The sequence below is a fragment of the Carya illinoinensis genome, chromosome 5 (assembly GCF_018687715.1).
Source record: "Carya illinoinensis cultivar Pawnee chromosome 5, C.illinoinensisPawnee_v1, whole genome shotgun sequence".
Taxonomy (NCBI): domain Eukaryota; kingdom Viridiplantae; phylum Streptophyta; class Magnoliopsida; order Fagales; family Juglandaceae; genus Carya; species Carya illinoinensis.
The window spans coordinates 13,044,076-13,116,164 of NC_056756.1; the positions used below are offsets into that span (position 1 = coordinate 13,044,076).

The window sequence follows — 72,089 nt, forward strand, 5'->3', positions numbered from 1 at the left end:
CCAATCGTTTGTTGCAGGATTGCTTCTGGATTCAATGCACGACACCCCACCTGCGCCATCTTGGCCGTTCTGCAACTTAAGTACCTCGTGTCCACCTTCACCTTCTGCTCCCACCCCCCTTATAAACCCGCTTCCTGTCTGTTTAATCAAAAAATGGAAACTCAACAAGCATTCAAGATCTCGAAACCAAAATAATAGATCATTAACTTTCGTCGGAAAATAAACTAAATGGTAAGACAAGGGTTGATATCAATGATATCGAACCGTGTGATGCTGTTTGTCGATGGAGTGCAACTCCCTGTAATACTGGGTCTCCACATATTCATCTTGTACCTTAGGAGCTCCATCGGCCGAAAATGTAATCTGCAAATCGTCCAGCGTTTCGAGAAATTAAGAAATTACAAAGAAACCTAAAAAAGAAAAGCAGAAAATCTAAAGCGGTGCTAGAATGCTTGCAAGAGACCTGAGATCGAGATTGAAGCGCTCGGAACTTGTCAAGCTCAGGAATATTTTCATTATGCATATCAGCAACTAAAATGAAACACATCAAAAAATTGCATCTTCTGATTTGCTCGTATGTACTCAGAACACTAAGAAATAAAAATAAAACACAGTTAGTAAAGATACGTTGGTGGGGGAGAAATCAAAAAAACACATAAGTCATATAAATCAAAATTTGAAGAACAAGAAACAAAAAAGTAGAACAAATCAAACCGAACAAAAAATAAATAAACTTGAATGGAAAGCCAAAAAAAAAAAACATATGAACACAGATAGCAAAAATGGAAAGAAAAACAATTTTTGTTTTGTAGATTTGAAAAATACAAAGGTAATATACATCAAACGACGATAAACAAGAAAAAAAATTGGAAGAAATCAAACGCATCAACAAAAAAAAAAAAAACTTGGAGCGAAAACTGAAAAACCCTAGCAAGACATCGCAAAAAAAAAATGTATTCCACAGATTTGAAACGCAAGGAAAAAGAAAACCTTAATCGAATATACACGAAGAGATGAAAGAACAAACAGATATCTTCAGAACTGTTCAGATCTCTAAATATATGCAAGAAAATAAACCAAGAACCGATCTCTTCAAACTGAAAAGGTCTAAGAACACAGATCGCAAAAAAAAAAAAAAAAAAAAAAAAATTATTCTACAAATCTGAGATGCAAGGAAAAAAACTTTAATCGAATATACATGAAACCCAAGAAATTTTTTTTTCTACATGAATGTAACAACAAACGCAACAATCTATTCAGATCTGTAAATAAACGCAAGAAAATAAACCAAAAATGAAACAAAAAATAAACATGAATGGAAAAGATAAAAAGATTAAGAACACATATCTAAACGCAAAAAAAAAATAAACAAAAAAAGAGCATCAAACCAAACAAGTAAGAAACAAAAAAATACTTTAAAGGAAATGAAAAAAAAGAAGAAGAGAACTTCATCATCAACCACGGGATGAAAACTAAAAAGAAAACATAGGAAGAACACTCGAAGCCATCTGAAAAAACACTCCAAGAAGACATGAAAACATCAAGAACACTGCCAAGGCATCATCGACTACCGTAACAAAAAAATTGGAAAAACCCACAAAGAAATCCCTAAAAAATGCAAACAAAAATAAGCAACCAAACAAACCCTCGCAATAACCCATCGAAACCGTCCCAAAATGACGAAAAAAATCCCAACTTTCAACCCACAAGAGGATCCCAAACACAAACAAAAAAAATCGGCAACACCCACAAAATGCCATTTTATACAGCAAATCAACCACAGATCTGAAATGAAATGGCAAAAAAAAAAACAAGCAAAAACCAAACAAAACAATATGTAAAAGCAGGAGAAGAAGAGGGGAGGGCACGGGGAAGCAAAAACAAAGAGAGAACGAAAGGGGGAGTGGGGAAGGAGAATCTCGAGGGAAAAGAAAAAAAGAAAAAGGGCTAAGCAACCGAAGAGAAATGAAACACACATCTAAACACAAAGAGAAAACAAAAATGTAAGAGGAGCGGAAGAAGGTGGGGCGCGGAAGAAGAAACAGAGGAGAGAGAGAGAGAGAGAGAGAGAGAGAGAGAGAGAGAGAGAGAGAGAGAGAAGGGAGGCAGGCGAGAAAGATCTGGAAGGGAGAGAGGAGTTTATGTTGCTTTTATAGTTAGGGTTTTGGTGGTGTCAAAACGGCGCCGTTTTGGGTAGGGACGGTGTGGGTATGGAAAAAGACCAAAAGAAGCATCAGTAGAATAAAAGTAGAATGTAAATAACCGTAATTGTCAAATAAAACTAAGGGTAAAATTGGAAATAAAAATGTTGGACGAAAATACTGTTCTTAAGCGATTCGCACTTTATATATTAGTATAGATATATATATATATATATATATATATATATAATTTTTAATTTTCAAAGTACGAAGCCTTTCTCTTATGTATGAAGTGATGTCAGCTACATCTTTTTTCTTTTGGGAGAAAATTAACGAGAAATGATAATTATAATAGCAAGAATGTAAATTGTCTTATAATTATTTTGAAAAAAATAAATAAATATAAAATTCATATGAGAAAAAAATTAATTTTTTAATAGTGGATCTCACTCTTTTGTAAAGTAACTGCACAACACTTGCACACTTTATAACTATATGTAATATTACTCTAAAATTAATGGAGATAAAAAGGTGTTTAAAAATTCTTTTGTGCTTAGTTGTCAATTTCTGTAAAATGTAGAACTAATTTTTAATTTGCTATTTTGAGTTTCAAAATTAGCATTACGTGTTTCCATAAAAGACTAAATACGTACGCTATTTTGTAATTAAACGAATTAATTGTATAAAATAAAAATACTTCTATTTTAGGGTTGGTTTATAATTTGATTAAGGGCAGTGTGGATTTAGCACAAGACTGGTCACGAGAAGAACAAAAACGTTTTTTATTATTTTTATTTTTTCATTTATTTTTTTATTATTTTTTTAAAAAATCATAACATCACTAAAAAAATACTTCTTTAATCACTAAGTAAAAAACAGAAAAAAAAAAAAAAAAAAAAAAATTAACGGTACCCAATTGTCGGTGACTCTATCGATATCATTTTTGTTTGACTAAATGAGTTAATAGTTTGTCAAACACCTCCTTAGATGAAATTCAATAGTTGAATTACTATATATCATGATACGACACTATTTATCAATCATCTAATTAATAAGCTAACATTTAATTTTCCATTAAAAAAAGAACAACTGATTTAATGGTTGATGGACAATGTCATATCAGCATAATATGCTAAAATTACAGCGAAAGTCTCGCTATATATATCTCTCTTTTCAACCACTTATTCTCTAACCATTTCAGTCATTCAATATTCTTATTAAGGCACAAATAACCAACCTTTCTAGCTCGATGAGGCTTCTTATTAGAAGCCTTAATAAGAAACCGTGTTCCATTAACCTGTTCTAATATCACTCTTCCCAATAGTTTAAGGTGAAGGCCGCCCGAAAGTAATAAATTTAATTATTTGTATTATATTTTTAACATCGCTTTATTTTGTTTTTATCCACCTTGATCCACCTTAATCACGTACAAATTCCTCTTTTTTTCATGATTTCATGTATTGTCGAAAACTTTATGTGATTGAATGAGTTTTGCTACAGGTACCCGGCATTAGATACCTTTGGAGTAACCGGTTGACTTGATTAAAAAAATATATATATAAGAAAATAAAAATAAATCAATTGAAGAAGAGAAAGGAGAGAGTGTCATCTGGAGAGAGAGAGAGAGAGAGAGAGAGAGAGAGAGAGAGAGAGAGAGAGAGAGAGAGAGAGAGAGAGAGAGAGAGAGAGAGAGAGAGAGAGAGAGAGAGAGAGAGAGAGAGAGAGAGAGAGAGAACAGGCAGTCTGAGAGAGAGGGAGAGAAAGCTTGCAGTCTGTTACCGTGGGGAGATGAAGGGAGAAGCAACTCTGTTTTCCCCCTTGGCCTTTGCAATAGTTGCGCTTGGCTGATGAGAAATTTTCAGATTCTAATGATATTTGGATATTGAGTCTTTCTAAATTTCCTGTCATTTGGAACCTTGAAAGACCAAAATTTTTTATCAACTCGTGTGCGAATCAAGTGAGAACAAAGAAACCTATAATTTCTTATTGAGTAATTTTTCCGTGGTTGTGAATGTTTATATATTTTGAATGCCTGCAAATGATTTCAAGGGTTATTTTGTCTCACTCTACGAATGTTTGCACATTTTAGTTTCTCCGGTAAGAATTTGACATTTATGGTATAGAAAGAAGTTTATTTGCTACTTTGTGTCATTTTACTCTGATAATCCTCTTGAATGTGGTTTAATTTTGAGAATATTCAGAGTTTGTGAGTTGTTGGGTTTTCAACATCACTTTTGCAGAGAATGGTCTTTTCGTTAACATTTTTTCTTGTCACTTTTGTCCTAATTGCTAAGTTATTTGTAAATACTTTGTCTGTGAGAAGACGAAGTCGAGGAGAAGATGAGAAGACGAAACTATTTTTGTGGGTAGAAGAAAAGAGAAGCAACTCTATTTTCGTGGATACATGAAGGGAGAAGCAGAGTGTTCGACGAAGGGAAGGAAAGGAATAGCAAAGCCTTAGTGATTTTGATGTATATGAAACGCAGTGTTTTATTTATATACGTGGAGGAACGGGTACACGGGGTTCCCCTACCAGGTGCAAATAGCCTTTTTCTTTTAGTATTTAAAAATTATGCCACATAGGCATTTCATGTCAAGCAGGAGGGCAGAGCGGAAGGAAAGTGCAGTGGGAGTAGCATTTCTCTGTATCCCAATGACCGGCATTCGGACTAGATTCAAAATTACGTCATAAAAAAAAATAAAAAGTATTGCTGACCACACTAAGTGCATGTTTGGGATTGCGGTAGAAAATATTATTTTTAACTTAAAGCTTATAGCTTAGAACTTAACACAATAAACTCTACTATTAAAAAGCTATTTATTGTTTGGGATCCGTATGTCTATAGCACTTTTAAATATACTAATTTGTTTGGAAACAAATTTAAAAAGTATTTTTTGCCATAAAAATGACATAAAAGGGCATCTACTTGATAAAAATAAAATATTATAATAAAATAATAACAAAAATAGTCTAATAGATTTTTCAATAATTATAATGAAAAAGAAAATTTGTTTAACGATGCATAAGTAATAGGCAAAATTTTGAGTAGATTATATGGGAATAATAAAAAATATGGATTGGTAAAGTTGTCATTGTGCTAAAATAATGAGGGTCATTTCGTAATGTACATAGCTCGATAAAATAGGGATTACTTTTTCTAAAGTACTTCTGACAAAAAGTTGAAACGTAGTTTTTTACTTTTTCTTAGTTTAGAAATATTTTAATGTAAAACTACCAAACGGATAAATTTTATTATATAAGCATTTTATACCGTTTTATCGCACTTTTTAAACCTCACACCACAATACCAAACAGGCCCTAACTATGTAATGCTGATAACCGAATTTTGGACTAGATACAGTTTTTAGTGTAAAGTCTTTTATAGATTTTTTTATTTAAAAAAAGGTGACGTTTATTATTAAAATAATAATAACTTTAACTCCTTTTTTTTTTCAAGAGGTGAATATGCAAATCTTACCCCTAACTTAAAATTTTAACGAATCTTACTATTTTTTTTTTTAACAATTACCAATTCTTTTAAAAAAGAGAAATGATATTTACAGTCGTAGTTGTGTAAATGTTGTACAGTCTTTTTGAAAAAAATAAATTAATACGAGAACTACATGAAAAAAAAAAAAAACTAATTTTTTAATCTTGGACTCCACTCTTTTTCAAAGCAATTGTACAACGTTTGTACATTTTACGACTGTATGTAGTATTACTCTTTAAAAAAAATGTAGGGAGGTTGCCACTCATTTGGCATTACATATATATATATATACACGTAGATGTATGTGTGGCCTCCATTGTTGTCTCTTTCAAACTTTAATTTCCAATATCGGTTTGATTCTTGAGAAAAGCAAAATAAAGATAGCACAGAATGGGTCACAGAAAGATGCAGCAAAGCATAAGGATATCGACGATTGGCTTCTGATCGCTTCCTCTCGGAACGCCAAATGGTGGTACTCGGCTTTCCACAATGTCACCGCCATGGTTGGTGCCAGTGTCCTCAGCCTCCCTTATGCCATGTCACATCTTGGATGGTATGTTTATCGCATCACTTCTAGTTTGGATTTTCATAATTGGTTTCTAGGTTTTGAGCAAAATAGAGGACGATGTAACCATATGTTTTTTTCCCTTCAATAATAATATATAGGGGTCCTGGTGTTACCATTCTTATACTGTCATGGGTGATCACCTTATACACTCTATGGCAAATGGTTGAGATGCACGAAATGGTACCCGGGAAGCGATTCGATAGGTACCATGAGCTTGGCCAATATGCCTTTGGTGAAAAGCTGGGACTTTGGATTGTGTTGCCCCAACCGCTAATCGTTGAAGTTGGTGAGGACATTGTCTACATGGTCACTGGAGGGAAATCTTTGAAGAAGTTCCATGACTCGGTTTGCCTTGATTGCAAGGAATTCAAGACTTCCTACTTCATCATGATTTTCGCTTCAGTGCACTGTGTTATCTCCCATCTCCCAAACTTCAACTCTATTTCCATCGTCTCAATGGCCGTGGCGATCATGTCCTTAAGGTGAATGTCTTTCTGTGTCAATATTGTCTGGAAGTTACATACAATGAAATAGTTAGATTAATGCATATTGGTGCTATGTGCAGTTACTCAACCATTGCTTAGGTAGCTTCTGCTGGGAAGGGAGTTAAACCAGATGTGGACTATAGTTGCACAGCTAAAACCACGTCTAATGCTACCTTTAATTTCTTTAACGCATTGGGTGATGTGGCATTTGCCTATGCTGGCCACTGTGGTTTTGGAGATCCAAGCAACAATCCCTTCAACTCCAGCAATGCCTTCCAAGGGACCCATGTGGAAACGAGTGTTTGTTGCGTACATTGTTGTGGCCATTTGCTACTTCCCTGTTGCTCTGATTGGGTACTAGATTTTTGGGAATAGCGTCTATGACAACATCCTCATTACCCTGGAGAAGCCCGCATGGCTTATTGTTGTGGCTAACATGTTTGTTGTTGTTCATGTCATTGGAAGTTACCAGGTGCGTGCGTTTCCATAGTTCCATTGCCTGCTTTATCTCGATCGATCTTCATTTATTTTCTTTGCTGAAGTGTTGAAAACCGCATATCTTCGCGATGCCGATGTTTGATATGCTGGAAACTTTGCTGGTGAAGAAACTGAACTTCAAACCTTCTTTCATTCTTCGCTTTGTTGCTCGCACCTCATATGTTGGTAAGCCAGCCTTCTGATCTCTCACGTACACATACACAAATGAATTCTAGAATCTAAATTTTTTTACTATAGAACTCTGACTTGTTTGCATGACTGCAGCGTTTACCATGATCGTAGCCATAACAGTCCCTTTCTTTAGGGGCCTCCTTTGCTTCTTCGGCGGATTCGCTTTTGCCCTGACAACATGTTAGGAATTTGGACTTCTTAAATTCACCCCTTTTAGGATCTACCCTTTGCAGGAATAACAAAAAAAAATAGAGAATTAATAATAACACAAGAAATTTATGTGGAAACTCCAAAACAGGAGAAAAACCACCATACCCAGAGAAGAAAATTCACTATGTGAAAATTGTTACAATCACACAATTTTTCTCATCATTCCAAACACACCTACAAAGTTACCTCACTAGTAAAACTTTAACTTTACACATCTTCCCTTTTTACAAAAAAACCAACAGAGGAATTTAACTATAGTCAAAAGTTACTAGATAAGCTTTCAACTGGTACACTTAAACTAAGAAGCTAAACCTCTTATTTATAACTTGGCCTAATACTTATCTATTTACATCTCACCGGTGTGGGATTAAAAAATGAGCACTAAGTCAAAAATCTCCACCTTGCGATTTTAACCGGTCCCACAGCCAAGCTCCACCTCAATGAAGATTTTCATAGCTTCCGCTATCATGCTTCACCATAAAAGCATACCCACTCAAAATAAACCAATTCCAAACATTTTACTTCGGCCTATGTCGAAAAACAACCTTGCTGAAAAATTACGGTGTAACTTTTACATTTGACTTTCCTGAAAATTCATCAGCCATCGATATGAATTTCCACCTCACACCCTGCATCAATGCCTGTGTACAAACTTGTAGACCTGCTAACATTAACACATCCTCTATCATGCCAACTTTGGGAATTAGCGACATGCCATGAGAATGTACATGTCTCCTTTTAAATATCAAAATCTTCCATGGAGAGAGACACAACATTAACATCATTTCCAGTATCTTCATTTACTGACTTGGAGCCACTTGCCGAACCTGCTCCAGCTCTTGGACAATTTTTCTTGACATGCCCAGATTGTCCACACTCCCAGTAGACTACTTTCTTCTTCATGGAGTTCTTCATCTTCCCATTTCCAGCTCCTACCATTACTAAGTTTTCAAGTGGAACATTACTTCCACTACTTAATCTTCTATCTTCAGAAAAGATTTTACTGGTAATATCTGAAAAAATTATTTTCTCATTCCCATGTATCAAAATAGGTTTCATGTACTCATAGGAAGGTGGAAGAGACCAGATGAGTCTCAAGACTTGATCCTCATCATCAATTTTAACTTCAATAACTTCTAACTAAGCGACAATGCCATTGAAAATGTTTAAATGATTTGAAATGGTTGTACTTTCACTCATCTGCAGTGTATAAAACTGCCCCTTCAGGTATACACGATTTGAGACGCCCTTCGTTTGATACAACTCTTCAAGTTTTTCCCAGAGTTCCTTTGCCATAGATATTCCATGCACATTTGCAAGAACATTTTTTGTCAGGTACAGACGTATTGCACTTGCAAATCCAGATCCTCCCAATCTTCATCGCTCATTTTAGATCTGCTCCTTTCACCAGTCACACAAGTACTAGTGCTGACTTCAGGTGTTAGTCTGCCCTTTAATGCCTTGTGTAATCTTGATTGAATTAAAACATCCTTGACTTGTACTTGCCACAAACCAAAATTGATTCTCCCATCAAATTTCTCCACCACAAATCTGACAAGATTTGAAGGCATACTTCCTGATATTGCTTTGATGAATTTACTGTAGAAATGAATAGTACCTCACTAAGTCAGTTCCCAGGAAAGATTGGAGGGTCACAATGGACACACTTCAAATTTTCAATCTCCTAGACAAAACCTCCTTAAACTGTACGTATCCACACTACCACACCAAAACTCCACCCCACAAAAAGAACCTAGTGGCTCTGATACCAATTGTTGGAAATTTGGATCTCCCAAATTCACCCTTCTAAGATCTACCATTTGCAGGAATAATAAGTGTGATGACCCGCTTTTAAGTGTATTTTCGCTTAAATGGTTGTTTTTATTTTAATTAATATATCAGTTATTTATTTTAATTTATTTGCGTTTTAAAATTGGTTTTTGATTTAATTTAATTTATTTGAGGTTGTGTTTTATTTCTTTTAGTTGTTTTGTGGTTTTAATCTTTTTGGCGGTTTGTTTCGTTTTCCCGGAGTGAGAACTGGACATCATCTCTTTTCACATCATTTTCCTTTTTTCTCTTTTTCTTTTTTTCTTTTTCCATTCTTTTCTTTTTTCTTTTTCTTTGTTCTTCTTTTTCTTTTTTCTTTCTCTCTCCCCGATCCGGACCCCCCCGAGCTCTCTCTCTCTCCTCCCTCTCCCTCACGCCGGCGTCCTCTTCTCCAGCCCCTATCGCCGCCGTCCGGCCACCGTTCGGCCTCCCACCGGTCTCATTCTCTTCCTCTCCCTCCGGTGCACCACCCCTCCAAAACCCACCCCCAACCGGCCGGCCGTTTGGCCGGAAAAGCTCCAAGAAGGGCGCACGGATTTTGCTCTGATCCGCCGCCGTCGCTCCACCTCCGGCCACCATTTCTTCACCACTTCATCACCGACTCCTTGCCGTCCTAACCCACCCATTTCCGGCCTCCAACGACCACCGGAACAGCTCCTACGAGCTTAGTTTCCGTTTTGGGTAATCCGGCCATTTTCCGGCGATTCCGCCGCCACCCATGGCCAACCACCATTTCCAATAGCTTTACAACCATCCCTAGACCATTCCCTATCAATCTCGTGTCCTAGTTTGTCCCCGTTCAAAAGTGGGTTTTTCAAACCCACGGCCACAGTGAATTTTCACTGTGACGTTGCTGTTTTTCCGCCGTTTGCAACGCCGCTTGTTTTCTAAAATTGCCATATAGCGCTGTAAGTATTTTCCAAACCCTATTTTCAGATTTTAATATATATTGCTCATTCAATTATTTACTGTTGTTGGTTGTTGATTCCGGACTGAGTCCGAGGAGTTTCGGGGGTCGGATGGATGGAGGACGGAGTTGCCTGTTTATGTGATTTATGTTTGTTGGATTATTTTATTATGCATTGTTATGGCATTACATGGTGCATGCACGTGTGTTTGTGGAATTGTGTGAAAAGCTTGTGTATTGGCGTGAGTGGTTTTACGGGTGCGTGTGTATCACGAGCCCAAGCCGGGATGGGTTATTATCTCGGTGGAGCTCCTCTGGTCACTCGGGAGCGGAATAAACTGAGTGATGTCCCCTGAGTTGTCGAGAGAGATGACGGGAGCAGGGCTAGGGGATGCTTGGCTACGAACGCGCCGGGCGCGGAACCGGGCATCGCCCTACTCACCGACTCAGTGGCCCTTCGCTGGCGAGGGCTAGAGGATGCTTGGCTACGCACGCGCGGGGCGCGGAACTGGGCATCGCTTGTTAGGTGTCACATTCGTGGTGGTACTCTGCGGTGTGACACTGGAGCCAGGGTGTGCAGATGACCCCTAGGGGAGGTCATGGTGCACGTGGTTAAAAATTGGATAATGGTTTGTGAGGCCAAATGGGACTTTTGGCGTGGGCCAGATGGACTTCTGGCGAGATATTGGGCCGGATGGACTTCTGGCGAGATATTGGGCCAAATGGACTTTTGGCGGCCAAATGTGACTTTTGGCGTGTTTTTCGGAAAGGATGTGTTTTTGGGCCAAAAGGGTTTTTGGCGTGTGTGGAAAACTGGTGTTTTTGGGCTTTGGGCATTGGGCATGGTTCATGCATCTTGTTTGAGTTTTATGTGTTTTTATCTGGTAGTGTTTGGGTTTTACTTACCTGCGGTACCATTCGTGGTTCCGTAGCTTTTGGTGCAGAGTTAGAGGACGAAGAGGAGGAGGCTGAGCCCGAGGATGCGGCTCCGCCGGGTTGCTGATGCTATCTTTTATATTTGTTAAAACTGTATTTGTGTTTTGTAATATTTTATCTATGTACGTTTTAAACAGCTTGTATTACGTTAAGAAAAATTCTGGTACTTAGTTATGACTTTCGTTATCCGTTGCATGTTTCTCTGTACACATCCGTTGCCTTGCACACACTCGGCACCCGTCGATGGGATGGTGACCCGGGTTGTCACCATCCGGACGTCTCAATTTCCCCGTGTTCGGGCGTGGGGATTTGGGGGCGTCACAATAAGAAAAATAGAGAAATAATAACAACACAAAAAATTTATGTAGAAACTCCAAAACAGGATAAAAACCACCAGACACAGAGAAGAAAATTTACTATGTCAAAAATTGTTACAATCATACAATTTTTCTTCTCACTCCAAACACACCCACAAAGCTACCCCATTAGTAAAACTTTAAGTTTACACATCTTTCCATTTTACAAAAGGGTCAACATAGGAATTTAACTAAAGTAAAAAATTACTAGATAAGCTTTCAACTGGTGTACTTAAACTAAGAGGTTAAGCCTTTTATTTATAACTTGGCCTAATGCTTACCTATTTACATCTCACTAGTGTATGACTAAAAAAGGAGCACTAAGTCAATACAACATACTTTGTAAGAAAAAAGGATTTTCTTTTCCCTCCGTCACATGATAATTCAATATAATGCTAAAGATCAGATTATGTTTTTTTTACTCATTACAGCTCCCCTGCATCATGTGGCTCCTCATCTATAAACCCAAAAAGTTCAGCTTATCTTGGATCACAAACTGGGTAATCATGTGGGCACTTGACATTGCTTCAAACTACCAAACGAGATCAAGCTTGGATTTTATTGAATTATTGTTCTTTTCCTGTTCTTTTCAATATCTTAAATTGATTATGTTTTGATTTCTACGTATCAGATCTGCATTGTGCTAGGTGTTATGTTGATGATCCTATCACCCACTACAACAGAAAATACTTTTGTCTGTGATTTAAAATCGCCGGGAAAAGTATAAAAATCACTGTCAAATCTCTATCCCAACGATTATAAACTCGCCGCCGGATAATTGCCGGTATTATTCAGCTATTTCTTCTATACTGCCACAAACTTCCAAAATCGCCGTGTAAAGTATGATAATTGGCAGCGATTTAGTAATCGCCGGCATATAATTTCAAAATGATAAAACTAGATGCCGGTGATCTAAAAATCATTGGAACTTGAATCTCCAGCGATTTTTTAATCGTCGGCAAATAAATTTCAAAATGGTACACTATATTCCGATGATAAAGAAATCACTGGGAATTTAGTTAACAGCGATTTCTTCATCGCCGGCTAACGCATTTAAAAACGGATAATGAGTTTCCAGCAATGAAGAAATCGTTGTCAAATGAATTGCCGGCGATTTCTTCATCGCCGGAAATTCATTTTCAAAACGGTAAACTATATGCCAGCGATAAATAAATCGCTGGCAATTCATTTGACAGCGATTTCTTCATCGCCGGCAAATCATAATCCGTTTTTAAATGTATTATCGGGCGATGAAGAAATCGTTGTCAACTAAATTCCCAACAATTTATTCATCGCCAGAAAAGAAATTTCAAAACGGTAAATTATATGCCGGCGATGAACAAATCGCTAGGAATTTAGTTCACGGTGATTTGTTCATCGCCGGTTTATGCAATTAAAAATAGATAATGAGTTGCCAGCGATGAAGAAATCGTCATTAACTTAATTTCCAGCAATTTGTTCATCGCCGGCATATGATTTACCGTTTTGAAATTTCTTTTCCGGCGATGAATAAATCACTGGGAATTTAGTTGACGGTGATTTCTTCATCGCCGACAACTCATTATCCATTTTTAAATCAATAAGCCGGCAAATAATAAATCGCCATCAACTTAATTTCCAGCGATTTGCTCATTGCCGGCAACTCATTATCCGTTTTCAAATGCATAAGCCAATGAATAATAAATCGCTGTGAAATTAATTCCCAACGATTTTCTAATCGTTGGTAGTTAACATCACTGCCATTAAATTATTTTTCAGCATTTTTAATATCGTTGCTCTTTAAGATAGTAGCGATTTATAGCAGCAAAAAAGAAATTCCTATAAAAAATTTTACTATCCTTGATGTAGAACTTTATAATTGGGTAACAATATTAATGGTCTAGGTAGAAACCTCGAGTACATTCAGAACTGAGGGTGACAGCATGGTGCTTAATTATCAGTGCAATCATGTACAGCAATAAATGTATTAGGTAATTAAACAACCAAAGAAACTTACTGGTATGCAAGAAGAAAACGTAAGAACATCTTTTAATATATTAATGATTTATTAATTCATTCGGCATATTAAGCGAAAATGTTTTTGGTCTGGGAAAAAGAAAAGTACTATCTACTCTAAAGTGGAGAATTAATGGTACTGCAATGGTGTACACCATGCATAAGCTGTAAGTTAATCAAACATAAGTCACTGAAAATACAACTTATTAAGAAAGACAATGTAAGCATAGTTCAAAGGATCGATGAGGTAATTCATGTGATAACATTCACCTACTTCCACAATATTTATTAATAATCCTCACCCATTCCTCGATGTATAGAGATTGAGGATTTCAGCCCCATTCCAAATTAATTAGTTCATCTTGCTTTAAACAATTTTGGAAATTTCCCTATTATTCTTTCTACGATTTACTAACTCATAATGAGGACTCCTTGAATGTCCTGAAAATCTAAATTATATTTATCAGGTGTAGCTAATGAAACCAAGAAACTGATCTATCAGAAACCCCAATTTATCTGTTATGTATGGCCACTAATATTAAATATTGACTCATCAAATAATTTATGAATTCCTAATAAACCTCATAAATATGTGTTTTCTGATAAACAAATTTCAATCTGTCAAGCTTCAAAATTTAATCACTAACTAATTACATAACCACCACTCAAGACCAGAAAAATAAAATTATAAACCAACAAAAGGGGTACACGAAAAATCCGAGAGAAATTATTATTTCAAAAATCGCTTCCCGGCAAATGATTTGAGGAAGAAAGGTGTTTCATTTGGGGTTGGGAGGTCAACGGGAAAGGAATGACCATAGTAATTTCGGGGGTTCTAACAGTAAGTGAGGAGGAGGGACTTACGACTGTGGCTTTGGCTTCAAAGATTAAGGCACCTCCAGATGCTGAGCAACTTCAAAATGGCTGGGTTTTGCCTTGTGTGGTGCTGCGTCGACGAGAAACGATTGGGCTTCTTCCTGGGCGAATGGCGTGTGGAAACAAGGGTTTTCTACAACGATGGAATTTTGGAGACTGTGAAACAAGGGAAGCTTTAGAACAAAAAGGGGAAGACTAGTGTAGGGAAACGAGGAGTGGAAAATGGGCACCAATGAGGCAATGTTTCAGTCGCTGGAGCTTTCTGGCAACAATTTTGGTCACTGATCCCTCCACTTCGAAGTGCCGAAGCTGGTCATGCGTAGATGAGGGTGGGGGAAATAAGTTGGGGGGAAAGAGTGATTTTGGCGCCCTTCGATCCTATCCCGACACTAAATGAAAATATTCTATGTTGCGGCGTGGAATGTCGTTGTAAAATGATTTTGTAGTTGCCGACTTGCCGCTAAAAAGATTTAACTACATGGCGCCGGCTTATTTTTAGAACTCCTCAGCGAGTTTCTAATCGCAGCCAAATGTATATATATGGCAACGTTTTATATGGCGGTGATTATAAAATCGAGGGTAAAACTACGATTTCTTGTAGTGACCCATTGGTGGGCTAAGGTCGATCATCCTTTTAGCCAAGAACTACAAGTTCTTCTCGTGAACTACAAGGCCGATCATCCTAATTCTTGTCCTTTCCAATCTATTTTGGTGATGAGCATATTTCAAGATATATCGAGTTATGTTATATACAGTCACTTTTACGTATTTTTTGTATAGTAGTCTACTGATATAATTAGTCAAAACAATTATATATTAAAAAAAAAATTGCATAGTCAATCAAATTAATAGAATATATAAAAAATATGTATAAATAATTATACATAAAATTTTTGTATTTCAAATGAATGTCTTTAAATAGTTGGCACAAGAAGCCACTTAAAATATAATGTATTACCATGTGTAATTCGGAATGACCAAAAGGGAAATGTTAGGTTGGCCTGTTTTTGCTCATGGCTTTGACTACTCGTATATTTTAATTATTTTTTTTAGTAGTTAAGAAATAGATTATTAATCAATTTGTGTATGTTTTTAAATATTTAAAAATATTTAAAAGAAAAAAAAAATGCAATTGCACTAAGGGTGTCCCAACGGTACGTACTAGAGTAGCAGGTACATGACAAAATTTAGTAGGAAGAATCAAAATCTCAATTCCAAATGGCAACTCTTGCTAAAGGCACGTGGCCTTATTGGTATTACTCTTAAGTCTTCAGATAGGGGTTTGGACTTCGAAAACCCAATTTTCTATTAAAAAAAAAAAGAGTAATGAAATAACAGTGAAATAACAGTGTGATGTATAGAATTTTTGTAAGTTGCCTTGATTATCCCACAGTGAAAAATCATGGTTTTGCTTCTGCAGTGCAGTTTAATTAACAAGCGTTCTACCACAGAATCTCGACATAAAAGACGATGGATTTTTAGCAGTTATAGAAAATGTGGGTGAGGGGTTAGTTTTATGAAGAGAATCCATGTATTCAATCACGAAAAACACAAAATTTGAATCCAGTCCTCTTCTCTCTCCTCTCATTGATTTTTCTTCTTCTCTTCCAAACCCATCGTCTGCAACCCAAACCCATCGATTTTTCTTCGAATCCCATCATCCACAAACCAAACTCATCGAGTTTTCTTCGAATCCCAGCAAGCCAAACCCATTTACGTTTTCGTTGGAATCCCATCGTCTGCAAGCCAAACCCATCGACTGAACTTCGAATCCATCGTCCGCAAGCCATCCCAGTTCCTTCTAAGAATTCACATCGTCTTTCCTCGACATCATAGAAGCCTTCCCGTCATTCTCTCCTCCACATCATTACCCTCATACACAGACAATGCTCATAGATGGAGTACCCACAAGGTAATTTTTTAAAATATTTGACCCTTTTATATTTTTGGGGTTGTGATTTCTGAATGTCTTTCTGCTGGGTTTATTTTTCTGAGTTATATGAATAATATGCATGAACATTTGCAATCTTTAGGCTTCTATTTGCATTATGAGCACACCCTGTTTGACGAAATGTCTCTGTGGGATATATTGGTTGGTTGTTGGTGTGTTAAAACATATTTGATGTTGGCAATGTTTCTTCACGATTCTTACAGAATTATTCAATTTTGAGGGACATGAATTGAGGTATGTTTTCAATATGGAATTAATTTGACCTTTTTCTGATTTCTCTTTTCCTTTTATTATCTTTTTTTGTAATCAAGAATCTACAGATCGTGGACGGTTTTATTTGGATGCTTTTGCATATGTGATAGATTAGAACATTAATTGGTGTTGTTTTCATTAAAGTCAATCGATTACCTTAGCTTTTTGAAAGATCTCTAACAACTCGATCGTCTGGCTTAAGTATTTATTTTTAATCAAAGTTTTGGTCGGTTGATATTAGTGGAATAGGTTGTATTACTCTGGTAAAGGTGCCGGGGCCTAATATTTTTCTGAGATAATCTTCACGTGAAAAAATGAAACCAGGGGTTAATTCTTGCATTACTATTTTTTTTTTAATATCTATGATATTGAAAATTTTGATCGTGCTATCATGCTAATTTAAGGCATTCATTTGCCTCTCTTGTGGAGATTAAGGCTTACATTTTAACTACTATCATATGCATTGTTTGATTAATTTTTGGCTGCTTATAGTTTAGAAAATATTCGGTGTTTGGCGCTTATATGAACAGGCATGCCACCTATTATGGAATTAATATCAGATTAGGAAAAGTTAAAAAAGACAGTCTATTTGCTAATTAAATAACTTGATTAAACTAACAATTTCTGCTCTCTTTCAGTTCCTAGCTATGCTTAAAAATGTAGGAAACCTCTGAGGTGTGAAACTGATTGGAATTATTCCCTTTTAGACACGGTTTTGCAACTGATTATATGTGATGTCAACCATCTGGATCTTATGATATCGAGTTTATTTTGCAATTACCATGTCGGAGCATTGAGTTTTATATTTATCATTTATTCTTGTCATTAGTTTGACACAATATTGGTGGTGTGGTGGAGCGAATACAATCCCAACGTAAGTTTATGCTTGTGATTCCTTTTTACCTTTTTCTATACTATTCTCCATTACATTCCAATCTTGTACCAATTAAGTTGGTCATTATTACTTTTTGGCATGGATCTATACAGTTATTTATCGTGTTCCAATCTTGTACTGATTAAATTAATCATGAGTAAACTTTCGTTTTGGCATTAATGTTTTTGTTGGGCATCAATATATTATTTATCAAAAAAAAAATGTTTTTGTTGGGCATCAATATATAGAATCCCGAGTTTTCACCTGTTGCTTTTCTTTTCAATGAATTGTTCAATTTTGAAGCTCATATTGGTCGTCATTTTCAATTTGGGATCAGCTTATGCTACTTGTGGTATAAATAAATTCTTTTGGCTGCTACTGGAATCTGAGGTGAAAGCTGCCAGTCTATGCAGATCACCTGCTTGTAAATTGTCAGGAATTCCTATTTCTGTAAAGCAAACTGTTTTCATTTGTTACTCGTATGTAGAATAAACCATGGAGCATTTATATGCAATAAGCACAAATGTTGCTGGGATATTGGGGCACACTTTAAATGCCAGCCCCAGTTTGTGACAGGATTCCATATTGCTTAATAGAAATCTGTCATCCGGTAGTCTGTATGGATGGTAGTATCTTTTTTCCCCTTCTAAGTTTTCCTTGTTCATTTTGTTAATTGATCAGGTGCTGGTTGAATTAGGTGGTTTTATGTTTTGGCTGTATGCATGTTTTCCATAGTGTTAAAAAATTCCAGAAAATGCGTGGATGGTATAATTGGAGCTTCGGATTGAGATGGAGAGGGCAGGAGTAGAGAAAGCCTCTTATAAGCTGGTTTTTGTCTTCATTGAAGTAGACATATTTCCTGGTCAAATGCATGTAGGGAGCCAGCGGAGGTTTGTTCTAAACTGGGAAAACAAATGAAATGAGTAAAAAGGGCCTTATACACGTGATGTGCAAGATGCAAAATATTTTATCTTTGTAGGCATGGAAAATCTGGAAGGGTGGACACCTTTGCATGACAAAGAAAATACCAAGTGCATTTTTTCAGTCCAACATGATATGAATTAATACCATCGCAAAATCACTAATAATTTACAGAAAAAAGTAGAAAAAGTGATTGTCATTACAAAAAGTGATCATAATTTACAGAAAAAGTTAATGTCATTACCAAAAATGATCATCTTCACTTGAGATATATTCATCTCCACCAAAAAATTGACATCTCCACCAACAATGAAGATCCCAAATAATAGTAGTCATTACAAAAAATTACTTTAGCAATTTCCACAAAAAAAATATCCTGCTCCACCAAAACTACACCATTTATAATTGAACGTGTACATCATCATCTTGGTCCACTAGATGCAATTGAGATGGCTGCATGAAAGAGCGTTGAGATAGTAGTACGATTAAATGCAAAATTATAAGCATTGGAATAGCAAAAGAAATTGTTAAAAGAACTAACATTTTAAGATATGTTACACCGTAACGTAGTTTGAATTACCTGTGTGGGAGAGGAACAGTCGGGCCAATACCAAAAAAAGCCGTAGTGTGGCTAGGTGCATACTGTTGGCCTAAAATGGAAAATAAATTTGTTAAAAATCCCCATCGTCATCCGGTTTAGAATTTCTTTTACATACCCCAAACTCTTTCTACTTATCATACTTCATATAGTAAGATCAAACTTTTTCGACAAAAGAAAATGTCATTCCAAGCTTAGGAGATTCAATGGTTTTATCACACTCATTATCTGCATGTCTTGCCTCATCACACTCATTATTTGCATGTCGTACCTCATCATACTCATAATCTGCATGACCTACTTCATCATACTCATATTCTGCACCTCCCAGTTCAGAATCCATTGCAAGTCTAGCCTTCAAATTATCTGGCAAGCTACAACCATATTAAAATAAATCATCATTTGAATATGTAGTTCATCATATTCAAATACCAATAAAAATAAGTTTTAAAACTACAAAAACAAGAGCATTGACTGTATTACTCATCCCCCTATAAACAATAAACACAGAAAAAAAAAAAAAAAAAAATTATAGGTTGATGTATATCTCAAGGAATTTTTTGTTATTTTCCCTTTTGTATGAAGCTCTTAAACTTAAGCACAAAGACCATCCCCCTAAAGAAATCCAATGAGCTAAAATTAGTGTATTGGAATGCATTTACACTTCTCTACCTAACATTAACAAATATAATTGAAGATTATAGTAGTTTAATAGATAGACATATTAGGTCCTACAATATTTGTTGCTGTAGCATGAAATATTCTATAAATGTTGTAAGAACTACTGACAATTAATGTATCTTCCTCAGACATTTTCTACAGTTCCCTGATTCTATATATTGCTCATATTCCAAACCACTCAATTAATATAATTTGCCTTAGAATGTCAAGGCCCTTATGCATCTGGTCTATGTAATATCTAGATCATATGAATTATTTTCTTTAGAATGATTTTATCAGCAAGCAACCTAGCTAGAATATGCTTTACAAAAAGTCAAGACTCCATGCATAACTATGAAATTTGCATAAGAATCATGTTTAGAATGATATGTATTAATACATGATCACAACTTCATAAATTATACTCCCTTCATGATTTTGTTTTAATATAAAAGTTATTATTCATTGCTTTTATAATTTGAAAGTCCATCTCAGATTCTCAATAGTTATCGAGTGAAAATGATACGTAAAAATTAATCTCAATAAAGAGGAATTTATAAATAGAGAAAAACAAAAAAATGATAATAATGCTGTTATAAAATACTTATCTTCATTCATTTTATAGTATGCATTATTTTCTATAAATTTATTTTCATTTCCTTTTAAATGATCGTATGAAGAAATGACCTATGAGAAATTAAATACCTCTTCCACTATTTTTTATTTCTCTCTTTTCCGGTAGTATTTTTTTATGTTTCCTAAACCTAAGACCTAGCCGGCCATAGACAGACGTATTTTCTGGTCAAATGCATGTAAGGAGGTTTGTTTTAAGAATAATGATAGTCTTGTCACTGGTTGACAACCAGGTCACAATTTAGATTTAAAAATAATAATAACAATAAAAATTAATAAAAAATTATGTAAATTTATTTTATAATTTTGTAAGATAAAATATTACTTAACCTCCTCATTATTATTTTTTAAAGTCAATATTAGAGTATTTTATTTATTTTTATTTATTTATTTTACTTAGTAGTAATTAAAGAAGTGACTCCTAATAAACTTATATATATTTTAAAAATTTTTAATGGTTAAAAATATTTAAAAAATATGTAAAATATAATAATTAAAAAAATTATCAATTTTATTAACGATAAGATGATAAATTATAACCTTAGTTATAAACAAGTTGTTAACCAGTGAGAAGTGTAACAGTCCACTAGAAATTTAACAGTGAAATTTCTATTGGTTTTAGGAATCTCGTGAAGACCCGATAAGTTTTCACTAATCTATTAATCGTATAGTTGATGTTATTACTCATTAGGGTATCAGAAGTATTTTTTTGATTATTGGAAATAGTTAGAAAGTTTTAATAGGACACATGGAAAGATTTTAACCACCTTACTCTTCCAAGTATACTCTCCACTTTTGGAAAATAGTCTAAACTGATTTTGTGGATATTATTGGATAAAAATAAAAATAAAAAGAAATATCTTGAGGTAATTTTCGTGAATATTATTGGGTAAAAATATTTTGAGTTGATTTTTATAGATACTATTAGATAAAAATATCTTAAATTGATTTTTGTAGATATTATTGGATAGAATATTATGAGATAATCTTTTATAGATATTTTGGGTAGGAGAAAACTACACTCAACTCTCAACTCCAGCCTTATCATCTTCCTTATCTCGTCCATAAGTATCTCCAGCCATCACCTACAAATTTATCTTCATTTACACGTTCCTTTAAAAGAATATCAAATACTTTCTCTCGGACAGCTTTTAGGAGTTCTTTTGCACTCCCATTTCGAAGTTTTTGTAAGTGTTTTATCATAAAGTCTCCTTCATATAAGTTGTTCCTTTTTTAGTCTAGTTTACATGGATATCTTATTTGTCTCATTTTAAGATCATTTGGTCAGTCAAATATTATATAAACTATAAAAAGGTCATTCTGGGAGATAAACTAGAGAATATGTTATAGTTTCGAGTTTTTGATCAAGCTAATGGATAGATATTGGTCTGAAATTTTTATGGAGTATTGTTAACATGTATATATGACTATTGGTTGAGGATTTTTGCATGATTAAAGGTTTTGATGAAAGGTTTTCTTAGATTTAGAAACTTAGAAACTGAAAGAAGAAAAACAGTTTCTGTTTTGAGAAACTTTAACTCTTTGGTGGTCTAAACCTATTCTAATGACTTTGATAATTTTATTGGAGGATCCTAAGCATCTTATATACATGTTATATTATTATTTTGAAGATATTTTATGTTAATTTCAAAGATATGAAATTTTATGCAAAGAGATATTCAGATAAGCCAAAGTGTGGATATTCTTGGCTAAATTTATGTTTTGGTTAACTTCTAACCATGTGATCTTGAATTAGAAGCTTATATATGTTTTAGGACATCTTTTTAAACCATGTGATGGTTTGGTTTGAAGATCATATATTTATAAGTCATAGATCAAGAGATTTATCAAAACTAGTTGAGGAAAAAGTTTCTGTTTTTGGACTAAGTGTAAAACCAAAAACTCCAAATGTTATTTTGTGATTTTGGTGACTTTAGTTTGATGATTTAAAGCATGGTTGATGTTAGGATGATATTATGAATATGTTAGAAGTAAGATTTGATTTTTGAAATTCTTGGAGATGTTTTGATTTAAGGTCAAAACTTGTGATTCAAGTGCTTGGATCTTTTTACAAAAAAGTTTGGTGTTGATTATTAGCTTTTTCTAAATGGATGTTTTAATTATGGTTTTGAACTTAAGATTGGAAGATGTTTGTTGCAAAATTTTGGTTTAAGCATGAGTTTTGAAGTTGGAAGGAATTGCAACAAAAATCAAGCGAAATGGCCTATGGATGTTTCGTCCATAGTGTGTTTTCCATAGTTGTGTTTTGTTTTAAATTTTTCTGAGTTGATATTTAAGTTTAGGACAAAATTTACATAAGAAATGTAAATATTGGAAACTTTTGGAGTTAGTATGCAAAATCCTTAAGTTATGGGTAAAACGGTCATTTTCTCACATGTAGAGAGTAAAATGAAAATTTTACTCTTTAATGTTAGTATTTTCCATATTTCAAATTATTAGTGATTTAGTTCTAATTTTTAGAATCACTAATTACAGTTCCTCTTGATCGCACTTGAAGTTTTATAAAAAATGCGGAAATCGAGGTAAGTTAGCTTTTAACTTACTAGCAGTCTACTGTATATGTGTGCTAAGTAAATGAACTACAGTGTATGTATGTATGTTATCATATATGTCATGCCATGCCAAGTTATCACGTAATTGTCTATTATACAAAATTTATTCTGTCATCAATTTTTATCTGTTACATAATATATTCTGTCATGTATTACTGTACATTACAAGTATGTCATGTTAAATATGTTGTCTATTATATGTTATGTCATGTTACAAAATGTTTCTATCTCAAGTTGGTCATGTATTTCAAGTTATGTTCAAATCACGTTATGTTACGTCAGGGCTCCAGTCCTTTCGTATTCCAGTCACGTTTCATCTTGAGTACATTCAGTTTGTGTAGAATAAATGGAGCGACAACAACTGTGGAGTATGTATTTAACTGCATTGTGATGTGTAGAATACATGGGGCCACAACAACTATGGAGTATGTATTTACACGTAGAATACATGGGGCCACAACAACTGTGGAGTGTGTATTTTTCATGTTAAGTCAAGTTTGCGTAGAATACATGGGGCCACAACAACTATGGAGTATGTATTTTTCATGTTAATTCAAGTTTCAGATCAAGTTCATGTCAAGTCAAATTCAGTTCATATTTCAATTTAAGTTATGTCAATTATGCTATGTTGTACGCTAAGTTATGCTTTAATTACTTCTGAATTTGATTATGCATTTATGCTTTTACTGTCATCCATGCATCATTAGCCTGTGTGGAAGTTTTTTGTTAACTTGCTGAGATTTGTAATCAAATCTCACTGTGGTAGTCCCAACTACCATTCCCCCCGAATGGTAGATCTTGTTACAGGACCTGAAGGAGGATCAGGAGCTGACCAACTAGACGCAATCGACTGAACGACGGTGCGTCGTTAATGTTAATATAGTAGTTAAATTACTACTTGTACGATGAAGTTGCATCTCCAGTACTTTTGGATCATAACTATTTTGGACTAGTGCTGTGATCTTAGTTATTCAATGGATCTTTATATATAAAGTATGTTTTAATTATTTGGGATATTTTCAGTTTGGTGCATAGTATTGCTAAAAAAAAAAAAATTATCCGCTGCAAATATTGCATAATGTTAAATGCATGTTAAGAATATTGCATCTTATATGTCATGAACGGGGACAGGTAACCTTATGTTGCATGTCTCGACACTTCAAATATCCGTCCGATCCCAAACGGAATTTGGGGGCGTCACAAGAAGGGTACCATATTTTAACCCCAATCAGTATACCCTCTCTCTCTCTCTCTCTCTCTCTCTCTCTCTCTCTCTCTCTCTCTCTCTCTCTCTCTCTCATTTCCTTGTGAAATGCCAAGGCCGTTTCTCTCTCCCCAATCGCTCCCAAACCCCCTTTCGCTCTCTCTAAGAATTCCTCCATTTCTCAATCTCTCTCGTTGACATCTCTCTGTACAATGCCCAAACTTATTTCCTAAACACCAGCAAATTATTAAATTGAACCCAATATCCAACAAGATAATTAAATATACAAAACCCTAATGTAAGAGAAAATGATAAAATGTTAATGGAAATACCTGGAGGTTGATGTCATTGGGAAACTCACACAGAAATGAAAAAATTGCAATAAAAAATTTTGTTGAGGTCGATCGCTGGAGCTCACCCAAAAATGAGAAATGAGAAGTTCATTTACATTTTTGTTCCTTCTCTCCTTTTTCTCAGTTTTTTTTTTTAATATAATGACAAATGAGACGTGGCATGCCATGTTAAGCGGGAGGGAGAAGCAAGAGGGAAGAGTGGTGATCGTAGAAGTACTCAGTCCCACAATTCTGCATTCAATGATGCGATCAGTCTGATTTGATGGTACGAGGTATGGTATCTCAAGCATCAGGGGTTTTTGCCTTGAGTTTTGCTACGGATCAACCACTGTTCACGGCTGATCCGTAGCACACATTACGTGTCTTCTTTTTCTTTTTTTTTAAACAAAATTTCGTTTCCCCCTCCCCCCACCTGATTCTCTCTCCCCCCACTCGATTTCCTCTCTCAGCTCATTGCCTCACCCAGCCCTGCCGTGTGCCACCTATAGTGCCACCAGCAGCCACCATTGCCTCCCACTCACGCTGGCCACCTCCAACCACCTTCAAACCTTCACGGAAGCCCCCACACATAGCACCCTCTCTCAACCAAAAATGGATTCTCCTGCACGGTTTACCGCTGCTACCGTCACCGTTGTCAACCTCCAGCCCCACCGTCAAGCACCACCAAGCCCTTGACCTCCCCCCTAGCCACCGTCGAGCTTCCATAGCACGGTAGCCCTCTCCCTCTCTTTCCCAAAATGGGTTTCACCCATACACGGGTTCTGCCCCTTACCCCACTGTATGCCGCAACCCATGGCTTCCAAACACCACCTCGAGCCTTCCTCAGCCACCACCAACTCCACCGCACCTCTCTCAGCCCTCCATGCTCAGCCATGCCTCTCATTTGGCCTAGATGGACGACAAGGGGTACGGTTAAGGGAGAGGATGGCGACGCCAAGTGGGGGTGGGGGAGAGGATACCGACGCTGGGAGGGCTAGAGGATGCTAGGGGTGGGGGGAGAGAATGGGCGGACGGTAGGGGTCTTGGGCAACACGGGGGTAGAGAGAGAGAAAAAAAAAAGAATATGAAATGTGTGAAATGAGAGGGAATAGTGGGAAACGTGGGTTTTGTTGTGGGGGTATTTTTAGTCATTTCACTCAAGAACACGTAGAGTGTGATCCAGATGATCCTAAATAGTGATCGTAGAAGTACTCAATCCCACAATTCTGCATTCAATGATGCGATGAGTCTGATTCGATGGTAAAAGGTATGGTATCTCGAGCATCAGGGGTTTTTGCCTTTTGGATCTTTGATATGTTTGTTGTTATCGTGAGTAGATTTGTTTTTGGTTAAGGAAAATGCCACAATCTTCCTTGAGTTTGTTATTTCATTTTCATCCTTTATATATTTAATTTTTTTAATTTTTTGTCTTATTTAATAATTAAGAGTGTATTTTTAATGTATTAATATATTTTTTTTATTTTTAAAAATATTTAAATATGTTAAAAATATATATAAAATAAAAGAAAAAAATAAAAAAAATGAAATTTATACTAGTAGGCACACCCAATGGTCAAATTTGGGCAGCACACTAGCACCACCCTTTTGATAATTATATTCTAGCTGCCAACAAATTAGCATTGCCTGTTATTCGAATCTAACATATGCAGCTTGTCAAATGTTATTATTTGTAAAAGATCTATGAGACTTTTGTTTTTATAACTTGTATATATCATTTTTCTTTTGTATGTCTAAATTTTTGCGAGGACAACATCTTCTTTAACTTTTCTTTGACTTTATTTAAAAGTAAATATCTATATCTCTTTTTCTATTTATATTTTATACGCTTTATTTAATATTTAATTCAAGAATGTACATTCAAATACCATATCAACATCCTAGGCGAAGGTGGAGTTGGCCCCTAAGGCATTGGATTTTGTTTCCTTTTCTAAAAAATTTATGGCAATTAATTTTTTTTGTTTTATTTTGAAAAAATTAAATTAAAATATAAGATTCATTATTTCTCTTTAAGGGCTTGCAATTATATGGGTAAATCATATTTAACAAAAACTCTCACGTTCATTGGATAGCTAGCTATATGGTATGTGATTGTGCTAACTAAGAAATTTTTAAATATATGTTACTGATATACATTATCTAATGAAATACAAAATTTAGTTTATGGTTTACATAGGTTACAATTGTTAACATCGTATTTCGTATGCCTTTAGATCAAGCCCTCAACAACTTAGGTCTTTAGTCTTGGGCTTGCGAATAAAGAGAAATTACTGCGAGACGTTGGCCGGAAGTCTTCGATACTAAAGTCAATATTGCCTTAGAGAAGTGCGTAAGTTAGTAAAGAGAGTTTAGGGAGTCTAGACAGAGTTCCTGATACATGGGAATTGTCTTTTATAATGATCCCTGGAATCAAACAACTATTACGTATGTTATAAGGTGGCATCCCTACCAGGGGATGCGTTCCTTCTGCTATACTCATTTAATATGGCATGACTCTCTGTCTCATTCTGCCAAAGGATGTGCGTCATCAGATTCTTCATTTCCTACCTTCAAATGATTTAGGACTCTTCGCGATCTACACCCACATGTCCCCTTAAGGTTACCCGAGGGTTCAGTTTCAATGGGATAGCGTGCTTCTTCCCCCTTCGTGCGAGCGTGAACTTTCCATGCTTCCAAAGATGCTTGCCGACCTCTACCGGGAAACAATAACCCATTGCTTGGGTCGATGGATCACTTGGTTAGCCTGGGTCTCTCATGATATTGAACTCAGACTCTGGGCCATGAGTAAAACCCCCTAACAACAATAATACCTCTTTTATATAATTCTTATATAGTCGTTTCCATAGTTCAATCTCACGTTTTGATCACAATAAATGAAAAGGCTATATGTGCAATCACCAGTATTCATGGAAAAATATATGTTTAAAATTTATTTGTTTTTTTTTTTTAATTTTTTACACATTAATTTTTTTTATCACTTCGTTAAATGTATTTTTTAAAAATTTCAATTTAACTATTTATTTCATATCAAGAGGTATCCAGCCCTTCCAAACTTATAATCTTAGAGTCGTCCTTATCAAGAGGCCAAAACATTATTACAAGTCATTTGACCGTAATTAACTTGTGGGCCGTTGAAATTGAAAAATTGCATCAGCAATTATAAACATAAATAAACAATATAATATAATCAATAGTTGAATCGACACTATATATCAATCATCCGACAAGTTAGAATTTAATTTGTTATTTAAAAAAAAATTGATTTAATGGTTGATGGAGAATATTATCATATATATCAACGCATAATAATAAAATTACAGCGAAAAGTCTCGCTATACCTTTATTTTTCAACTATTTATTCTCAAACCATTTTAATCATTCAAAAAAAATGCAGAAAAACTTGCATAACCATGAAGTGCCATTGGCCATCGACAGCGTGCGAGTGTGTGCATGCGCGCAAATCTGTCAACAGGGTTAAGGCGAATCATGCCGGCATTAAGTGCCTTTGGGAATTAGTGTGATCAAAAGAAGTGCATTACCACCGAAAAAAGGCAAAAGTGTGTCGTGCTTGACATGTTAAAGGTAGAGGATTTTCATGAAGCTCATTATGATACTTGACCACTTGGGTGTAGTTGCCCAACTTTTGCATTGCTTGATTCTATTCTATTCTATCATTTTCAAGTGCCAATGTGTACAAAGTAATGTTGATTCTATTAACAGCAAGTTTGCATCAAGAACGGGGTAGAGAACGACCTTTTCTTAATGCCTCCAACCAAAAGTGGGAACAGAAAACCAGAGTAGAGAAATGAAAAAATGAAGGGAAAAATAATAGATGGAGAACAGTACGAGTAAATAAGCAATTTTTTGAGCTTGAGAAACAACCTGACTGCAATTACAGAGTGACCAAAGAAAGTTTGAGCTTATATTGTCAATAATCTCAGCTTCTTTCTTGTCTCACAATCAGTTAAAAAGTTGTAATACCAAGCTGGTAGATACTTCAACAAAGAAGGTTTACAAGTAGTCCGTTACTAAATGATGTACAATATATTCTACACACAGATTAACAAGCATGCAGTAATTCGAAGCAAAGATCTTCACCGCAGATAGAGAGGACGAAAAGAATATTTTAGCTCACAAAATTGTACTCAAAAGCACCACTCTTTTATACAGTCAAATCAAGCTACTAGAGAACTTAATTGCTTGTGATTCTTATGTGGCTGTGCATAGTGAACCGAATCTTTAACATCAAGGCCTTGTGCACCAACACAGAAATACTGGTTCATCAACCTCTTTTCCAAGGAATTCTGTCTGTAGTTCATCGGTGGCGCTTTACCATTAAATGACACAGATGAGCACGAGGGTCCAGCAATTTCAATACCCTTTTGTTTATAAATTGAACTAGGCGAAGAAGTTGATGATCTTGACTGACTTGAAGGAGAGTCTGCTGGATTACCTAGTTGTGGCATTGCCTTAATAACCCCGTGCATAAGCCCCAGGGTGAATTTCTTTTTGGTGGATGGGCTTGGAAGATCCCTCCTAAGAGAAAATGTTCTTTTATTGTTTGGAAAGGGGGAAAACTTTGAGTATTTCTGCCGAAGTGGGATTAGACAGTCTTCCAAGTTTCTAGATACACTGAATGATTCTAGAGAACTATAATCTCTTAATTCTCTGCTAGCAGATCTTTTCTCTTTCCTATGGGGCCAATGAAGAAGGAACTTGAGGCGCTTTGCAGCATTACGTACTGAACCTATATTCTTATTGTCCAAGGAGTTGTTCGAGTCAAACTGACTGAATTCATCTGAGCAAGCACTCAAATCCATGCTTGCCTGATCACAACTGGCATCAGATGCATTCTCAATACCCGTGTACAAGAATATCTCTGCATCGGGGATTCTGAAAGAAGTTCCAGGACTATTCCCAATACCCTGCATTTTTAGATGGGAAACAAGGGCGCTTCTTGCCTTATGATACTGGCAATTGGACATCCCTCCAGCAGAAATCAGTTGCTTCATTAGAATTTCAGAAGATGCTGATTGTGGCCGTTGCTTGAGAATATCCAGAGGGGTCAGCCCATCAGCATCACGGATGTTCAATCCAATTGATGGGACGGTCATGAGGAGTTCAACTAGATTACATTGAACGTTCTCAACAACTGCCACGTGAAGAGCAGTTCTTCCGTTATTGTTCCTGATATTGATGATGTCCTCCATGTTCACAATCTTACCGCATAACAAGTGATTCATGAGTCCAATCTGCCTGTCCAGTCTTCGGAAACCAGGGGTCCGGAAACCGGCCACTGCCATATGAAGAAGAGTATCTCCATAATTGTTTGTCAAGGAGGCTAATGAAGGAGAGGCAAGAATCAGGACCTCTACGACGGGCAAGTAGCCCCTGTATGCAGCGACATGTAAGGCTGTATTCCCTTGATTATCTGTGCAGGTTATAATATCAAAGGATGCTACTAGATCCTTCACTACCTGCATTAATTTAATCTTCAGTACACCAATGGAGTAGCAGGTTTCATGAGATCTGAAGGAGTGTGAAAAATGCAGTTATGCATCTAGTTGACCATCCACAGTCACAAACAATGGTCAAAACTTGAAGGCTTGACTAGGACAAACAGAAAACTTCTCAACCAATATTTTTTTTTTTTTTTTTGTCAGCGTAAGTAAGTCCAAACATGGTTATGGTTATAATCACAGGTATCACGCAAATGAATTTATACAAGTTGGAAGCAGTTAAGCAGCAGAGAGGACATTTGGAGGCCAAAAGGCATGAAATAACACAAATACTAAAACAAATCAACAAAGGTACCCTACAGACAGAAGCAACAAGCTACTTCACTGACAACAGGAACTTATAACATAATACTAATTCAGACTTGCATATTTTCTCAAAAGCGTTAGTTGTCATCAGTAAATCATGATTGCAACCTCTGAAATACCGCAATGACCAATTAACTTCAATAATATATGAATCAAGTTTTAGCGTGCTAGTGTGCCATCTCTACTGATGAATTTATGGAGCCGCTATTTTATGGTATTCGATGCTCAACAGCATTCCAAATACATGTTATCCGGGTTGGGTAACAGCAAGTACCTAGTAGTTGAGCCCATCTAACTCCCAAATGTAAAGGTGTGATTCTTATCAACTGACTCACAAAAGAAAAAGAAAAAAATGATTCTCGACCTGCCTGTACATATCCAAGGATGTGTACAAGTTCTATATGTATTTGCTTTCTATCCGTTATCAGGTGCATATCAATTGACAATTGAATGGTTCCTTTGACCACAGGGAATATAGCCTTGCCGTCTGAAATCTCTTTGAGATTGAACTTTACGCACAATTCCAAAAAATATTCATTTTTCAGATAAAAAAGGGGTATTTCATTCCGCTTGAAAATGAAATACCCTTCTAAGGACTTGGATGCCCTTCCGCACTATAAAAGTCTAATGCGTGCTTGAGTAGAAAATTTGTACAAACAAGGAGATGCTAGTTACAAGTACTGGACAAAGCATTGGAATCCATGAATATAAAGATAGGAAGCCTTACCTCAACCTGCCCTCTGCCAGAGGCTGTATGCAAGATTGTAGATCCCTGTGCATCCTTGAATGCTAAAACATCAGAACAATCAGCAAGAAGCACCCTTAACATATCCATATTCCCTCCTCTAGCCGCAGCATGAACAGCCCGGTTCATCATCTCCCACCTAAATTCTGGATCAAGATTACCCAACTGCTCCTCCAACTCACCTCCACTGCTAAGGCAGCACCTCGGAGAAAGAGCGAAATCAAGCAATAGTCTGAAGACCTCAGAATTCTTGCTCCTCGCTGCAGCGTAGAATATATCGGTAACACCGTATTCTCCTTCTCCAAACACAAGAAGGGGCTCTCTCTCTAGCAAGTCCTTAACAAAATCCACATCCCCAGCCGAGGCAGCAGTGTACAGAAGCCACCCTCCATAGCCAGCTCTGATCAGAGAGTTATGACCCCTCTTTGTTTCACACTCGAGAAGGAGTCTTCTAGCAACCTCGGAGCGACATTTGGCTACATCGTCGAACTGAGCTTCGTCGTCCCAGACTGTCTCCAGGCGGCGGATTCGACGAAGGGAGGTGAGCTTAATGAGGAGATTGGTGTCAAGGTGGAGAAGCTCCCTGACAAGATCATAGAGACCATTGGCAGCTGCCCAATCGATGGGTGAAGCATACCACCACTGGTCTCCGGTGCTCTCCCACCTAAGAGGGAAGTACGAAGGCGGCATTTCTTTACCGGAATTGACCAAGGAAACCAGATTTCAACGGCAAAAGTACTAAAACACTGCTTAGAGCTTATAAAGTGAAGATGAACAGGCAATGAAATTGATACTTTAAGATGGGAAAGTCCTAGAACATCGAAAATGATGAGGAATCCTGGAGAACAAGTAGAACCTATTAAGTAAACAAACAACACTCGGACTACCTGAAAGAAAGACAGAAGAAGCGCAAGACTGATGAAGACAGTTATCTGAACAGAGAGATAACTAACCGGTGCGATATTGATTTACAAAACTAAAGGAAGCCCAGTCGATATTGCACCAAGAACAATGGACACGAGAATTTGGAGGAAAAAGAGGAAGCAAAGAAAGCCATTATTGCTACGGACGAAGCCGAGCAGGTAAAGAAAGAGAAAAAAGGGGGGGCCTTTAGAAATGTGTGAACATGGTGGCTAGAGTATCTACGAAAGATAACAAAAAGAAAACGACCATCTGATCGTAGATTGTTGGAGGGTCTTTTCGTATGGATGGGAAAAAGGATCGACCGATAGCATAGAAAGATTGAGATTCCTTTGGTCCGTGAGAGAGAGAGAGAGAGAGCGAAGCTGAGTTTCATCAGACATCAGTTGGTAGGGAAATACAGTGGATCTTGTTGTTTAGTAAAGTAGTTTTAGAATTTCGAGGGAAATTAGCGTGGCGGAGTCGGTTATTCCGTTAAGTGGAAGGGCGAGACTGAAACTAAAGACCGTCAGACTGATTGCTTATGCTACATAGATACATAAGCATTATCTAACCAACAAAATTTAATAATATATTGGAACCAGACCAAGTTTTTACAAATACATTTCCAACATTAACACCGTCATGCAACGCAAGACTCAAACGAGGGCGGTGGGTTGGTCGGTCATACGTGCCTAACTCACCGTCTTTAGGGTTGACACAACTATATTTTAGTGGATCTATAAAATGTAAATAGGCTAATTATTAAGAGAGAAAGTCCCCAAGTTTCGTTGATATATTCGGAAATTGAGAACCAGAAAGAGAGGCATGTTGCTCCTCTTTCCTTGCCTTGGCTCTTTGCTCTTTGCTCTATCACTATGTCGTGTACGAACGTCCCACCATCTTTAATAACACTTTTATTGGCCAATTTGCTCTGACAAATGAATGTTACGTTTCCTTTCCTTTCCTTCTTCCCAATGGCCATAGAAGTTAACGTCTCCCGCAATGTAATCATGGGATGGAATTCATGGGCCATGGCCATTAGAAAGTCGATAAGATTTGTTGCTGTTCTGTAAAAAAATTAACTTTTTTTTTTCAATTATCTATTAATATGAGAACCTGAATTAACTAAAACTAGATCCCTCAAATTCCCCAAAAAAAAAAAAATTAAAATTAAAAAAAATGGTATGGCCACTCCAACAACCCACCAAGTAACTCCTTTTAAGAGTAATTATGGGGGAGAAAAAGTCCAAGATCCTGACAATCGACAAATGCCACGGCTCATCTACCCTAGATAAGAGTCAGCGTATTAGTTGATTCCTTTTGCTTGGTAACATCCTGACCTTTTATCTATGCTCTACTATAAATGGAAGGCCGTGATTTTATGGAATTTTATATCATGAAGTTATTAAAAAACATGAGGGCAGAAAAGATAATGATCCAATTAAGCCCATATATATTATAAGTAATGGTAGAGTAAATGAATATAAATTTGAAAATGGTTATCTTTGTTAGTTATGGTAAGAGTAAATGATCTAATTGTTATTTTTACCATTGAGCAATTTGATTATTATTAACTTGTTCATGGTTTGTCTTGTCCGCGTAATATGATAAAAGCCAAATTAAAGCATAGTAAGTGTGCAATTTGCCAAGAGCCTGATGGCATATGACTCCATTTTCCATTTAGAAAATTTGGGTTTGAAATCCCCCACCCCTCTATCAGAAAATAAAAAATAAAAAATAAAAAGTGTGCAATTTCTGAGCTTAGAGCTCCTTGTCTACAAGAGCATGTTAGGCGTGAGCTTAGAGCTTAGACATTCCCTGGAGACAAACCTCCTTCCGTGATTCCGAAAAACAGTAAAAATAATAATAACAGGCTAACAGCTAGTAATTTGTTCTAACAATTTCTTTTATTGAAACAACATGGTAATAGATAGGCACATCTTACACATGGAACGGGTATTTATAGATTACGAGTCACATTGGCAACAACGTAGATGTCGGGCAATGGTCATATACGAGGCATTGGTCCCCCCATGTTCCCCAAAGCATCAACTGAAAATTCACTGAGCTCGAACTTGAACAGTTACCCCTTTAGTAAAAGGATAATAATCATCATAAAGTGGCCCATCATTCACATGCCTGATTTCTTGGTGAGAAATTTATATATCTCTATATATCTATATATATATATATGGACTCTAACGGGTAAAAATAATTATTTGTCACAGCATGATTGGATCGGGGGCTACAAGCCCTCTCTCTCATTTTGTTCTTCTTTTTTCTGCTCCAAAAGAACAAAGAACATGTGACACTGCTGCTCCAACGTGTAACAAAGAGACAAACAGTAAACAAATATGCAATCATGTCAGCAATGAGATCCAACCTTGTAAACAGTATATGATTGGAAATAGCATTTTCCTAATGACAGGCGTAGATGTTGTCTCTAAATTGGAAAAATGTCCACAGCCCAAAGCAAAAACACACAGCATTTTCCTGAACCATACACAGGATTGCAGCCACTATTCATCAATAAATTCTGAAATGGGCCGCACCATCATGTAAGATTTTAGAGGTCCATCCATAAGCCGAATTAGAGGATAGCCTTCAGGGCAAAGCAAGTTAGCCACATTAAACACGTGATTGGGTGAGCTAAACGACGGGCTTCCCTAAAGAGTGGACAATACATCTACAATATGCAGTCATGATATGGAATCCTCACACAAGGCTTTGTGAGGTGTGGACTTTTGCAAATACCCAACTAAATGCTTCTCGCTTTTGCTTCCATCATAACTTCCATTATAATTGGCCTCAGGTAGGAATTTCCTCAACAAAGTAGAAGATTTTTCTATCTCCCTACTGTATGTACACTTTGTCTATTGCCCACGGAAAATACTTGAGAGATTTATACTTCACCATAATATCATAAATCTAAGTCAATGAGTCAGATAATAAGCTTGACCATGAAATTCTAAAGCATCACTCCTACGACTTGGCCTAACATGCACCAGACAGTTCATAGCCATTGATCTCAATAACACTAGTTTCTTTTCTTTTCCCTTTTTTTTTTTTTTTTTTTTTTTTTGCAACGTACCAACTGAGACAGGCTCTTCAGATATTCATGACGTAAGGACAGGAAAGTGAGACCAATCTATCTACATGTATATTTGTTTTTCTTAAACAGCAATCTTTGTATAAACGTGTGAGAAAAACACTCTTCCAAGCTACACCACGAGCTCTCTCATAGTCATATATAGCAATTAAAAAATGGCAGGGTCTAATTTTTTCTATATGAATATGGTCTTCGTATTCTTTCTTTCTTTTTCATTTTTTAACAAAAGCTGCCTTTTTGTATCACAAAGTAACAAAAAACAATAACATTAGCTACCTAATTTAAGAGTCAGTATCTCATTTGAATTCAGGTCTAAGAACGACTAAGCATAGATACTATGAATAAGACATACCAATCATCTAATGGAGGTACAGTGTCTTCACGGCTGCCCCATTGGAAACATCACCACTACTTTTTGAATGAAGTCATACACTTAAGAGTATATACTCCATTAAGAGAAAGCAGCATTTCAACCCTTTCAAGCAGCTTCTCACCACAACATGCTCTTTACTCAAAAATTTATAATTTTTTCATCAAATCCTCAATTCTTTCAGAGACATCATACAAATTCTTCTGTTTGACTTCATCCAATAGCAAACGACATGTCTGATATCTAGGTGTGATCCCTTGAGCAATCATCTTCTCCAAGAATTCATAAGCCCGCTCACATTGATTTGCTCGGCAAAGCCCATGAATTAGAAGTTTATAGGCTGATATATCAAGACTAAGGTTATGCTTATTGATCATGTCATCCAATAATTTACTCAGGCAACTGCCTGTTTTCCCAGATTTAAAGCACGCCTTGAGCAATGGGTAGTATGTCTGAGCATCAGGCTTACAGAGGCCTGATTTCTCCATGCCCTCGAGGACATGCAAGGCCTTTTGTTCCTGACCACGATGGCAAAACATAGCAATCACTGTATTATAGGTTGACGTATTTGGGTTGACGCCAGTTTTGGGCATCTCCACCTCAAAAACACGAACAGCCTCCTGTACATGACCGGCTCTCCCGAGAGTATGGATCAATGCATTGTAGAAGAGGGCATCCGGTTTACATCCAGCCATCTTCATTCTGTCATAAATACGTAATGCTTGCTCAAACTCCTCCGACTTTGCCAGCGAACACATGATACTGGTGAAAGTAACAACATTTGGTGGGCAAGCCTGCGCTAGCATTTCATCAAGCAGCTCATAGACTCTATCAAATTTGCCTTGTCGGCAAAAGAATTGCATGATTGTCGAATAGCTGATTACACAAGGGCGACACCCATGTCCCTTCATCTCTTGGATAGTCCAATGCGCCTCATCCACTCGATTCACTTTGCACCAACCATGAATGAAAATGTTAAACGTTAGAGCATTCGGCGAAATATGCGACTTGAGCTCCAAGAAAACCTCGCGCGCCAGCTCAACCTTACTCTCTTTGCAAAGTGTGTCCAGCAACAAGTTCATCGATTCCGTGTTCTTCTCCAACCCGAAAGTTCCCAACCGATCAAATGTCCTCACAGCCTCTTCCCATTGCCCTGCACCACAAAACCTCCTCATGACCTTCGCGACGGTGTCAGTCCCAACGAGATGACACCGATTCATTTCTTCTAGGATACTCTTCATCTTATCCATCTGTTTCATTTTACCCAATATGTCCACCAACATCTCATATGCTTCCGGCGTGTGCTTATAACCCGACCGCGACTCTGCCCATCTGAACACGCCCAATGCAGACTTCCAATCATCCTTAAACCTACGAAGCAGCTTTTCAACAAGGTCACTAGACAGCCCTATGCTATTGCACACTTGATCATGTGAGAGAGACCGAAGAACTTCATCGTCGCTGGTTCCAAAAGGAATCTTAGCTACGAGAATGTCAAGCTCAGACAATCTTTTCGAGTCTTGGCATTGTTGATGTTCGTGCCGGGTGAGGGAAGAAGATTCCGACAGAGAAGAAAGATACGAATAAGACCGGATTCGAGCAAAAGAAGCGATTACGGCACGAGATGTATCGACGAGATTGTGGATGTTTTTGGCACATTTCTCAACGCGGAATTTCATGGAGATGTGCCGAAGTACCAAGCCGGGTTTCGATTTCCCGGTGATAGCAATTTCCTCAATGAACCTAAGTATAAACGAAAACGCAGGCTGCTAGATCGAGCGAAGCGGGATTACGCGTTCGATTGATCGGAATCAAATTTATAAGAGGGAATATATATGACAGAGTTCTTCTAGTAAATCAGATTCCGTCTTGCCAATTAAATAGATTATGTACTTTGTATATCGACGACATAATTTTTTTACGAGAAAATATTTTTTTAAAAAAAACTTTAAATAGACAAATCTCAAACATTATTTTTATAAAATATAATCTCACCATTAAAAAGTGTAAAAAATCATTTTCTCTTTTAACAACACTTAGAATTTTTTTATATATATAAGGTTGGGGGTTCAAACGTTCTCCTATTTAGAGACTAGACTTTATTACATTTAGTCCAAAAGATCTTAACTAATGAAAGCTATTAATAAATACAAAAGACTTGCATGAAATTTGTTTATTTGAGACTTATACATATTAAATTTACTTTTTTATCCCCTGTTTGCACTACAAATATCATACAATGAGGCAGATTTCTTTTTAAGAGAAAAAAGAATCACAGATTCCTTTAAATTAGAGTCTATACAAATTTAATTGTAGCTATTAAAAATGAGATTATAGATGTGGGATTACAATCCATCATGCTTTCAAATTCGATGTCCATATAAGTCCATTATTGATATTGACTCTGTGATATCTCTTTTTCTTTTGAAAGATTCACTTATCTATCAATATTAATGACATAAATTGTCTCATCCGTAACCTGAAATTGTTACATGGTCTCTTATTTAATATTAATTATGAAGAGCCCAACTATTAATCTAAAAATCTTAAAAACAGTTAGATATTAATTTGGTTAAATTTTTAATCCTTAAATCCATAATATAGCCACCTTATAAACCACATTTAACTTAAGGTACAACAATTACATATCCAAGAAGTCACATTTGATCCAAAAAAAAAAAAAAACGTCCGCAAACTTATATTTGCGTGTGCGGTCTGTCACACTCAATTCATGATCACCTTAATCCATGTCTTAGTAAGACAAAACAGGACGCACCCTACTAAAGAAGGCTACTAAAGCAAACAAAGGGGCATGACGGCCTTCATTAATAAGGGGAGATTTCGGGGACTTCAAGAATGATCTTCTTTTCAATAAGAAAAATGATATTTACAGTCGTGATTATACAAGCAATAATCGTTTTGAAAAAAATGAATTAATATGAGACCCACATAAAAAAAAAAAATTAACTTTTTAATCGTAGATCCTATTCTTTTTCAAAGCGATTACACGGCGTTTGTAATTTCACGACTGTACGTAACATTGCTCTTTCAATAATACTTGGTGAGAGGAAAATGGAGAACTAAATATGGGAGTTTTATGGGAGAAAAGTAAACAAAGTTGTGAAGCCTCTATGTTATAATCTCTTCTGTTTATAGTTAATTTTAATGCCTCTGAAGTTTGAACCACACCAAATCTCAAGTTTCTCAAGTTATATAATCTCTTTCGTTATTTAATGCCTTTATCAAACCCAAACCGTAAATCTGATTCATTTTCTTTCATTTTTCACTGTTTACTATTGTATAATTTTAATGCCTCTAAAGTTTGAACCACACCAAATCTCAAGTTTCTCTAAGTTATATAATCTCTTTCGTTATTTAATGCCTTTATCAAACCCAAACCGTAAATCTGATTCATTTTCTTTCATTTTTCACTGTTTACTATTGTACGAGATCTTCGCCGTCCTTGCCCAATGCCCATTGTTGACTGCGTCCAAAAACGGGGAGTTCAGTTTCCTGAATAGGTTCTCTCTCCCGAGTTCGAAGGCTGACCGATGCCCTACCCTCACAAGCCAGGGCTAAAATTGTTTTACATCAAGAGTTCCATATAAACATGGGACTAATTCACATACGTTAATGGTATTGAAGAGAGGAAAAATCGACAGCTTGGAAAGTTGCAAGAAAGTTACCGTACATTCCAAAATTTCAATCCCATATCTAGGTCACTTTTATCTATGGCAGTTATGTTTGGTGGGGAATACTAACAAGAAAATACAGAATTATTCTCATAAGAATGTTGGCAAAGATTAGAAACTGCTGAAAGGGGAAAAAATGGCAATCAACTCATTTGAGAACCATATGCTTATATCAGTTGATATTGGCCCTCTACCATTATCTTGTAGTAAAAACGAAAGGAAATCCCTTGAACATCAAGACAAAAAACATCCCCAACAGAGACCAAAAGCTACCCAGAGCAGAAGTTTAGCCAAAAATAGCTCCAAGACTCGCAGGTTTATTATTATAAACTGCAAATGGAGTACACCCATATCTAAACCCTAGACTCAACAAGCACATACAAGACGATGCCTTGAATATTCAGGTTAGATTCAAGCATGTACGGATGCGATGTGGACAATCAAGTCAACCACACGGGTGCTGCAAATACAAAAGAGGAAAAAGGGTGTTAGAACGGTCATATAGCAGCAATCAACCCAAGGGATCTAATAAACATGTTTGTGACCATATCCCTTCCGGACAGATGACTAAATTGCTGAATAAATTACTGAATGTTCCAATGGTTGATAGTTTTGGGCATCTGGTTTCTGAAGTCTAGGTGGCATTTCATAGATTTTGAACCCTAATCTGATCGATATTAGAAGGAAGACTTTTGGGAAAATCAGAAGATTACCTGTAGCCCCACTCGTTGTCATACCAAGAGACAAGTTTCACAAAGTTTTCATTCAATGCAATTCCGGCCTTGGCATCAAATATGCTAGACCTGCATAAAGTACGTCAAGCATGCTTAAAATAACAATTTTATATCAGATCTTTACCAAGAGAAAAAAAAAGGAAGGAAAAAAAAAAAAAAAAAAACCTATTTTCCTATAATTTAACCACCAATCGTGCATCTACTCAGATTATAGCTTCAACTTAAAGAAAAGACAAGCTAATATGATTAGATTTTAAATTTTAGCATACACATATAGGTGCTTGCAAAACATAGGCAAAAGCCAAACAGACATATACAATCATATTTCTTTTATCGGTACATACACAATCATATTGAAACATTACTCTTACCTGCTGTCACCAACAAAGTCACTAGACACCACATCATCTTCAGTGTAACCCAAAATCCCCTTAAGCTTGCCCTCGGATGCAACCCTGAACATTGTCAGATAAGTATAGATTAGTATGGATATATAATGGATATGGCAGAAAAAGCCATCCTACTAGTCTTGGCACGTAATATAGTAAAGGATTTCAACATATAGGGATAAAAAATGAATTTTCGAACACTTACTTAATAGCCTTTTTTATCTCCTCATACGTTGCCTTCTTCTGAAGCCTGACAGTGAGGTCAACAACTGAAACATCCACAGTGGGTACACGGAAGGCCATTCCAGTCAATTTGCCATTAAGTGACGGAAGAACTTTCCCAACGGCCTATATAACCACAAAAATAGGCAGAAAATTATTCAAGACGCTAAATACAGCAGCACTATGGAATACTGACCGGAGAGTAATCCCATAAACATTCAGCGAGGATTGAAGAGCAATTAGCAAAAATATTCAGCGAGCATGCAATGAGTCACTACAAACATTTATATCATCAGGCAAACAACATTGTCAATAAGAATTGGTTAACTACCTTAGCAGCTCCAGTGCTGCTGGGGATAATGTTGAAGGAAGCAGCTCTTCCACCCCTCCAGTCCTTGCTTGAGGGCCCATCAACAGTCTTCTGGGTAGCTGAATCACAAAACACAGCAACCAACACCCATCAAACTAAAATCGAAAAATATGACGAGCAGAAGGATTGTCGCATGACCAACAACTTACCGGTAATGGAGTGGACGGTGGTCATTAAACCCTCGACAATTCCAAAATTGTCATTGATAACCTGTACACAAATTTCATACCACCTCAGAATTAAGAACAACAATTCAGAATACAATTTCAACCATGATACATGATCTTAAACCACATAAATCTTGATTTTAAGACAAACCTTGGCGAGGGGAGCAAGGCAGTTGGTGGTGCAGCTAGCGTTAGAAACAATGTCAAGCTCGGGCTTGTATTCTTTCTCATTCACACCCACAACAAACATGGGCGCATCCTTGCTAGGAGCAGAAATGATGACCTTCTTAGCACCACCCTGATCACCAAATAATCAAGTAAAAAACGCCACTACAAAAAATCCAACAAATCAACTCCATTTCTCATTCTCATTCTAGACAAAAACATCCAATTAAATCACGTAACACATAAAAAAGTATGATTTCCATCCATAAAACCCCAAGATTAACCTTCACTAAATCGAAAAGAGCAAACCTTCAAGTGAGCAGCAGCCTTTTCCTTGTCTGTGAAAACACCAGTAGACTCGACGATATACTCGGCTCCAGACTTTCCCCATGGGATCTCTTCCGGGTTCCTGAAGAAATTCCCACAAAAAAGGTAGCGTTTTATAATTTCTCACGACCATTTATCACAGTACAAACAAAAGAAGGAAGCCGGCACCGATCATACGATGAAATACAGAAAATGGAAACCGTTACCTGATGCCGAAAACAGTGACGGGCTTCTCGCCAAAGAGAAGGGTGTTGGAGTCCTTGACCTTGATGTCGTTGTGCTTCCAGTGGCCGTGAACGGTGTCGTACTTGAACATATAAGTCTGTCACGTACTCAATCATTAGTTGAAGCTAATTCCTAACCAGATCCAAGTTCTATCACTAACAATACGATCTGTGAAATTTTTCTGTTTCTTTTTGTTTTTATTATCTTACCATGTAGTCAGTGGTGATGAAGGGATCGTTAACGGCGACGAGTTCAACATCATTTCTCTGAAGAACAACCCTGGCAACCAAACGACCGATCCTTCCAAACCCTAAAGATCAAATCAGTACACAAACGAACAAAACCTATCAGAACCTGAAAATAGAACCTCCCAAAACAGTAGTAGAGACAAAAAAAAACACTCGAGACAAACATTTCGAGGATCGGAAACTTACCGTTGATTCCAATCTTGATCTTCTTGTTGGAGGCTGTAAAAATCAAAGCACACAGAGAGAATCAGCAAACGAAAAGATTTCAGATTACAAAACCAACGAAGGAGAAACAGGCACTTTACCCATGACGATCGGGAGAGATGGCGCACTTGTTAAGAGAGGTGAGATTTGAGAGGAGATTAGAGAGAGCAGATTCAAAAGACAACAGAGAGTGAGTAGTGAGTGAGGGAGAGAGGAATCGGTGCGCTATTTAAAAAGGAAACCGGCAACCGGTGGTTGATGGGTTGGTCACGTATCCACGTGAGAGTGGGGGAGAGAGAAAATGACCCTTCTAGTTCTGAGCCGCTCGATCAGATAAAGAAAATATCGAAGAAGTTTGAAAATGCGGAAATAGCCGCTGATGTTGAAGAAACGGGAATAGAAGATTCGCGATAGGGTTCCTTGGGAAACAAGTTGTTATAACACGAGCTATGTATGCGCGTGGAAAAGGGTTTTGGCCTTTTTGCCTACTTTTGTCGGGGGTCCGAATATTCGGATCGATTAGGTGTGTGATTCGAACAGCGGCTTAAAAAAACCGGTGGGTAAAAAGGAGGTGTCGACTATTTGGTGGTGCTGATCTTAGGATAATTTGCAATATTAATCAATCACTTTGAAAAGTATTGTTGGGTCATCTTTTCCAGATAATTGTTTTTTCAGAGTCTCTACAGCCACACATGGAATGGCGTCGGTGTATTTTTTTTTTTATATATTTTTTTAAATATTATTTTTTTAAATCATAATATTATTTAAAAATACTGAAAGACTTTGAAAGAGTAGCAATTCTCTCCTTTTTTTTAAGACTTTGACTTTATTTTTTGAATAGCTTGACTTATATTAGCCCATCGAAAATGAAATCTATGGGTAGGAATTTATGAATTTTTTATGAAAAAGATTATTATGTTGTCATAAGGAGCGAATGGTTTTGCTATTTTTTTTTTTTTAAAAAGTATAGTTGCAAGTATAATTGTGCACTAATCTGTGCACCAATATAATGTGGTTGGTCAAAAAATAGATTTTATTGAAAACAGTGTTAATTTAAATTTTAAATATAAATAAATCAATATTGATATACAGATTAGTGCGTGACTGTGCTTGTATATAGCAAAACTTTTATTTTTCTTTGTTTGGAAAATATTTTATCACGTTGTCGTGAGAAAACTGGCATATCTCAAAATCAAGTCTTTAGTTGACTGTTTACCTTATTATAGTTTTAAAAAATTGCCAAATTAGTTTATCTGTCATAATTCTCTTGAGAAATAGAAATGCTGTGTGGACAATGATTTGACAAGTTACATGTATTGAAAATTAGAAAGTTCTAACAAAAATTATATTAGAATAAAATAAAATAAAATGTATATAACAAATAAGCTTGTGAGTTTATATTTTATAAAAAAGAAAAATTGTAATTGTTGCATTTATCATTAAGATGAGATTTAGATTGTGAGTTAAGATAAGATAAATTAAAAAAAAATTAAAATTAAATAAAATATTATTAATTATAAAAATAATGAACTGCAAATTCCAACATCAGATTACTAATTAATTTCCCAAACGTTAAATTATTCGTTAAATTATTCACCAATAACCAATATTATTAATTTTATAAAAACAATCAACTGCAAGTTTCAGCATCAGATTTCCCGAGATGCATGCCGCCCCCCCCAATATGCACTAAAATAGCACAAATATTCAGAACTGATACATTATATTACTAACTGACCTCACGAGCATGAAGCCATGCATCACTCCTAAAATATATATGTGCATATAAGGTTGAATATTGTCATCCAATCATGCTGGCTACTACTACTGTATATAAAGGGCAGGCATGAACCTTCAAGTATGGCACATTAATGACTATTGATCATGGTTAAGCATTTGAATCATGCTAATTAATGATTACGATTAAAAATAAATAAAATGAAAATCAAGCTGATAAGGTTGAAATGTTACGTGGCAACTCAAGCTAAAATTCGGGTGAACATAAAAGTAAATGTCCTTATTTTATTGGTTTCTTTATTAATTTGTTTGGTTCCATTGAAAGGTCTACCAAAAACGACAAAACAAGAGGAAGATGTGTGCATGCATACATTGGGTTCTTCTTTATCCGTTTCTCCAGAGCTAATCTAGAACAACATTCTACGTACGTCCAATGTTAACTTTTTCTTTAGATTTCGTATTTCAGTTCTTCTTTTCTTCGCTACAACATGAAAACGGCAAAGTCCTAAAACGCATGTACGTTCTTCTTGGTCAGCACGCATGTCTCAAGCAAAGTCTATTACGATCTATATAAAGGCAATCACAGCAACAACAACCAAGCTGAATGTTCTAGAACCACGCGGTTACATTTTAAGTACTTTTTTTTGCAATTTTTATTTAATCACGTCTTAAATTTAGCGTATTGACGTAAAATTATGTTTTTTTTTTAATAAAATTATCTCTTATTTAAAACCTGTTTATTTAGAAATTGTAAAAATTAATTATAAAAAGAAGTTTGGAGATAAAAATGAAAATTTTAAATTTGAAATGGCAGTTTAAAATATTATTTTTTAATATTATAATTATTTTAAAAAGTAAAATTATTTATTATATTTTATATAAAAATTTAAAAAAATATATAATAATAAAATAAAAATTTTAATTTGAATTGAGAATTCTCAAATCCCAAACCACTATGTATTACGTGTCAACTCATTCATCAGCAGAGTGCATGCGCTGGAGATACTACCTGGCAGACATTTATAAGTTTTTGAATTAGGAACAATTAACGAAGACATTGCTATTGGCTATTTTGTTTTTGGATGAATATGTCAACATGAAATAAAAATTAAAGATCGCATATACATAACCATTTTGTCTTGTCTGTGCATTAATCAGCATATATGGGACATGCATTCTATATAGAATTTTGTTACATATAAATACAGACGTGTATTAATTTATATATTAATACTGATTTATTTATATTTAAAATTTAAATTAACGCTGTTTTTAATAAAATTTACTTTTTGACCAATCATATCATATTAATATACAGATTAGTGTACAATTATACTTATAACTATATTTTTCTTTATATATATCGATAATCCTTGATGCATTTTGAAAAGGATAATACTTTTTCCACTTAGAAAAGTCTGATGGTGATATCGATTGATTTTTTTTTAACTTAATAATTAAAGAAATGTTTTTTTAATAATATTGTGAATTTTTTTAAATATTTAATGTATGAAAAAAACCAAACAAAGAAGACCAAATGATCTTCTTGGTGGAGAGATGCGGCTCTAGCAGGATCCTTTTGAAAATCTCCAGTGTATATAGGGAAGGCAATAGTATTAAAACAATACTCTGTGAATTCTTTGTTTAAATTGAGGCTCAATCTATTTATCAATCATTAGTATTTCATTTGGTTGAAGAAGGCCGGAAAGAAGCAGATCTATTGGGAAGAAGCAGAGCCATGCCAAAATTTTCGACGCATCGTCCTCACGCACGGCTTGTTTCCGAGCGTGGTCCTCACGCGCTGCCGCACTCCGACGCCTCCGACAGCTACACATGCCATTCCAGACGCTTCATCTCGTTGAAATCTTTCAGATCTGGCCTACCCCATACCCTCCCCACCGGCATGTGGCTGCCTCACGCCTTTACAAGTTTGCGGGTTTGCAGTTTTTCAGTGGCCACAAATTAGTCAACCCGATGTCAAAATTGGTTGCTAAAATCAGTTTTCTTTATTTTTTTACCCACCCATTTGCACTGTTGTTATTGTTTTGGGGTGTTTGTTGGGGAATTCCACCTCCTCCTCATGTATCATCTTTTCTACTTTTTTAATGAAGTCTACCCGCTTACTTAAAAAAAAAAAAAAAAGGAGGGGATCATGGCCCCAAAATTTTTTGAAAAATCAAAATATGTCCTAATTTTTAGTCATAATTTTATAAATATAGAAAATGACTCCCCAGAAAAATTTATAATCTTCATATGCTCTACAAAATTTTATAAAATTTTAATATACTTATCAATGTCTCTCCAATTTTTTTCTTATAATTTCAGAATTTTGTATAATGTCAATATATTATTTATTTTCAAGAGCGTGGTCTCACCAAAATTAAATCAAAATATAGTTTAGGAAAAATAATAAATTTATTAATATGGATCCCAAAGTTTTTGTTATATAATATTAGACTTCTTGATATAAAATCTAAAGTAAAAATACAACAAAAATTATTTAAAGTTTGGGATCTATATGAAAAATAGTTGAGAGGTTTTATCTCTAGACTTTATTAAGCAAGATGACATAAACTAGCTTAATGTCTATATTATAATATTATATGCTTAATGTGACACGAAAATATCTAGAGTTTATATAAAACTTAATAAACTAGTTTACATACTAAAATGAAAGATGTTATTCTAAAAAAACACTTGATAGTTTATATGAAACAAATAAATTCTAAATATTTAATTATAAAAATATTATTTCATAAAACATTATCATCAAAAATCTAAAACATATATTAAGATGTTGTATTTTTAAAATTTTATTTCTAGGTGTAAATCATAAATTATAGAGATCTAATTATATATATCTTTATGAGTTTTGAATTTTAATATATCGTACATTAAAAAATTTGGCCCCCTCAAAAAAAATTGTTGGTTCCGCCATCATGGAAAAGCATCTTGACACTCTACATATGATGATATAATGTTAATATTTGCAACAACCCAATAAAAGTTCAAGTCGAATATGGACTTGTACTCCAAAATAATTCATTAAAATTATAATTAGAACAACATAAAATTACTATAAAGCATAAGAGTTTCTTATTTTCAAACAATGTGAAATCAAACTCATCATGTTTCTATAATCCATATGAGATTACGCTATACTTTTTTTTTTATCTAATTAATTTATCATCTACGGTGTAAGTTTTATTCCAAACATACAAAATTCTAATAAAAATTTCATTATAAGAAAAAAATTTACCTTTCCTATTAAAATAACACCAAAAAATAAATAAATAAATGTTCAATGGTTCCGGGTTGGCATAACATACTTTCACAGGACTTTATTTAGTTTTTCCGACAATAGCATTGGGCTTTGATTAATCCATGTCAGTCAAAAAAATCCATGGACCGCTGTATCGGGCTTTGAAGTTCAGTTCGATGAGCTTACAATACTCACTTTAGCCCAAAACATGTTACAAGACCAAAGATCGATGTGGCAAATCATGTAAGAGAATTATAAAAGTATGTTCATATGTCGATGTTGAAAGATATAATAGGTTAAATCTATTACATATATTTTTATATATCATATTTCAAATAGATTTATAATTTTTTGTAATTATCTTTAAAAATCTAGCACTTATAATTTGCTAATAATGACCGTCATTGTACATATTTAAACCTTTACTTTCTTATTCTAACGTAAAAGCATTCATATGTTATAATATATATATATATATATATATATATATATATATATATACTAGGTGAAAGCAACGTGCAATACACGTTTTCTTAATTTATATTTAATTTTTTTATTAAGAACTAATTTTTTTTATTAATAAAGATGTAATGTTTTTGGTTTTTGGTTAATAAAATAACATCGCCTATAGTTTTATGAAAACTGTTTGAGATAATTTTGATTTTAGGATGACGATCCAACATTTTTCTCATCTTGTATTGTTTCAATAGAGAGGACATTAAAATGCCTATATTTTTCTCTTTCAGTTTCTTTGGATCTACATAAACTTAAATCTTTCAAATTTTTTTTTGATAATTTCTCCGCAACGCTTTTAACATATAGTCGATGTTCCTAAAAAATAAATTTTGAATAGATTTACATCATTAATAAAAACCCATTTTTTTTAATTAACTCATTATAACCAAACTAAACTTTTGAATAAAAATTTAAAAGATACCTGTCCAGTATGTTCCATCAACTCAACTACTGAACAACCAAGTGTCTGTTCTACTACTTCACCAAACATAGTAGCAGCTAGCTTTCTAGTATTATCATCCAGTTTAACATATGTCCTAGCACTTTAAATGCATTGAATATATTAATTTCAATTTGAACAGTGTTAAATTCTAAATTAAATCATTCATCAATTTTAAATTAAAATTATACGATACATACCGTAGTTTTCAGACCCCTTGACTTTTTTTTTTTTTTTTTGATATTGGAGATTGGGGAGGGGGATCGAACCCAAGACCTCTCTTATGGAGGCTGGGTCTCATGCCATCTGAGCCACAGGCTCTTGAGAGACCCCTTGACTTTTGAATACACATTTTGAATACACTTAGTTTTCATCCTTATCACTATATCTATATCAGTTTTTAGTATTGTAAATAATATAATTTCTAACATGCTTGTGATATCTCGTATTTTTATGTATTTTAATTAAATAATTATTTTATTTATTAGTAATGTTTGTTCTATTGTTTTAAATTTAACGTTGTTTTCGTTATATTATTTTGTGATTACTTAGTTATAAAATAAAATTTGAAGTGCTTTCTTGATATTAATTATTATTTCGTATTTAAATTGCTCTCTATTTTAATTTATTGCATTGTTGGGTTTTATTGTTTTTTTTTTATTAATTTTTAGTTAGATGAGACAAGGTTTTTAATAAAAAAAAATATATATGATTTTTTAGAAAAAGAAAAAAATATAATTAATGCATTAAAAATAGTAAATTTTACGAAATATCTTTGGATAATCATAAGGTAATGAAATATAATGATTACATGTTTTGAAAGTACATCAAAATACCCACAAGATTATTCAATTTTGCAGAATTTGAATACTATCTGTTGTTCCAAGTCTCAACAACTTACTACAAAGAATAAATAGTAAGCAGTGGCCTATAGATCCAAGCATTCAAGTTGGTGAAGCTGAACACTATCATAGTTCATAACAAACAAGCATGGTTTTACAAGTGTATAACAAGAAAACCAGCTTCCAAATAATAAAAGGCAAGATTAAGGCTATCAATGGTGTAGTAAAGAAGTCCCATGTAAGCATTCTCACTGTATCTTGCCCAATTTGGGAATGACCTTTAAATGATAGAAGCAATATTTCAAGTTAACAATGTTCCAGCAGCCCCTAATTGTAGGGGTCTAGAGATAAGTATAGATTTACATTGTTATAGTAGGTTGGCATCCATGTCAGAAGAATAAATGTTTCCCAATTGTGACAGAAGTGAGACCCTATTAGGGCCCATACATGTGGTTTTGACAAAATTAGTCCCCAAGGTATTGTTTTAACAGGTTCCTTGGAAACGCTGCTGGAAAGGATCAGCTTCTTCTCTTCAGGCAATAACTCAGGATCCTCAAGAGGAGAACTATATGCCTGGAGGAACAATCCTAGAGAAAGAGAAGTGGTGACATATGAACATATATAGGTATATTAAGAGCGGGCAAATGAATCCAAAACTTCAATGCTCATAGACATATTTCCATAAACGCAACAAACATTACCTTACTTAGCCACACAGAAACCTAAATTGCTCCTAGAGAACCAAAGGAGTAGAAGACTGATGGCCAACCAAATTGGTGGATTAAAAATGTTGAAAAGGCCAGGCCAGTGATTGATCTAAGGTACATCCCACTGTACACCAAAGCTAATGATCTACTTCTCTTTGCTTCTGGAACCCATTTTGACAGAATGTTATTTGTTGAACTCAAGGTTTCAAGTTTCATGTGATTATAAATCTACACATGGATTTTGATGATAACAAATGAATTCAAAGAATAAAGAAGTCTCAAGCTCAAGTTGTCTACACAATGGAGTCAAGCACATCAAGGAAACAAGCATGAGCAAGAATGGAACAAGTTCACATTAAAATTATAGAGTAATGTTGTAAATCTCTTCAAAATTCGAAATTAGGATTAATGCTCAAAATTAATATTTTATCATAAAGCATTAAAATACATTTTCCACATGTGCATGAATATTTTTGAAAATTAAATTTGAAAATTTTGAAAGATGATTGATTGTCATCTTTTGCATGTGCATGCCTTGATTAAAGGGTTGAACTTTGAAAATATTAAAGATGATTGATTGTCATCTTTCACATGTGCATGTTTTATTTGAATATTTTCAAAAGTGATTGATGCTTTTTTTAGACTTATACAAAAAGTAAAAGATTAGGTTTGAATTTTTTGAAAATGAAAGTGTGCTCATTTTGTCATATGCCAAAAGTAAAAGATTATGTTTGATTCTTTTGAAAAAGTGAATGATGTTGTCTTTGACAATTGAGAAAGAAGAACCTTTTATTTGAATTCTTTGAAAAAGTGAATGATGTTGTCTTTGACAATTGAAAAAGAAGAACCTTTTATTTGAATTTTTTGAAAAAGTGAATGATGTTGTCTTTGACATGTGAATCTTTTTAAATTTGAATATGAAGTCTCATATGCCTATAAATAGATCATTTGAGAGTTTCACATTCACAACACCAAGAGCATACAACATTCATTCAAAACTTTCATTCTCTCTTCTCTAAACTTTGAGCCTTAATCCTTATTCATTTTGAGAGATATAGTTTGCGCTGTATTGTTCTTATTTCACTCATTGAGGAGTGTTTTCTGATAACCTACCCACTATCAGCTTTTGTATCAGAAAAAGGGTGTGTATAACCCTTGTGTGTGTAGAAAGTATTCTACACGGGGAATAGTTGAATCACCACGTGTAAGGTGATTGCAAGTGTAGAGGGTGTTCTACACGGATCCTTTGTAGCGGTGTTGTTCAAAGGTGTAATAGGTTTCTATCTCCACCTGAAGGAGGTTGAATAGTGAATTTGGGAATCCTCAAGGGGTAGCTTGAGGCGAGGACGTAGGCAGTGGGGCTGAACCTCGTTAACATACTGAGTTTGCTTCTCTCTTACCCTTACTCTTTATATTTATTGTTATTTCATATTTTGTTTATATTTTATATTATATATTTGATTTATAATTGTTATTTTTTTTAATACAACTCAATTCACCCCCCCTCTTGTGTTAGTCATCTGGGCAACAATTGGTATCAGAGCTAAGAGCTCTATTACAAGATTAACTATCTTTTGAGTTAAGATCTTATGGCTAACATTGCAGCTTCATTTGGTGAAGGTCAATCTAGTAGTCGGCCTCCACTCTTTTGTGGAGATAATTACTCATTCTGGAAAGTTAGAATGAGAATATTTCTTCAAGCTCAAGGTAGAGAAATATGGAAATGTATTGTAAATGGACCTTATATTCCAACAAAAGTGGTTGGTGGAGTAAAGGTCAAAAAGGAAGAAGAAGAGTTTGATCGTGAAGACGATAGACTTTATACTTTAAATTTAACTGCTATGAATTTATTATATAATGCTCTTAATGGAAATGAGTTTAATAGAATAATGAATTGCGCTACGGCAAAGGAAATTTGGGATAACTTGGAAGTAACTTATGAAGGAACTTCGCAAGTCAAGGAATCAAAAATTTATATTCTTACTCATGAATATGAAATGTTTAAGATGAATGATGATGAATCTATTTCTAGTATGCACACTCGTTTTACTAACATCATAAACAGCTTGACAGCTCTTGGCAAAGTTTATTCCAAGGTGGAGATAGTAAGAAAAATTCTCAACTCTTTACCAAAACGTTGGGAATCAAAAGTTACAGCGATTCTTGAAGCTAGAGACCTCAAGAAGCTCGAAGTCAATGAACTCATCGGGTCACTTATCACCCATGAGTACACATTGAAAAGAGGAGAAGAAGAAGGAAAGCCAAAGAAGAGCTTAGCACTTAAAGCTGTTCCTCATGAAAGTGAAAGTGATGAAGATGAGGAAAATGACGATAAAGATGAAGAAGTTGCGATGATAACAAGAAGAATTCGGAGGTTCTTGAAGAAAAATAGAACTCCTCCGAGAAAATCTTTCAAAAAGTTTTCCAAGAAAGATTCAGGTAAAAACGACACTTTAATTTGTTATAAATGCAATAAACCTGGTCATATCAAGCCAGATTGTCATCTGCTAAAGAAAGATCGAAACAAGGGCAAGAAAGCAATGAAAGCTACATGGGATGATGATTCAAGTAGCTCAGATAGTGAAGCAAGCAATGAAGAATCAGCAAATCTTTGTCTTATGGCTAAAGATGACATTGAGGTAACAAATCTTGATAATATTGAAAATCCTTCATATGAAGAATTGCAAAATGTTTTAGAAGAGATTTATGAGGAATTTGAAAAATTGGGTATCAAGTATACTGCTTTGAAAAAGAAAAATTCTTCTTTAACAAACGAAATTGAAATTTTAAGAAAAGAAAGTATCATTTTGAAAGATGAAAATTTTGAATTGAATAAGAAGAAAACCGATTTAGAAAATATTGTTGAAAACTTTACGAATGGAAAAAGAAATTTTGAAAAACTTCTTGGTAGTCAAAGATGTGTTTTTGACAAGGCAGGTTTGGGATATATGCCAAAACAAAAATACAAACCTTATAAAAATTTCTTTGATAATCATTCTACCTCAAAGACTAATATTCAAAATTTTTTTCATAAAAATAATTTTGTCAAAAAAGGATATTATTATAATCATTCAAGTTTTTCATATATGTCACATGCTATTTGTAATTTTTGTAATAGAAATGGTCATAATTATCATACTTGTCCTATTAGAAGAAATCATACAATGACTATTAGGGCCATATGGGTACCTAAAAATCTTGTTTCTTCTAATACTAATAAATAAAGGACCCAAAGAACTTGGGTACCAAGAAAAATCATTTTAATTGTTTTTATAGGTATGCATGAAGTCATCCACAAGCAAAAATAAGTGGTTTTTAGATAGTGGATGTTCAAGACACATGACGGGAGACAAGACTAAGTTCTTTGATCTTAGATCTAAAGAAGAAGGACACGTGACATTTGGAGACAACTCGAAAGGGAAGATCGTGGGAATAGGTAAAATTGGTAATGAATCTTCTCTCATAATTGAAGATGTTCTACTTGTTGAAGGTTTAAAACATAATCTTTTGAGCATAAGTCAATTATGTGATAAAGGATTTACAGTTACTTTTAAAATGGATAAATGCATTATTTTGAATAATCATGATTGTAATATTTGTTTTATTGCTTTTAGAAACAATAATGTTTATACAATTGATTTTGAAGAAATTACCTCACAAGATGCTATTTGCTTGTCAGCTCAAAATGAAACTAGTTGGTTATGGCATAGAAGATTAGGTCATGCCAACATGGAACTTATTTCCAAACTTTCAAAAAATGATCTTGTGAGAGGTTTACCAAAAACATATTTTCTTAAAGACAAAATTTGTGATGCATGTCAATTTGGTAAACAAACAAAAACTTCTTTTAAAACTAAGAAACATATTTCCACTACTAGACCATTGCAACTGATACACATGGATCTTTTTGGACCAAATAGAGTTGCAAGTCTAGGAGGAAAATATTATGCATTTGTTATTGTTGATGATTTCTCTAGATATACTTGGGTCATCTTTCTTACTCATAAAGATGAGGCACATAATGCCTTTACCAAGTTATGCAAGAGAATTCAAAATGAAAAGGGCTATACTATTTCAAGTATCCGAAGTGATAGGGGAAAAGAGTTTGTTAATAAAAATATTGAAACATTTTGTGATGAAAACGGTTTTATTCATAATTTTTCTGCTCCTCGAACTCCTCAACAAAATGGGGTAGTAGAGAGGAAAAATAGATCTCTTCAAGAGATGGCAAGAACAATGCTCAATGAGAACAACTTGCCTAGTTATTTTTGGGCCGAAGCGGTAAGTACTGCATGTTATGTTATAAATAGAGTTATGTTAAGGTCTAAATTAGATAAAACCCCCTATGAGCTTTGGAATGAGAAAAAGTCCAACATTGGTTACTTTCATGTATTTGGATGCAAATGTTTTATTTTGAATGACAGAGATAATTTAGGCAAGTTTGATGCAAAATCTGATGAAGGTATTTTTCTCGGGTATTCTACTAATAGTAAAGCTTATAGAGTATTCAACAAAAAGACTTTAACTGTACAAGAATCTATGCATGTAGTATTTGATGAATCTAATTCTCCACTCTCCAAGAAATCTATTGATGAAGAAATAGAAGGTATAAATAACACAGAAAGTCTCAATCTCAACAAAGAGAAAGCAATAGAGGAAGTTCAACATGGAGCCATCAGGAAAGATCATCAAAATTTAATACAAGATGCAACCAAACAGTGAAAATTTGTGAAAGATCATCCAGTGGAACAAATTTTGGGAGAACCTTCACAAGGTGTAAGTACTCGATCATCTCTTAGAAATATTTGTAATCATACTGCTTTTCTATCTCAAATTGAACCCAAAAATATTGATGACGCACTTCTTGATGAATCTTGGATTCTAGCTATGCAAGAAGAGTTGAATCAATTTGAAAGAAATGATGTTTGGACACTTGTTCCTAGACCCAAAAATTATACTATTATTGGAACAAAATGGGTTTTTAGAAACAAGAAAGATGAGTCTGGAGTCATTACTAGAAATAAGGCTCGACTTGTAGCCCAAGGTTTTAATCAAGAAGAAGGAATCGATTATGATGAGACATATGCACCTGTCGCAAGATTAGAAGCTATTCGAATGCTACTTGCATATGCTTGTTATAAAGATTTCAAACTTTTTCAAATGGATGTTAAAAGTGCTTTCTTAAATGGTTTTATAAATGAAGAGGTATATGTTGAGCAACCTCCAGGTTTTGAAAATCATATTTCCCCAAATCATGTTTTCAAACTCACAAAAGCACTATATGGACTTAAACAAGCTCCTAGAGCTTGGTACGAGAGACTCAGTGGTTTCTTGATTGAAAAAGGTTTTTCAAGAGGAAAAATCGACACAACTCTTTTCATTAAATATGAAAATGATGATATTCTTTTGATTCAGATTTATGTTGATGATATAATATTCGGTGCTACTAATGAAAATATGTGTCAAGTTTTTGCTAAGACTATGCAGGAAGAATTTGAGATGAGCATGATGGGTGAACTTACATTCTTTCTCGGATTGCAAATTAAGCAAGCAAAAAGTGGGATATTCATCAATCAATCAAAATATATTAAGGAATTACTGAAGAAGTTTGGGATGGAAAATGCTAAGGAAATTGGAACACCAATGAGCCCATCAACTAAACTTGATAAAGATGAATCCGGTAAGCCAGTTGACTCGAAGATATATCGAGGTATGATTGGTAGCTTATTATATTTAACAGCCAGTAGACCAGATATTATGTTTAGTGTGTGCTTATGTGCACGTTTTCAATCATCTCCAAAAGAATCACATTTAATTGCAGTTAAGCGCATTCTTAGATATCTTAGTGGTACAATTAACCTAGGGTTATGGTACCCTAAGCACACATCTTTCGATCTAATCAGCTACACAGATGCAGATTATGCTGGCTGTAAAATAGATCGAAAAAGCACTAGTGGAGCATGCCATTTCTTAGGTCATGCATTAGTTTCCTGGTTTAGTAAAAAACAAAATTCTGTTGCACTATCTACTGCTGAGGCAGAATATGTTGCTGCGGGTAGTTGTTGTGCTCAAGTTCTCTACATGAAGCAACAACTTGAAGATTTTAAACTCATGTATAATCACATTCCAATCAAATGTGACAATACAAGTGCTATAAATCTTTCAAAGAACCCAATACAACATTCTAGAACTAAGCATATTGAAATAAGGTATCATTTTCTTCGAGATCATGTGCAAAAAGGTGATATAATGTTAGAGTTCACAAACACACACGATCAGTTAGCAGATATTTTCACAAAACCTTTACCAGAAGATAGATTATGTATGATCAGAAGAGAAATAGGTATGATGCATGCTATGAATATCTCTTAAAAGATAGACCAGAGTCAATAAAAATAGAGATAGATTTTTTTTAATACTTTTACATAAATTTGAGATTCTTAGCCTCATGTTTGAGACGCTCATTCTCTTCATACAATATCATGTCATTCTTATTCATGGGAACCGGCAAGCGGAATGAAGAATCTAATAAAGATTTCAACTGTTTATTCTTCTGCCGAATGATTCCTTCCCTTGTGTGAGACTCTTGAACAATTTGTTGAAGTACAACAATTTGTTCTTTGAGCTTTTCAACTTCGTGATTTTTGGCTTGTAGCCGCTGAGAAAAAGCCACAATAGAGGAAGAGTAGCGAGTCCCAAGACTCACCAAGTCATAAATAGCATCAGAATCTGACTTATTAGTCAGATTATTATTTTCTTGCTGCAACATGGCACCAATGGTAGCTGCAGAAAGAACAGGAGGTTGAGATGCAGAATGCCTCATGGATGGATCTAGAGAAATGTTAGAAGAATGAGCCATTGAGAAAAGAATAGAAGGCTTAAAACGAGAATGCTGAAGGAATGCAGATGAGTTATAGAGATGAGATGAAAACTTGATGCGGATTAGATGAACTTCAGGACTGATTTTATAGAGATAGCATAAAGAATAAGACAAACTATTTTCTCTTCAAATCTTATTTAGTCAAAAGAAATACAAGATATGCTGGACACACATTGTCAAAAGTTTTCTTACTAAGCCAGCGAGATTAACAGTAGATTGTCCCTATTTTTCTAGTAAACGATGAACCTCTGCTGTTATCTGCCGATGTTGACCTTGTATCTGAACCCTTTCTCGTTCCAGCTCTTCTATTCGTGGTTGCAGATCATGAGCATACCAATCTGCAAATTTTTTCAACTCTTGGTTTTCTTGCTTTAGCCTTTTATTCTCACTATCCTTATTAGCAAGCTTCTGTCGTAACTCAGATATTTGCATGTTAAGATGATCAATCTCACTCACCCTCGCCATTAACCTTCGAGACATGATCGTAACAGAGGCAGCATATTGATTACTGAGCATTCTTGATTCTGCAATAATCTCAGAATCAGTCTTACTAGAAAAACGGTTCACTGCTCCTATCATGGTATTGACGGCCTCAGGAGAGAAGATTGATGATTGATGCGTCAAGGGTTCCTGATTCAAGTCTGGAACATTAGTGGAAGAGAATTGCTCAGCCATTCTATCGTTGTGGAAAAACAGAACTCAGGTCAAGAAGTGATTATTTTTTTGGCATCCGATAGATGAAAATGATCATTTTTTTATAGAAACTCGGAGCCTTCAATCCCGTTTGTCAACAACATCAGGCGATTGTTTAAATCTTTAGCCGTATTAAATTCATAGAGTTAGGCCTCGAGGCTTTGCAGCACTTGTCGGGTCACGAACGGCTCCATTTTTCAACTATCTACAGTGACTATTAAACGCATCGTTTTCTTCAGTCTATTTACTTGTTGCGGATCCTTTTTAATGATGCCAAAAGGGGGAGAAGTGTTAGACTAGAACATTAACATTGTTTAAATTGCTAAACTTGTTATATATGCTTGGAATTATATTTATACTTTTGCTTGAAAAACTAACGCATATTTTCAGGGGGAGCTTAAGTATTAATATAGGTTTCAAGTTCTATCAAATATTTGTCATCATCAAAAAGGGGGAGATTGTTGAACTCAAGGTTTCAAGTTTCATGTGATTATAAATCTACACATGGATTTTGATGATAACAAATGAATTCAAAGAATAAAGAAGTCTCAAGCTCAAGTTGTCTACACAATGGAGTCAAGCACATCAAGGAAACAAGCATGAGCAAGAATGGAACAAGTTCACATTAAAATTATAGAGTAATGTTGTAAATCTCTTCAAAATTCGAAATTAGGATTAATGCTCAAAATTAATATTTTATCATAAAGCATTAAAATACATTTTCCACATGTGCATGAATATTTTTGAAAATTAAATTTGAAAATTTTGAAAGATGATTGATTGTCATCTTTTGCATGTGCATGCCTTGATTAAAGGGTTGAACTTTGAAAATATTAAAGATGATTGATTGTCATCTTTCACATGTGCATGTTTTATTTGAATATTTTCAAAAGTGATTGATGCTTTTTTTAGACTTATACAAAAAGTAAAAGATTAGGTTTGAATTTTTTGAAAATGAAAGTGTGCTCATTTTGTCATATGCCAAAAGTAAAAGATTAGGTTTGATTCTTTTGAAAAAGTGAATGATGTTGTCTTTGACAATTGAGAAAGAAGAACCTTTTATTTGAATTCTTTGAAAAAGTGAATGATGTTGTCTTTGACAATTGAAAAAGAAGAACCTTTTATTTGAATTTTTTGAAAAAGTGAATGATGTTGTCTTTGACATGTGAATCTTTTTAAATTTGAATATGAAGTCTCATATGCCTATAAATAGATCATTTGAGAGTTTCACATTCACAACACCAAGAGCATACAACATTCATTCAAAACTTTCATTCTCTCTTCTCTAAACTTTGAGCCTTAATCCTTATTCATTTTGAGAGATATAGTTTGCGCTGTATTGTTCTTATTTCACTCATTGAGGAGTGTTTTCTGATAACCTACCCACTATCAGCTTTTGTATCAGAAAAAGGGTGTGTATAACCCTTGTGTGTGTAGAAAGTATTCTACACGGGGAATAGTTGAATCACCACGTGTAAGGTGATTGCAAGTGTAGAGGGTGTTCTACACGGATCCTTTGTAGCGGTGTTGTTCAAAGGTGTAATAGGTTTCTATCTCCACCTGAAGGAGGTTGAATAGTGAATTTGGGAATCCTCAAGGGGTAGCTTGAGGCGAGGACGTAGGCAGTGGGGCTGAACCTCGTTAACATACTGAGTTTGCTTCTCTCTTACCCTTACTCTTTATATTTATTGTTATTTCATATTTTGTTTATATTTTATATTATATATTTGATTTATAATTGTTATTTTTTTTAATACAACTCAATTCACCCCCCCTCTTGTGTTAGTCATCTGGGCAACAATTGGTATCAGAGCTAAGAGCTCTATTACAAGATTAACTATCTTTTGAGTTAAGATCTTATGGCTAACATTGCAGCTTCATTTGGTGAAGGTCAATCTAGTAGTCGGCCTCCACTCTTTTGTGGAGATAATTACTCATTCTGGAAAGTTAGAATGAGAATATTTCTTCAAGCTCAAGGTAGAGAAATATGGAAATGTATTGTAAATGGACCTTATATTCCAACAAAAGTGGTTGGTGGAGTAAAGGTCAAAAAGGAAGAAGAAGAGTTTGATCGTGAAGACGATAGACTTTATACTTTAAATTTAACTGCTATGAATTTATTATATAATGCTCTTAATGGAAATGAGTTTAATAGAATAATGAATTGCGCTACGGCAAAGGAAATTTGGGATAACTTGGAAGTAACTTATGAAGGAACTTCGCAAGTCAAGGAATCAAAAATTTATATTCTTACTCATGAATATGAAATGTTTAAGATGAATGATGATGAATCTATTTCTAGTATGCACACTCGTTTTACTAACATCATAAACAGCTTGACAGCTCTTGGCAAAGTTTATTCCAAGGTGGAGATAGTAAGAAAAATTCTCAACTCTTTACCAAAACGTTGGGAATCAAAAGTTACAGCGATTCTTGAAGCTAGAGACCTCAAGAAGCTCGAAGTCAATGAACTCATCGGGTCACTTATCACCCATGAGTACACATTGAAAAGAGGAGAAGAAGAAGGAAAGCCAAAGAAGAGCTTAGCACTTAAAGCTGTTCCTCATGAAAGTGAAAGTGATGAAGATGAGGAAAATGACGATAAAGATGAAGAAGTTGCGATGATAACAAGAAGAATTCGGAGGTTCTTGAAGAAAAATAGAACTCCTCCGAGAAAATCTTTCAAAAAGTTTTCCAAGAAAGATTCAGGTAAAAACGACACTTTAATTTGTTATAAATGCAATAAACCTGGTCATATCAAGCCAGATTGTCATCTGCTAAAGAAAGATCGAAACAAGGGCAAGAAAGCAATGAAAGCTACATGGGATGATGATTCAAGTAGCTCAGATAGTGAAGCAAGCAATGAAGAATCAGCAAATCTTTGTCTTATGGCTAAAGATGACATTGAGGTAACAAATCTTGATAATATTGAAAATCCTTCATATGAAGAATTGCAAAATGTTTTAGAAGAGATTTATGAGGAATTTGAAAAATTGGGTATCAAGTATACTGCTTTGAAAAAGAAAAATTCTTCTTTAACAAACGAAATTGAAATTTTAAGAAAAGAAAGTATCATTTTGAAAGATGAAAATTTTGAATTGAATAAGAAGAAAACCGATTTAGAAAATATTGTTGAAAACTTTACGAATGGAAAAAGAAATTTTGAAAAACTTCTTGGTAGTCAAAGATGTGTTTTTGACAAGGCAGGTTTGGGATATATGCCAAAACAAAAATACAAACCTTATAAAAATTTCTTTGATAATCATTCTACCTCAAAGACTAATATTCAAAATTTTTTTCATAAAAATAATTTTGTCAAAAAAGGATATTATTATAATCATTCAAGTTTTTCATATATGTCACATGCTATTTGTAATTTTTGTAATAGAAATGGTCATAATTATCATACTTGTCCTATTAGAAGAAATCATACAATGACTATTAGGGCCATATGGGTACCTAAAAATCTTGTTTCTTCTAATACTAATAAATAAAGGACCCAAAGAACTTGGGTACCAAGAAAAATCATTTTAATTGTTTTTATAGGTATGCATGAAGTCATCCACAAGCAAAAATAAGTGGTTTTTAGATAGTGGATGTTCAAGACACATGACGGGAGACAAGACTAAGTTCTTTGATCTTAGATCTAAAGAAGAAGGACACGTGACATTTGGAGACAACTCGAAAGGGAAGATCGTGGGAATAGGTAAAATTGGTAATGAATCTTCTCTCATAATTGAAGATGTTCTACTTGTTGAAGGTTTAAAACATAATCTTTTGAGCATAAGTCAATTATGTGATAAAGGATTTACAGTTACTTTTAAAATGGATAAATGCATTATTTTGAATAATCATGATTGTAATATTTGTTTTATTGCTTTTAGAAACAATAATGTTTATACAATTGATTTTGAAGAAATTACCTCACAAGATGCTATTTGCTTGTCAGCTCAAAATGAAACTAGTTGGTTATGGCATAGAAGATTAGGTCATGCCAACATGGAACTTATTTCCAAACTTTCAAAAAATGATCTTGTGAGAGGTTTACCAAAAACATATTTTCTTAAAGACAAAATTTGTGATGCATGTCAATTTGGTAAACAAACAAAAACTTCTTTTAAAACTAAGAAACATATTTCCACTACTAGACCATTGCAACTGATACACATGGATCTTTTTGGACCAAATAGAGTTGCAAGTCTAGGAGGAAAATATTATGCATTTGTTATTGTTGATGATTTCTCTAGATATACTTGGGTCATCTTTCTTACTCATAAAGATGAGGCACATAATGCCTTTACCAAGTTATGCAAGAGAATTCAAAATGAAAAGGGCTATACTATTTCAAGTATCCGAAGTGATAGGGGAAAAGAGTTTGTTAATAAAAATATTGAAACATTTTGTGATGAAAACGGTTTTATTCATAATTTTTCTGCTCCTCGAACTCCTCAACAAAATGGGGTAGTAGAGAGGAAAAATAGATCTCTTCAAGAGATGGCAAGAACAATGCTCAATGAGAACAACTTGCCTAGTTATTTTTGGGCCGAAGCGGTAAGTACTGCATGTTATGTTATAAATAGAGTTATGTTAAGGTCTAAATTAGATAAAACCCCCTATGAGCTTTGGAATGAGAAAAAGTCCAACATTGGTTACTTTCATGTATTTGGATGCAAATGTTTTATTTTGAATGACAGAGATAATTTAGGCAAGTTTGATGCAAAATCTGATGAAGGTATTTTTCTCGGGTATTCTACTAATAGTAAAGCTTATAGAGTATTCAACAAAAAGACTTTAACTGTACAAGAATCTATGCATGTAGTATTTGATGAATCTAATTCTCCACTCTCCAAGAAATCTATTGATGAAGAAATAGAAGGTATAAATAACACAGAAAGTCTCAATCTCAACAAAGAGAAAGCAATAGAGGAAGTTCAACATGGAGCCATCAGGAAAGATCATCAAAATTTAATACAAGATGCAACCAAACAGTGAAAATTTGTGAAAGATCATCCAGTGGAACAAATTTTGGGAGAACCTTCACAAGGTGTAAGTACTCGATCATCTCTTAGAAATATTTGTAATCATACTGCTTTTCTATCTCAAATTGAACCCAAAAATATTGATGACGCACTTCTTGATGAATCTTGGATTCTAGCTATGCAAGAAGAGTTGAATCAATTTGAAAGAAATGATGTTTGGACACTTGTTCCTAGACCCAAAAATTATACTATTATTGGAACAAAATGGGTTTTTAGAAACAAGAAAGATGAGTCTGGAGTCATTACTAGAAATAAGGCTCGACTTGTAGCCCAAGGTTTTAATCAAGAAGAAGGAATCGATTATGATGAGACATATGCACCTGTCGCAAGATTAGAAGCTATTCGAATGCTACTTGCATATGCTTGTTATAAAGATTTCAAACTTTTTCAAATGGATGTTAAAAGTGCTTTCTTAAATGGTTTTATAAATGAAGAGGTATATGTTGAGCAACCTCCAGGTTTTGAAAATCATATTTCCCCAAATCATGTTTTCAAACTCACAAAAGCACTATATGGACTTAAACAAGCTCCTAGAGCTTGGTACGAGAGACTCAGTGGTTTCTTGATTGAAAAAGGTTTTTCAAGAGGAAAAATCGACACAACTCTTTTCATTAAATATGAAAATGATGATATTCTTTTGATTCAGATTTATGTTGATGATATAATATTCGGTGCTACTAATGAAAATATGTGTCAAGTTTTTGCTAAGACTATGCAGGAAGAATTTGAGATGAGCATGATGGGTGAACTTACATTCTTTCTCGGATTGCAAATTAAGCAAGCAAAAAGTGGGATATTCATCAATCAATCAAAATATATTAAGGAATTACTGAAGAAGTTTGGGATGGAAAATGCTAAGGAAATTGGAACACCAATGAGCCCATCAACTAAACTTGATAAAGATGAATCCGGTAAGCCAGTTGACTCGAAGATATATCGAGGTATGATTGGTAGCTTATTATATTTAACAGCCAGTAGACCAGATATTATGTTTAGTGTGTGCTTATGTGCACGTTTTCAATCATCTCCAAAAGAATCACATTTAATTGCAGTTAAGCGCATTCTTAGATATCTTAGTGGTACAATTAACCTAGGGTTATGGTACCCTAAGCACACATCTTTCGATCTAATCAGCTACACAGATGCAGATTATGCTGGCTGTAAAATAGATCGAAAAAGCACTAGTGGAGCATGCCATTTCTTAGGTCATGCATTAGTTTCCTGGTTTAGTAAAAAACAAAATTCTGTTGCACTATCTACTGCTGAGGCAGAATATGTTGCTGCGGGTAGTTGTTGTGCTCAAGTTCTCTACATGAAGCAACAACTTGAAGATTTTAAACTCATGTATAATCACATTCCAATCAAATGTGACAATACAAGTGCTATAAATCTTTCAAAGAACCCAATACAACATTCTAGAACTAAGCATATTGAAATAAGGTATCATTTTCTTCGAGATCATGTGCAAAAAGGTGATATAATGTTAGAGTTCACAAACACACACGATCAGTTAGCAGATATTTTCACAAAACCTTTACCAGAAGATAGATTATGTATGATCAGAAGAGAAATAGGTATGATGCATGCTATGAATATCTCTTAAAAGATAGACCAGAGTCAATAAAAATAGAGATAGATTTTTTTTAATACTTTTACATAAATTTGAGATTCTTAGCCTCATGTTTGAGACGCTCATTCTCTTCATACAATATCATGTCATTCTTATTCATGGGAACCGGCAAGCGGAATGAAGAATCTAATAAAGATTTCAACTGTTTATTCTTCTGCCGAATGATTCCTTCCCTTGTGTGAGACTCTTGAACAATTTGTTGAAGTACAACAATTTGTTCTTTGAGCTTTTCAACTTCGTGATTTTTGGCTTGTAGCCGCTGAGAAAAAGCCACAATAGAGGAAGAGTAGCGAGTCCCAAGACTCACCAAGTCATAAATAGCATCAGAATCTGACTTATTAGTCAGATTATTATTTTCTTGCTGCAACATGGCACCAATGGTAGCTGCAGAAAGAACAGGAGGTTGAGATGCAGAATGCCTCATGGATGGATCTAGAGAAATGTTAGAAGAATGAGCCATTGAGAAAAGAATAGAAGGCTTAAAACGAGAATGCTGAAGGAATGCAGATGAGTTATAGAGATGAGATGAAAACTTGATGCGGATTAGATGAACTTCAGGACTGATTTTATAGAGATAGCATAAAGAATAAGACAAACTATTTTCTCTTCAAATCTTATTTAGTCAAAAGAAATACAAGATATGCTGGACACACATTGTCAAAAGTTTTCTTACTAAGCCAGCGAGATTAACAGTAGATTGTCCCTATTTTTCTAGTAAACGATGAACCTCTGCTGTTATCTGCCGATGTTGACCTTGTATCTGAACCCTTTCTCGTTCCAGCTCTTCTATTCGTGGTTGCAGATCATGAGCATACCAATCTGCAAATTTTTTCAACTCTTGGTTTTCTTGCTTTAGCCTTTTATTCTCACTATCCTTATTAGCAAGCTTCTGTCGTAACTCAGATATTTGCATGTTAAGATGATCAATCTCACTCACCCTCGCCATTAACCTTCGAGACATGATCGTAACAGAGGCAGCATATTGATTACTGAGCATTCTTGATTCTGCAATAATCTCAGAATCAGTCTTACTAGAAAAACGGTTCACTGCTCCTATCATGGTATTGACGGCCTCAGGAGAGAAGATTGATGATTGATGCGTCAAGGGTTCCTGATTCAAGTCTGGAACATTAGTGGAAGAGAATTGCTCAGCCATTCTATCGTTGTGGAAAAACAGAACTCAGGTCAAGAAGTGATTATTTTTTTGGCATCCGATAGATGAAAATGATCATTTTTTTATAGAAACTCGGAGCCTTCAATCCCGTTTGTCAACAACATCAGGCGATTGTTTAAATCTTTAGCCGTATTAAATTCATAGAGTTAGGCCTCGAGGCTTTGCAGCACTTGTCGGGTCACGAACGGCTCCATTTTTCAACTATCTACAGTGACTATTAAACGCATCGTTTTCTTCAGTCTATTTACTTGTTGCGGATCCTTTTTAATGATGCCAAAAGGGGGAGAAGTGTTAGACTAGAACATTAACATTGTTTAAATTGCTAAACTTGTTATATATGCTTGGAATTATATTTATACTTTTGCTTGAAAAACTAACGCATATTTTCAGGGGGAGCTTAAGTATTAATATAGGTTTCAAGTTCTATCAAATATTTGTCATCATCAAAAAGGGGGAGATTGTTGAACTCAAGGTTTCAAGTTTCATGTGATTATAAATCTACACATGGATTTTGATGATAACAAATGAATTCAAAGAATAAAGAAGTCTCAAGCTCAAGTTGTCTACACAATGGAGTCAAGCACATCAAGGAAACAAGCATGAGCAAGAATGGAACAAGTTCACATTAAAATTATAGAGTAATGTTGTAAATCTCTTCAAAATTCGAAATTAGGATTAATGCTCAAAATTAATATTTTATCATAAAGCATTAAAATACATTTTCCACATGTGCATGAATATTTTTGAAAATTAAATTTGAAAATTTTGAAAGATGATTGATTGTCATCTTTTGCATGTGCATGCCTTGATTAAAGGGTTGAACTTTGAAAATATTAAAGATGATTGATTGTCATCTTTCACATGTGCATGTTTTATTTGAATATTTTCAAAAGTGATTGATGCTTTTTTTAGACTTATACAAAAAGTAAAAGATTAGGTTTGAATTTTTTGAAAATGAAAGTGTGCTCATTTTGTCATATGCCAAAAGTAAAAGATTAGGTTTGATTCTTTTGAAAAAGTGAATGATGTTGTCTTTGACAATTGAGAAAGAAGAACCTTTTATTTGAATTCTTTGAAAAAGTGAATGATGTTGTCTTTGACAATTGAAAAAGAAGAACCTTTTATTTGAATTTTTTGAAAAAGTGAATGATGTTGTCTTTGACATGTGAATCTTTTTAAATTTGAATATGAAGTCTCATATGCCTATAAATAGATCATTTGAGAGTTTCACATTCACAACACCAAGAGCATACAACATTCATTCAAAACTTTCATTCTCTCTTCTCTAAACTTTGAGCCTTAATCCTTATTCATTTTGAGAGATATAGTTTGCGCTGTATTGTTCTTATTTCACTCATTGAGGAGTGTTTTCTGATAACCTACCCACTATCAGCTTTTGTATCAGAAAAAGGGTGTGTATAACCCTTGTGTGTGTAGAAAGTATTCTACACGGGGAATAGTTGAATCACCACGTGTAAGGTGATTGCAAGTGTAGAGGGTGTTCTACACGGATCCTTTGTAGCGGTGTTGTTCAAAGGTGTAATAGGTTTCTATCTCCACCTGAAGGAGGTTGAATAGTGAATTTGGGAATCCTCAAGGGGTAGCTTGAGGCGAGGACGTAGGCAGTGGGGCTGAACCTCGTTAACATACTGAGTTTGCTTCTCTCTTACCCTTACTCTTTATATTTATTGTTATTTCATATTTTGTTTATATTTTATATTATATATTTGATTTATAATTGTTATTTTTTTTAATACAACTCAATTCACCCCCCCTCTTGTGTTAGTCATCTGGGCAACATTATTCATGGTAGGCATAGCAACACCCTGAAACATAACCAAATTAACAAAGCCATGACATGGGAACCTTAAATTACTCATGGGCATATTCAAGACAGGGAAAGTGTCATGACATATACACTACGAATCGCTTCTTGGGAAACACATTTTAAGGCATTTCTTTCCACAAAATAATAATGATAAAATAGTAATCAGAGAAGCACAAACCTCACGGATATCCATGAAAGCACGGACATTGGAAGGAAAGGCAATCCAAGTTTAGCAGCAATGGATGTAAGAGCTGTAGCAATCGACCATCAAACTACACCAAATCCCATGACCAGCTTGCCACCTACTGATTGCAGGCTTAAGGTTAAACTGCTTCTAGAGAAATGGCATGCATGCATGTGTGGTGGCTATCCTGATGTGATGTAGAGAATATTAGAAAGATAAAAATAAAAGGCAAAGTAGTGAAGAATATGTGCTAATGCCCCTCTTTTTACATCCCTTTTCCTAATTAAGATTGGAATCAACAGGGCAGGGCCATATATATATAATTATATGTTGCTGGAATATTATTAATAAACCCAGTAAACATGCATGTGCAGTAGCTAGATTTATGCAGTTAAGCTTCATGAGTGTCGACCAATATTATTCATATTCGGAATTAATTTAATATTAATTCCATCATTATTTGGCCATGCATCAAATGTGATCTCATCGTGTAAAAAAATATAGGTTATGCAGGGCACTTGATGTTTAGTTATAAATGGCAAAAAATACAGAATTTCAATGGTTTATAAGTAAAGATCAGGTTTTTAATTATGGATGAAAGTGAGAAAAATTCTCATAGATTGTTAGTCACCAAATGCTTGTTTGTTTCATATTTGTCCATTAGTAAAAAATTGAAAATGTGAAACAAAACGAGATACAGGGCAGCTAAAGATTCATGATTAATGCTAATATCCCACAAACAAAAAACCAATAACAAGCAGGACCCACTCCGAGGTAATTTATGTTTGTGATAATCACCAAGATTAATGTCCTATACTTTTTCTCAACCATTCAATCTAAGAAAGAGTTAACTAAAGAGTACTTGTCAAAAAAGTCAACTAAAGAGTGACTAAACTTACGTAGATACAATTGGCATACTTGTGTAGCAGCAGGAGATACCGTGCTCCCATCCATGGATACAACCCCTTGTAGAGGTGCCATATATCTGGCAAAGAGAAAAGTGTCAAGTCCCCATATAAGATTTATCATAAACACTCGCCTCTACCTTATCTATTTTAACTGCCTTCTCATCTTCCTTCACTGCAGGCTTAATTTTTGCACATACAATTAGAACACAATGCTAACATATGAAAATCTACCCAGAAACCATTACATACCAGGGGGGAAAATTAAAAAAGCGACAGAGGATGGCCCACTCACTGTATCCGCATCTACGGCCATAGATTTAGCATCTGTCACATATTCAACCTCAACATCTCTTTCTGGGGATGATCTAATGCAAGAGGAGGAGCTTGCAAAACCAAACCTAAGAAAAAATGTTAAATTTCAGATGAAGATTTTGGTGAAGAAATGAGTCTTTATAAGGTGATGGCTTTAAGCCCAATCCTCTTTCATCAAATGATGTCGTTTGGCCATCCCTTAGGTTTTCTTCTTCTTTTCTTCTTCTTCCGCACGCTGCTGCCCTCCTTCTTCTTTCTCTTCTCGATTTCGTCCCTTTTCTTCTACAAATCAGAGTTGCCGCACAAAAATTGAACCCACCAAAGCCTAGTTTTTTTTTTTTTTTGCCCTTTCAATCTTCTTCTTACTCTTGCGCCGAAAACATCCCCATTTTATCAGAACACTCTCTCTCCCCCAGAATCCATCTTCTAGATCTCTCGGTTTCTCTCCATTTTCATAGCAGATCGAAAAATGCTTTCGCTATTGCTTCATCTCTTGCAACCTCGTATTTGTTCTTTTATCTTCTTCCTCGTATTTGTTGTTACACCCGTTTAGAAATACCGTCGAATGGAATTTTATTCGAGCCGGTTCTGAGGCATCCTTTCTCAGAACATTGAAAGTTGAGTTCTCTCACCAGTATCTCACTGATTTACAAGACAAACGGTATTCTTGCTTTTTGCGACGACTTCGGGGAAGCATGATTCTTTGATGGAGTCCAAGGGGGCGAAGATGTGGTTGCACAGTATTCTCTCATCAATGAAGAGCGTGATATTTTCACTGTCTCCATTAGGGGTGAGTTCGGTCCGGTCCGGTCCGGTCCGGGGAGGTTTTGTGGACCGGACCGGACCTATTCGGTCCAGGGTTTTCCAACCCTGGACCGGACCGAACTCCATCAGGATCGGTCCGGTCCGGTCCTATTAAGTCCGGTCCGGTCCGGTCGGTCCAAGGTTGACTTTTTTTTTTTTTTTTTTTTTATCTAATGACATTTTTTTTAATATTTATGTAATTATATTGTAATATATTTAATATATATACATATAGTATTATATATATATTAGTAATATGCTAATACTATTAGTCTATTAGTAATAATACTATAACTAATAAATATATGTAATAATAACTATACTATAACTAATAACTATATGTAATAATAGTAATAGTGATAACTATATATTTATATAATATGCTAATATTTAATGACATTTTTTTTAATATTTATGTAATTATATTGTAATATATTTAATATATATACATATAGTATACTATTATATATATTAGTAATATGCTAATACTATTATATAAATAATATATATAAATAATATTTATTTATTTTTATTTCTATTCGGTCCGGTCCGGTCCGGTCCGGGGTGAAAAACTCCCGGATCGGGACCGGACCGAATCTTTTCGGTCCCTTAAAAATGGGACCGGACCGGACCGGACCCAATTCGGTCCGGTCCGGTCGGTTTTGCCGGTCCGGACCGGCCGATGCTCACCCCTAGTCTCCATTTCCATTAACTTTAACAGCATTGACCAGTTCGTCTTGTTGATTTGCGTTTAACGGAGAAAATAAAAACCAATAAAATAACAATTTCAGTTTCATAGGCACTTTTTATATATAGAAGATATATGTATCCATAAAAGGTTTCAATGAGAATTATATAGAGCATTGACAAAGTGCACCACTCAAAGTTACCACTATTGTATTTTATTTTTTTAATTATATATTAAAAAATGATATTTGTAGTTAGTGGGGGACCTACATGTATCTAAGGGGGCCATGGCCTCCCAATTTTTTTTTTTTGAAAAATCAAAATATATCCTAATTTTTAATCATAAGTTTATAAATAAAGAAAATGGCCTCCCAAAAAAATTTATAATCTCCATATGCTCTACAAAATTTTATAAAATTTCAATATATTTAAAAATATTTCTCCAATTTTTTTTGCTATAATCTCATAATTTTGTATAATTTCTATATATTATTTATTTTCAAGAGTGTGGTCTCACTAAAATTAAATAAAAAATAAGTTTAGGAGAAATAATAAACTTATTAATACAGATCCCAAAGTTTTTTGTTATATAATATTAGACTTCTTAATATAAAATCTAAAGTAAAAATACAACAAAGATCATTTAAGGTTGGTGATCTAGATATATGGAAAGAGCAATGCTACATACAGTCACTTTTGCGTACTCCTTGCGCAATCCACTGATATGATTGGCTGGATTAATTTTTTTTTAATATCCAACCAATCATATCACTGGAGTGCACAAAAGAGTGCACAAAAATGACTGCACATAGAATTTTTGATATGGAAAATAGTTGAGAGGTTTTATCATCTGAACTCCATTGAGTAAGAAAAAACTTATATAAGGTCTATATTATAGTATTATATGTTTAACGTGACACAAAAATATTTAGAATTTATATGAAATTTAATAAACTAACTTAATTACTAGAATGAAAGATGACATTCTCAACTATCACTTGATAGTTTATATGAAACAAATAAATTTTAAATATTTTATTATAAAAATAATAATAGATTAATATTATTTCATGAAATATTATTATAAAAAATCTGAAACATATATTAAAATATTATATTTTTAGAATTTTATTTTTACATGTAAATTACAAATTATCGAAATCTAATTATATATATATATATATATATATATATGTTTTTATGAGTTTTGAATTTTAATGTGTTGTACATTAGAAAATTTGACACCTTCAAGAAAATTGTTGGTTCTGCCACTATTTGTAGTTATAGAGTATGTAAACGTTATACACTCTTTTTAAAAAATATGAGTAAATATAAAATTTATGTAAAAATAATATTTTTTTAATAATAAGTTTAGTTTTTTGTTTTAAATGAGAATATGACGATTGCACAACCATATATAAAATTACAAACAAAAGCAGTTTGATAGGAAACATCATGATACGTGGGTTTAATCAAAGAGCTTTTATGGTTATGTATCATTTTTGTTGAATAAATATATATATTAACATGTGGATCCCAGTAAAGGATAAGCATTGCGGATTCATGATGCAGTAGTGACTGACTTATAATCTATTATTATATATTTTTAGTCATATTTAATGATGTCTGTCCAATTATTTGATACTATTGCTTTCAATATAGAAGATAAAATTTAATGAAAGATAGCAATACACATGCATGCAGTACTTTTATTATTAATATTATTATAATTGATTGAGATAAAGAAGTTTTGCTTGCATTGCACATAATTTACATGGTGGCCGGCCATCATCATCAACTAGATAAACCTCCTCTTAAAGATTGATTTAAATACCATCGAATTGGGTCAGAAAGAAAGCAAAAAGGGTTTAATAAAAAAACAAAAAACAAAAGATTAATTTGTTATATACATAGAAATAAAATTCTATAAATAGAACTAAATATATGTTTTAGATTTCTGTCGATGATGTTTTATAAAATAATATTTATCTATTTTTATTTTTATTATGAAATATTTATAATTTAGTTTCTTTATAGAAACTACTAAATGATATTTTAGAATGCCGTATTTTATTATGGTATGTAAGTTAGTTTATTAAATTTAATGTAAAATTTAGATATTTTTGTAACACATTAAACATATGAGACATTAAATAATTTTTTTTTTCAATAAAATCTAGAGGAGAAAACCTCTCAATTATTTTTTATATAGATCATCATTTTAAATTATTTTTCTTCTATTTTCACTTTGGATTTAATATTAAGAATCTTA

General features: G+C 34.5%; 4 protein-coding genes, 1 long non-coding RNA gene and 1 pseudogene across 7 annotated transcripts in view; 2 read left to right on the plus strand and 4 right to left on the minus strand.

The window, feature by feature from the left end:
* LOC122311602 overlaps window positions 1-1,122 on the minus strand; it is a 1,453-nt gene extending 331 nt beyond the window's left edge. Inside the window, exons 1-3 of the mRNA XM_043126209.1 lie at window positions 464-1,122; window positions 265-363; window positions 1-138 (exon numbers count right to left, since the gene is read on the minus strand). The exon at window positions 1-138 is cut by the window's left edge and continues 24 nt beyond it. Of these exons, the coding sequence (XP_042982143.1) occupies window positions 1-138; window positions 265-363; window positions 464-547 (321 nt within the window). The 5' untranslated portion in view covers window positions 548-1,122. The remainder of the gene's footprint in view (window positions 139-264; window positions 364-463) is intronic.
* A 4,953-nt stretch (window positions 1,123-6,075) lies between these two features.
* LOC122311402 lies at window positions 6,076-15,128 on the plus strand (annotated as a pseudogene).
* A 649-nt stretch (window positions 15,129-15,777) lies between these two features.
* LOC122311683 lies at window positions 15,778-18,184 on the plus strand. 2 transcript variants are annotated; one of them, XR_006242842.1, is made up of 2 exons: window positions 15,778-16,376; window positions 16,498-18,184. It is a non-coding gene; the product is annotated as an uncharacterized LOC122311683 (long non-coding RNA). The 2 variants fall into 2 exon arrangements; XR_006242843.1 differs by having other exon boundaries at window positions 16,619-18,184.
* A 10,125-nt stretch (window positions 18,185-28,309) lies between these two features.
* LOC122311917 (serine/threonine-protein phosphatase 6 regulatory ankyrin repeat subunit B-like) lies at window positions 28,310-32,517 on the minus strand. 2 transcript variants are annotated; one of them, XM_043126690.1, is made up of 3 exons: window positions 32,004-32,517; window positions 31,033-31,888; window positions 28,310-29,957 (listed from the first exon to the last, which is right to left on the minus strand). In XM_043126690.1, exons 2-3 carry the CDS (start codon window positions 31,738-31,740, stop codon window positions 28,656-28,658), a joined length of 2,010 nt encoding a protein of 669 aa, XP_042982624.1. In that variant the 5' UTR covers window positions 31,741-31,888; window positions 32,004-32,517; the 3' UTR covers window positions 28,310-28,655. The 2 variants fall into 2 exon arrangements, with proteins under 2 accessions (XP_042982624.1, XP_042982623.1); XM_043126689.1 differs by having other exon boundaries at window positions 31,033-32,517.
* Window positions 32,518-35,253: 2,736 nt separating this feature from the next.
* LOC122311918 (pentatricopeptide repeat-containing protein At3g04130, mitochondrial) lies at window positions 35,254-39,093 on the minus strand. Its single transcript, XM_043126691.1, has one exon. It carries the CDS (start codon window positions 37,109-37,111, stop codon window positions 35,582-35,584), a length of 1,530 nt encoding a protein of 509 aa, XP_042982625.1. The 5' UTR covers window positions 37,112-39,093; the 3' UTR covers window positions 35,254-35,581.
* Window positions 39,094-39,246: 153 nt separating this feature from the next.
* LOC122311919 (glyceraldehyde-3-phosphate dehydrogenase, cytosolic) lies at window positions 39,247-42,407 on the minus strand. The gene is made up of 12 exons (XM_043126692.1): window positions 42,277-42,407; window positions 42,158-42,190; window positions 41,933-42,033; window positions 41,705-41,820; window positions 41,481-41,580; window positions 41,158-41,304; window positions 40,989-41,049; window positions 40,801-40,898; window positions 40,453-40,595; window positions 40,230-40,313; window positions 39,838-39,927; window positions 39,247-39,584 (listed from the first exon to the last, which is right to left on the minus strand). The coding sequence occupies exons 1-12, from the start codon at window positions 42,278-42,280 to the stop codon at window positions 39,536-39,538; spliced, it is 1,026 nt and encodes a 341-aa protein (XP_042982626.1). The 5' UTR covers window positions 42,281-42,407; the 3' UTR covers window positions 39,247-39,535.
* Between the last annotated feature and the right edge of the window lie 29,682 nt (window positions 42,408-72,089).

What these genes read in the sequence shown, in the direction of transcription:
- LOC122311917 (XM_043126690.1), bottom strand. Translation starts at nt 31,740, where the DNA reads ATGCCGCCTTCGTACTTCCCTCTTAGGTGGGAGAGCACCGGAGACCAG. An exon ending in CTGGCAGAGGGCAGGTTGAG is followed by an intron (nt 29,958 to 31,032) that starts GTAAGGCTTCCT and finishes AAATTAATGCAG; the next exon opens with GTAGTGAAGGATCTAGTAGC.
- LOC122311919 (XM_043126692.1), bottom strand. An exon ending in GATCAAGATTGGAATCAACG is followed by an intron (nt 42,034 to 42,157) that starts GTAAGTTTCCGA and finishes TTTGATCTTTAG; the next exon opens with GGTTTGGAAGGATCGGTCGT. An exon ending in GACTTTGTTGGTGACAGCAG is followed by an intron (nt 39,928 to 40,229) that starts GTAAGAGTAATG and finishes TACTTTATGCAG; the next exon opens with GTCTAGCATATTTGATGCCA.
- LOC122311918 (XM_043126691.1), bottom strand. Translation starts at nt 37,111, where the DNA reads ATGAAATTCCGCGTTGAGAAATGTGCCAAAAACATCCACAATCTCGTC.